We start from the raw sequence: 72,089 nt of genomic DNA on the forward strand, positions 1-72,089 counted from the left end.
GGACTCGCCCCATATAAAGGCTCGAGTTAGTTTTTCAACTTCACCAAGGACCCCTTTTGGAATCAAAGCTGTCTGCATCGAGTAGTAAGGTACAATCATTACAACTGATAAAAAAGAATTAAAAAAAAGGGTATGTTGTTCTTTTAATAATTAAAGATAATTTAGGTTTTAACTATGGTGTTTTGGTTTTTAATAATTATTTTAATTGAGAGTAATTTAATAGTTTAACTGTTAGGGTGATTACGGTAATTTAGGGTTTAAAATAAAAAAAGTATTTTTAGTCAAGGGTAATTTAGGGTTTTAGAAAAATATTTAACAGTAAAAGTTAAATTTAACCGAAAAAGTTAACAGAGGGGTGGTGTTTGATATATTTGCTAGGTAAAATGGGAGGTAAGTGATATTATCCAACTAAGAGGGGGTGTAAATGCTATTTGTCCAGCTAAGAGCGGAGGTAAGTGATATTTACCCTAAATTCTTCTATACTTAATATTTCTTCTTTCTACCAAAGAAATTGTAATTTATCCAAAAAAAAAAAAGAAAAAGAATTAGGGAAAGAAAGAAGTTCAGGTAGGGAGGTTGACTGAGACTGAGGAAATGTTGGGGAGTTAACGATTTTGTTGGGCTAAGAAACCAATTAGCGTGCTTATAGCCATTGACCCACATTATGAGTGATTCGAACTAAAATTACTATTAGCTGGAGCTTCCCGTGTTCTTTTCAGTACATGAAACGACATCCAAAACTTATCGATGGAACAAGAAGGAAAACTCACACTCATCGAATCCATGGAAACAAATGCAGGGTTGGTTGCTGGTTCGTACATAGGGAACGAGTTGGTGGTAATAGATTCGGATACTGGTTCCCACACAGGGAACGAGTTGGTGGAAACAAATGCAGGATTGGTTACTGGTTCGCATATACAGAACGAATTGGTGGAAACAAATGCAGGATTGGTTGCTGGTTCGTACATAAGGAACGAGTTGATGGTAATTCTAGAGGAAGACATTAAGGTCTGTTCTCTTCTCAAACCATTCTTTGTTTTCTGAGTTCTTTATGCATGCATATTTGTAATTGATCATAGTTAAATTCTCTAGTTAGTTCTTTAATTTCAATAATTTTCTTGTTTGGATGTAAGGCATCAAGAGCAGAAATACGTATCCGTTTTATGTTTCTATCTGTTGAAGTAATATGAATATGTTTCTATCTGTTGAAGTAATATGAATATTTAAGTCATCGGTGACTGTCTGTAGCTGATGCGATTCAAGGCCCTGAAGCAGTACTCCGAGCCCTTGGATTATTGGAGTGCCCAAATGTGTCGGATCTGTGGAGAAAACGTTGAGCTTTCTTCTACTGGCGATGTGTTTGTTGCCTGCTATGAATGTGATTTCCCCGTTTGTCAGCCTTGTTATGAGTACGAACGGCGAGAAGGGCATCAGTCTTGTCCACAGTGCAATACCAGGTACAAGAGACACAAAGGTTAGCTTCGTTGTTCCATATCCATTTTCTGCTCCTCTTGCTGGTTCTAAATTGTGATTCATCTCCAATTGATATTATGAAGAACTCAGTATTGGATTTGGAACTGACATTCTCGTACTAAGTTTTCGGGTTATACATATTTCAGGATGCCCTCCAGTGGAGGGAGATGATGAATCCGATGATGTTAGCAGCGATATGAAAGATGGATTCGTCCATGGAGAGCCTCAGCGGGAGCAGGGAGAAAATCTTGATAAATTTCTGGATTCTGGAGACAAGTCTGAACATCCATCTCCATCCTTCATAAATGAATCTCAATATCCAACTCTCCTCACTGATGGGAATGTACGTTAAAGTACAAACTTACTTATCCTACAGTTGTTATTGATTTTTCTTTGGTAGAAACCAAGATGTTATTGATTCGCACCATAGAATTTTGAATATATTCTGATTGACAATATTAAAAATGCAACCTTATCCCAACTAAATGGAGTGTGATTTTTGGGCCACTAGGGTTGAGGATTGTGCTCCCCTCACACTTCTCCACCACCTATTTAAGAAGAGAACCCACCTCTTATCTACCTTATCAGATTCACCCCCTCCTAAACGCATGACAAATGGATGTGAGAGAAGCATAATCCTCTACCTCTTGGGTAGAGTATCCAGACTCGTGTAGCCATTGGTCCATGACACCTTCTTATCATATAAGCCATACAAGAAGGTCCAGGTTTGCCTAATGAAGATCCCCCTATGTGATCAAGCAGCCTCCTAGTGAAGGCATGTAGCTTCTATCATGTCTTATTAGCTTGTTGGTTCACCGGTTCCTCCGCCCTCCCGACCTTTTTCTCCCGTTGACTCTCCTTCCACCTAGCTCCCGCAGATATTAGGGTCTAGAACTTTGTTGGGTGTTCCCCATTAGGGCTTCTTGACTCTAAAATCTACAGATGGAAGAACTACTTGGTAGGTGACCTTCCTTGGCTCTTCAACATGTGAAGTCCATGAAATGCCCGTAGCTGATCCTTCATCCCATTGATCAAGATGGCTCTCACACATCTCACCTTGAAGCTATCACCCCTCCCCTCCCTTTTGCTTCCAATAGGCCATCATTCTTACTCCCGAGCAGATTCTCTCTCCTTCTAGATTCCATTCTTACTCCCCTCCCCCCATCACCCTAGCTCGAGATCTCGCCTTCCAACCCTTCTTTCTAGTTCTCTCTCACGATCCTTTAAACCCTCAATCTCCTCCCTTTTGAATCCCTTAGGCATTGTTTGTTTGCTAGAAAAAAGGTGGGGTGGAAAAATTTCGAAAAAGCAAAATTTTCCATCAAATCCCAAAGTGTAGCTTGATTGATTCATTGGGTGAGAAAGTTGACAGACAAGCTTTTTTAAATTAAGGAATCTTGTCTGCTGAAGTGACATGCTAATTTCTTCATCCCATGTCTTTTCAAAACCCTACAAAATATGTGGAAAACAACAAAATGGGACTCACGTTTAATACTTTTTACAAAATTCCTTCATTTCATTTCCCTCTCCCTCACCCTATTAGATATGTGGCCTACACGTTTATTTTTTTCACGCCTTTTTTGCCACCCCACCTTTGCAAACAAACGGTGCCTTAAGTGTCATCTCTTCTCGGCCCAATTATTGCCACCAATTCCTTGCGCAACCTGATGCCTTTGTGAGGCCCAATCCGGACTCATTTGGTGCCTCTTTCTCTACCCCATCTTCTCTCACCCCCCCCCCCCATTTTTTCTTCTCTTTGGCCCCTGTTGGACCTATTCTTACTACCCCTAGCCTCTTTCCTCCTATTGCATGGCCCCTAATCCCGCTAGCCCAACCCTTTCTTTACTTCTCCTAAGCTTGCCTTTCCCCTCTTCTTGACTCTAATCTTGCCCCATTTCGACGCTTCTTAGTGACCTTGGGAATACTTTGAAACCCGAAACTATTAGTCCTCCACTTCGGGGCCACAAGAAAAGTACCGTTCCACTAAAGGACGCGATCACCTCGATGTGGACTACATTTTTTATATCCAGTCTTCAAATAACAATAAGAAGAGAGAAATAGTCGAAGCCTTGGGCTTGTCTAGACTCTGTTATTGGCATTTAATGTCTAGTTTCTTGTTTTATTTTTTAGTCTTGACCTTGTTGCTTATAGTTGGGGTGCTACCCATTGCTTCCTGTTATACGCTGTCCCCCCCCCCCCCCCCCAACACACACCTTATCTTTCTTTTGCTTAATAAATTTTTTAATCATCTAAAGTCCCCCCCTTTTTTTTTACTGTAATTCAATACACGTAATACTATGCATGCTCTGCATAAAACTTGATTATTTGCTAGACATTCATGCACATCTTTGAACTCTTTTGTCTTGTTACACATCATTCCCTATTTTAGTTTATATGCGTTATACATATCTACATTAGTTTGAAATCATGGGTTAATCATTCTTTATTTTAGATTTTAAGCATTATGCATGTATACATCACTTATTTATATTGTTTCTTTCTCCAAAAAAGTAATTTCATGCATACTTTGACAACTTTCATGAGTTTTTGCACTGTTGGATACATATCTAACATAATATGAAATTGTCTCTTAAAATCCTCCAACTAATGTGTTACCTAACACCACTACCTTAAACACTGATTAGGACCATTCCTAGATTATCTGTAGCTTGTTCATTCTGTTAATTTATCATTTATGATGTAAATAAACGTATAATTGACGAATAGAATAATAGACTCTAGATCCTTTACCTATGAAGAGAAAATATTTCAAATCACATGGTTAGATTCTAGACACATGTCCAATCTCAAAGCAAGATCTAGATTTTTTTTTAAAGTAAATTAGCTATATAGAACTTAACACCGTTAATCACCATTTACTAAAAAAAAAGATATTGTTTTGAGATTAAATACATTTCCAGAATTAGCTATAATAGAACTTAACAACATTTACTAAAAAAACTCTTGTTTTGAGATTAAACACATTTCCATAGTCCAACCACGTGCTTTTGAAAATTCCCTCTTCATGTGGGCTGAGGATCCATACTCAAATAACATCGAAAAACACTATAGAAGTTCATAGGTAATATAAGCAAAAAATGAAACCAATCAATTTTTAGTATCTTCAAAAAAAAAAAAAAAAAAAACATTTGGCATGTATATTCCAGAGTTTGGTATGCATGAGAATAATAAGAAACTCACCCTAGCTTGTTCTTAGGGATGCAAAAGCGAGGTCTGTAGATTTGCAATTTGCATTCACATTTTCTTTTTGTGCCAATAACCTATTTGAGTCTCTACATAGCCTTGTGTATTTAAGGATTTCTATTATTTTCTTCTATCTTTTGCATAAATCCCCATGCATTCCCACTTCACTTTGAGATGCCTAAGTGGCATGTGGACTAACATGACAAGGAAAAAGTCATTTTAAGCAAATAGTGGAGTAGCTATTCATGGGGTTATCCCAGGCTTTGATGCTACAAACCACTGGATTATATCTCTTTATTTATTTATTTATTTATTTATTTATTATTATTATTATTATTATTATTATTATTATTATTATTATTATTATTATTATTATTATTATTTTATTGTCATCATTAGCCAGCCACAAGTACTGGGGGCTCATAGGCCCAAGGGATGGAGAGTGGGATAGGGGGAGGTGAGTACATACAAGAATTCAAATCCAAGACCTCCTTTGTCTTGCTGCTTCTATATAAGAGGTTGCTATTACTATGACAAAGGCACATCCACTGCTAAAAGATATTTAAGCCACATCAATAGAATGAACAAGTCATAGTAGAAAGAAGAGTCATCCAGGTTGTTTGATCCTTGATGAGAAGATCAGATGGGTGAAATTCAAAATGTACATCATTATCACTAGCAAATTGCTAAATAGGTATTGGAGATTGAAGGAAGATGTAAAATATTATGAAGATGAGAGAATCGAGAAAGAGGTGGGTGGGGAGAATGACCAATGTTTTGAATACTTATCCCCTTACCATTTCCAGCATGTCGCTAATATTAGCACCATAAGAGTCATAGGATGCAACAGATTGGCTATGAGGAGCCCAAGAATAAAGTGAAATTGTGGATGGGGGACGCTTTGAGGGAGAATATTGAAACAACACAAAGGAAAGAGAGAGGTTGGAACTTTTAATTCTGTTAATAGGAAAAAAATTTGCCTCCACTATTAGATGTAGTAGGGTTCTGATGAATCATCGCCTAGGAAACAAAATAGCCCAACAAAAGTTGATCTACTAGCTATATTATACACAAACAAAGCCTACACAGAGTAGTTATGAAATTTCTTATAACTTGTAATTTAAACTAGACGATTCATTTAATCAACATTGTGGTACCTATACAATTCAATCATGACTCTGTAGTGCAATTGCTTCATTGTACAGATACCACTACTCACATTCAAATTTGATTGTTTGGTCATTCACCTACATGATCTAACGGTCCAAACTGTGATGGATATGTGTGTCCAACAAATTCATTTTTAAATGTAATTACGTAGTTATTCTTTGGTTTAATAAACTCATATTTATAATTCAATATTGTGAGAAGTGTTCCATGTATTATTATTATTATTAATTATTTGCATAAATAGTTATATTTATTCATATATATAGTATACAGCTGATTCCGCTGGACTAATAAAAATAAAAATATGTCACTCTGATCTCTTGAAAAATATTAACTTAATACAATTCTAACCTGATCTCTTGAAAATTGATTATGTGCACTTGGGCTTCCTAAATCAGCTTAAAAAAGACCTTAAGGGGTTCGTAGTAATAAGTTTCAGGCACTAGGGTTGTTTCTATAAATAATTAATTTACGTAGAAAATGAATATAATAATTATTTAATTACTTTATAATGATCAATACCCTTCTAGATTATGCTTCTTCACTACTTAGAGTAAAACTAGGACTTCACAATTGAACTGAATTAAGAAAGAGAAAAACCTAATTCACACTAAGACTGCACTAAGCAAATCCTAGTTTGCTTATGTGAGAGAACCAGCAAGGACAACTTGGACCAAAAGGAATATTGGTCTACTAGAAAATGATGACCACCACGATGAAAATGATGAATATTGGTCTAGGACAGTTGTGACAACAAAGTAGTTTGATCACTCTATGAAAATGTGGGGCTAGCAATTCGATGAAGACACAAGTTGATCTCTCGAAACTTAGAAAGCACAAGGGTCTTTAGTTAGGTTATGTTGTTCCAAAATCTGATTTCGCCCCACTTGGTTCTTTCGTAGGGTGAACCTAGTCCGTGGTTCTTGTAAGAAACCAGGAAAGTGAGAGTGGCCTGCCTCCGAGGATGAGAAGCCACATCCAATGATTAGGTCAAATCCTGTTGAACATAAATTCTCACAAGATGAAGTAAATGCTCTCTGAAGACAAAGAGAATGTCTTCTTTGGTTGTTTGTCTGAGAATTATGAACCATAGTCAATATTCTTGAAGGACTTACTCTTTTTATTGAGGGCTCATACATTTATTCTCCTCATACCTCAGTGATAGTGAAGATGTTGTTCAACCATCATATCAATGGATTCCGAAAGAAGGGTGGCGATTATCACGAGGGCATGGCTTGATCAGCAAGCTAAACCTCAATCTTCCCCAAGAAGCTTTCACAGCTGTACATAATCTCACCGAGTAATGAGGTCAAGTCATCAAGACGTTGATGTGACAGTAGGAACACCTTTTGGTAGACAAAATGGAAGGATGTGGTACTTGAGTAAGTGGCGGGCAAATAAGAAGCTTCCTAGTTGTCAATGCTCATTTAATGAAACTCAGTGCATTCAATGCTGAAATTAATGCGGCAATTGACATTTGAGAGATATGCACAGAGTTTTCTGGCAAAATTACTTTATCTGATAAGTAATTCATCAGGTAGCTTCTGAGAGGTTGCCTAGAAGTTTTTCGGGACAGCTAGCTATCACTAGAAGGCGCTCTCCTCAACAGCCTTCTCTGTTGAGAAGTGCCTTATCGAGAAATACTCTCTAAGGCCAACGAACCTGGGTTTAAAGAATTGGGACCAAGCAACAGTGTTGGTTTAATTGGTTCACCTGGGTCCAAAGGTCTGAGCCAAACATCCGTAATAGGTTACTTGGTGAATTTTGTCCATGATTCGGAGCTTCTGACATTCCAATTGACCGAAGGAGCGAGAATAATAACATGAAGTCATGAAAGGGCATTTGTTGGCACTGATCAAATTGTTTAGCAACCATTTGAGGGTTGTAGACCTCATTGTTACACATTTTGTTCTTCAACCTCTCGAGAGTAATGTCAAAGTATAAGGCTTGGCCAGTCAAAAAGTGAGCCCAGAGAGACCAATCTCTGTCATGCACAATCATAACAGCATGTATCCATGCTGGAATCTAACGTTGTTGGTAAAGGAGAATGGAGATAGCATGTTAATTAGAGAAAAGGCGACCAAAGGCTTGGAAACAATAATGTGTAGAAGCTAAAGGGGGTTCATGAACAAAGAGGAATATGGAAATTGCACAAGGAGCTGTCCTAGAAACAAGATAAATTTCATTCAAGGGGGCTCGAGGTCACAATTGGAGGAGCCAAATGGGGCCTCTCCACTCTAAGAAAAGTTAGAGCCAACTACTTTGTTATAGCCCCAGTATAGAGTCAACAACAAAAGTAGCTAGTTCAACAAGTTGACCATCGATTACAGAATTGGCTAACCTAAGATAGGCTTTGACTAACTTAAGGTAGACTTTATGATCAAATGTTCTATTTAGCAGAACTTGGTCAAGTAGAGATGGTAACTAGATTTCTTAGTTAACTCCAGGCTATACTCATGGTCTAAGCTTTCAAAGGCACCATTGAATTCCTATCTAGAAGAATGTGACCATAGAAGGGCTCCCATGCCTACTAGGGTGGGAGTAAGCATACCAAATTGAAAACGAAAGGTTTGGGTCAAATGAGACCAAAAGCTAAGAGCAGATACCAATAGGGACATACATAGGGCGATGGAATACTTTATTCTTTGTCATTCCCAAAACTGAACTGATGCACTATCTTAGATGCAAAGAACCTGTTAATAATAGTGGTTGGGTCCCACTACAATTTTGCACCATAAGTGGCAGCAAGATAGTTATGTAGTCTAAGATGACTACTCCTCTATTTAATTGAGTCTAAACAGGACTCTAATATTCCCTCCCTAAGATGAGTGTATGGAAAACCCCAATTAAGGAATTAGGGTTGAGGGAAAACATTATAAATAGAGGGATGGAAAAATCGAACATAAATACACATGATTTAGAATATTCTCCCATGCTCTACGAATTCTCCAAGCTAATCCTAAACCTCCATCATTGTGGTTCACCAATTTGGAAGCGTGGAAATAACCTATAGAGTTCACAAGTTGAAAGAAGAGAGAGAATGCAAAGAGGCACCTCCACTGTCTAGATTCATTGTAGAAATCACTAAGGTAAAGGATCTAGAACTCTTCCTTTCATTGATTTAGTTTTACATTATTATCAGAGCCAGATTGGGGTTAGGGTCGCTGGCAACGGCTAGTTTTATGGTCTTGGTTGATAGGATCCATTGACATTAATGAGTGTCAAATTCAATCCTTAATCAATTGCTTGAGGAGTTTTTTTTTTCCTTTAGTAGAAGAGTTTTTTCTACTTTTTTTTAAATTTTTTTTTTATAATGATTAAAATAAAAAGGGGGGTGTTCTTGATGACGGCTGTGCTTAACGTTTTTTTTTTAAGATTTAAAAAAAAGGGTCACCTCCCTGTGTTCGGTGTTTGAAAGAATTGTTTTTTCTTTGGACTTCACATGAACATGAAGGCATCATGTTTCCAGAACGTGATTTTTTGAGCTTTTTTTATTTTTATTTTTATTTATTTAGTTTTAATAAAAAAAAAGGAGAAAGATAAAACAGGAGAAGAGTCTCCTCAGAGAGAGAGAGAGAGAGAGAGAGAGAGAGAGAGTGGAGAACGTGCCACTTTTTTTTTTTATATTTAAGTTGAGAAAGATTTTTTTTTTAATTCAGTTTTAAAAAAGGTATAAACTGTTGTTAGAGTGAGATTTGAACCCCTAACATTGTGGTTATTGACCACAAACTCAAACAAATGGGTTCTTAAGGTTAAGCGTAAGGCCGATGGATCAATTGACGAATATAAGGCACAACTTGTGGCAAAAGGCTACACCCAAAGAGAGGGTGTGGACTATGATGAGACATTCTCCCCTGTGGTGAAGATAGCATCCATTCGTCTTATATTGTCCATTGTGGCAAGATTAGATCTAGAATTCTTTCAAATGGACGTTAAAACGGCATTTCTCAACGGAGAACTGGACGAAGAGATCTAGATGGATCAACCAGTGGGATTGAGTCCAATGGACATAAGCACAAAGTTTGTCGCCTTAAATGTTCCATATATGGCCTCAAACAAGCGTGCATACAATGGTATTTTAGATTTCATCATGCCATAACTTCGAATGGCTTTGATGTCATTTAAAAAGATCATTGTGTGTATATATAAAACGGTTCAAGAAAGGATTCTTAATTCTCTCTTTATATGTCGATGATATCCTTTTAGCAGGGAATGACATTGACATGATTGTTGCCACTAAAGAGTGGTTGTCCTTCACATTTGAGATGAAGGACATGGGCGAAGCCAACTTTGTGTTAGACATCAAGATAGTGAGGAATCGCTCAAAGAACTTTCTTAGTTTGTCTCAACAAATTTACTTAGATAAAGTCCTTAAATGATTCCACATGCAAAATTCTAAGCCCATTGACACACCAATGGACAAAATGTGCAGACTGAACCTAGATAAATGCCCTAAGAATGAAGAAAAGAAAAATCAAATGTCAAGGGTACCCTATGCTTCTGCCGTTGGTAGTCTGATGTACGCGATGATTTGCACGTGCCCAGATATCTACTATGCTATTGGGATGGTCAGTAACCCAGGACTTACCCATTGGCAGCAATAAAAAGGCTTTTCCGTTACCTTCGTGGGACGACAAATCTCATGCTCACATATAGTGGTTCAGATTTGAGGTTGAGAGGTTGTAGTGATGCTGACTGGGGTAGTGATCAGGATGAGCGAAAAGTCTACCTCAGGTTATGTTTTTGTCCTTGGAGATGGAACTGTTACTTGGAGCAGCAAGAAGCAAACATGCATTGCTTTGTCCACGATGGAGGTTGAGTATGTTGCATGCTCAACTACTGTTCAAAAGGCAGTTATGGCTTAGAAGAATTTTGAGAAGTCTTAGCCTATTCTCACATGTAGATGATGTGGTGCAGTGAGTTAGTCTATTTTATAAAGATGTCACCAAGCATGGAATTGACCCACTCACACGGGTAATTCACCCTGGTGATTGTAGATAGCAAGCAAGATGAGCCTAAGGGTTTGTAAGGCTTTAGGGGGCTTTCAAACCAATGTTAGGCGCCTTAGTTGGAACTAAGATGAGACCTCAGTGGTCGAACATAGAATCATCACACTTTTGTGTTGCCTAGATTGTAGCCGAATGTGAATCTTTTATAATTGGTCATTGTGTGATTGATTGTAGAAGAATCAGGTTGCACTTTAGATAGTGACTGAACCAAGATTCGTATGGCGTAATTTTTCTTTTGTGACATGCCCATATTAGTGGGAGTTACGCTATAGCATGCATGTTTGTTGCATGTGCTGAAGTTGACTGATGATGAGAGTGATTGAATGGAACCCTGCCGTCACACTGTGTGAGCCATCATGATTACATTTTGTTGATCCTACTTGTACCCTTTAACATTAGACTATGCCACGACCCAATGATGCTACTTTAGCTTGTTCCTTAGGATTATGGATGATGCGGTCTCGTAGGGCAAGACTGGGAAAGCAATTGGGGATAATCCAAATGGCATGAGGGCTATGGGAGAACTTTTCATTCTATACCCATCAGTGATGTGACTCATTGCTCGGGCGACTTGTCATTTGACAAAGTCATGAGTACATCATATGAGGATAGTTCACATTGCTCACTATAAGGGATCGAGAATGTGGAACTGAGTATAATTAAATTGTTTAGGGTATAATGAGATAATTTTCATGTGATGTCCTATGTTGGTTAGATGGAGACTTGATATAGCACTCCTACCCTAGATACGTCTCTTAGGTCGCACGCTCCATTTCCGCATTGAAAGGATTATAGTTGATGATAGCATTTGGATAACTCCACCACCTTGTGGCAAGTGGGAGATGTTAATAATAGTGGGTGGATCCCACTACAATTTGCGTCATAGGTGGCGGCAAGATGGTTATGTAGTCTAAGATGACTACTCCTATTTAATTGAGTCTAAACAGGACTCTAATATTCCCTCCCTACGATGAGTCTAAGGAAAACCCTAATTAAGGAGTTAGGGTTGAGGGAAAACATTATAAATAGAGGGATGGAAAACCAAATAGAAATACACATGATTTAGAATATTCCCATGCTCTATGGATTCTCCAGGCTAATCCTGAACCTCCATCACTGTGGTTCGCTGATTTGGAAGCGTGGAAATAACCTATAGAGTTCACAAGTTGAAAGAAGGGAAAGGGAATGCAAAGTTGTACCTATAGTGTCTAATTCATTGCAAAATATCACTAAGGTAAATGATCTAGAACTCTTCATTTCATTGATTTAGTTTTACAGAACCCAATCACGATTCACGCCAAGTGGGAAGCCTTTGAGGCCAAAAATGACATAGGGGTGTTTAAGACTTGAAGGAGATTGGAGGAGTGGTATGAACTCGTAGGGCTTCATGCTAATGACAATAAAATCTTGCAGAGAAGGGATCTATAGGTATGCTAGAATCAGTTCTAGCTAATACCTCTATAGTAACAAACGAAGACTGATGAATAGATCTTGTTTTGAGTAGATCCAATTCTATATTGGATGATGATTACGATTGACCGGCCATTGTTGGTGCAGGATGCAGTTGCAGAGTATAGAAGAACAAAGAAGATGAATAGTAGAATGAGTAGGCTAAGTTTGTGAGTAGTAGAAAAGTGACAGTTAACTTTTGATCGGCGAAGATTAAAAAGGAGGGAGGATAAGGTGTCCAATGCAATACCAATCATTATTGATACTTGGCAACACTCCAATTTTGAATCTTAAAATACAAAAGAATTTTGGGGAATATAAGAGTCCTTTGAATACCCTAACATTTTAAGAGCATCCCCTTTTCGAACTAGAGTCAGTTGATTACATCATTTGAATGATGATGGGCAATGTTTGGAGGCTAATCCTGATTAACTTAGAAATGGACCATGAGCCGGTTAAGAGAACTTGGTTCCAAATATGGGTAATTGATCAAATGGATATTATGTAGCCCAAAGGGATAAGGAGATCGATTTTTGGTACCGTTGGCTGAGTGGTTATCAAAGTTGCTCTAAGGGATACGGAATTTGGTTGAGTTCACACCATCAACAAGGCAGCTAATGGCTTTGCTCCAAGGGAAAAGGTGAGTTGGTTGCAAGGTCAAAATTTGGCTGGAACCTGTTGTAAATAAGTTTAAAACTTATTAATATTATTTTATATAAATATCTGTTTTAATCATGTCTTTCATCCATGGTTTTATTTAGTCCCACATCGGGTTGAGAGGATCTGATTATATGGTTTATATATAGTAAGGGCCCATGTATTATTAAATTGTGTGACACGAACCGAGCCTGAATCTTGTTGTGACCCTACCATGATTATATAGGTATATATTAATATTAATAAATCTATATGACTTGGGACTTGGGGTGAAGACACTGTAGAACCCATATTGCACAAATCGGGGTGTCTAAATACCTTAAAGAAAGTACCAAAGGTGTCTAAATACCTTAAAGAAAGTACCTTTGGTACGTTTCAGCTCTCAAGAAGTATTGTAAGAACAACAAGTGCATTTGCAGATTCCTTAACAACGTTTCATCAAAACCCAGATTAGAATGAATAGGTTCCCCCCTTCTTCACATGTACACACAACACTTGACACAACTCCACAACTCATGCCTCCGCAAATGCAGAATTTATCCTTTCTGCCATTGCCAACTTTTAATTTCTTTAGGTTTAGTAAGTTTCAATCTTCTTTCAAAATGTGAAATAAGTTTTGGTCTTCTTTCGAAAGAGAAGACAAGCTTCAGTCTTCTCCCAAAAGATCAATACAAATTTGTTAGCCTTCTTTCAAAAGGTCAAGTTATGTCCTTGACACACCAAGGCAATGAGGAAATACATTCGCTTGACAGATTGAACAATAAGTCACCTGATTGAATCTGGCCGCCATGGAACTAGATAAAGCATGAATATTTTTGCTGAGCTATGTCTGGGGAGACCATTGCTAATGAAATTATGAAGTACTTATTTTGTATTGAAGCAATCAAACTTCCCATTTACTTAAGCTTGTGAAGCCTCTTGATGCCAATGTCCACATAGCCTTCTTATTATGAAATCCGCATTGGATTTCTCAAAGTTTGAATAATGCAGTAGTAAAATTTATGCAATTGGGGTAACACCTGGGGTACCTCGGGGTTCCAGACTCGGGATGGGCTGAAATTCGATAGTGTCCTTCGTGTTTTGAGGTCATTTTGCAGGGTTTTTGGGCATTTTATTGTTTTCAATGTCATTTTCATAATTTTTCTATTTTCATTTTAGCTTTGTTTTAGCATTACTTTGAACCCTATAAAACTGTGTTTTATGCCTCTTTTGTGAGTAGATGGATGTTGTTCTTCTTGTTTGAACTTTTGAGTTTCTCCATTATCAATCCAGTCTTTTGTTTGACCTCATTTCTTTGTCCTTCCACATCAAAATTAGGCAAAAAAAACTAGTCTACTACTACTACTACTACTACTACTACTACTACTACTACTACTACTACTACTAATAATAATAATAATAATAATAATAATAATAATAATAATAATAATAATAATAATAATAATAATAATAATAATAATAATAATAATAATAATAAAGGTGCTTAAATTCCTTTTGTTCATGGTTGATTCATGAGAATGAATGAATGGTAAGATTTCATTTAAACTTAACAATGCATAAACCTTTCAGGTCTCCGAAGATCTATCAAATGCTATCCCTGACTCCGAATCTACCCTTGCTATTACATCAGGTTCTTTGGATTATGGTGAGAATGATTGCTACTCACTTTCTTGTGTTGAATCCAATCAGCCAGGTATGAATGTATAGGCTTATTATTTATCTAAACAACTTTGTTGTTGTTTCTATCAGTTCCATAGGTACATGTTTTGATTCTGTTCTAAATGACAACATTTCCAGAGAGGATTGTTGATCGTTCAAAGGACTTGAATTCTTATGCAATTGTGCAAGATTACTTGAATGATAGTGTCGAAAGACTCGAAAATGAACATAATATGACGAAAATGATCATCAATAAGGGAAAGGGGAAGATGGAATACATGGATTTTGGTAGTTATGAATTGCAAATGTAAGTACTAGTTAATTAATAGAAGACTCAGAATTTCTTTGTTTATGGTGATTTAGGGCCTTTTTGGTATCAATTCTCATTCTCTATTTTACCAATTAAAAAAAATGAATTTAAGAACTTGAAAAATGGTTTGGTAACTTCTGTCTAGAATAAATTATAAAATGAAAAATAACTTTGGTATATCAAAAAACTTGGTATCTGTTGTAATGTGACGAATTGCTCATCTAAAAGTATATTATTCACAAGACCCCAATAGGGTATTTATAGTTACAACCTAGTTAAGTCCTATACTAAGTAGGAAAATGAAATATAGAAATATAATCCTATTCTAATTAGGAAACCTCAGTCCATGTTTTCAACATTCCCCCTCAAGTTTGAGCATAGATATTTATCATGCTTAACTTGCTCATAATGTAATTGAATATCTTCGTGCTCAAGCTCTTTGTGAGCACATCAGCCCGTTGCTCGTTTGAAATAACAAAGGTGATATGGATCAGCCCAGCCTCAAGCTTCTCTTTGATGAAATGTTTGTCAATCTCCACATGCTTAGTCCTATCATGCTGTATTAGGTTATGAGCTATGTTGATTGCTGACTTACTATCTGAGTATAAGTGTATAGGAACCTCCAAATCTGTCCCAACCTCTTGAGCAGCCATTTAAGCCGTAGTACCTCAGAAATGCCTTGAGCAATCGCCCTAAACTTGGCCTCAGCACTGGACCGTGCAACTACAGCCTGTTTCTTGCTTCTCCAAGTCACAAGGTTACCTCCCACATATACACAATACCCAGAGATAGACCTCCTATCATTTGGACATCCTGCCCAATATGCATCTGTATATGCCTCAATCTTCAAATGTCCATGAGTTGAAATTAAAATTCCTTTTCCTGGAGTACTCTTCAAGTATCTCAAGATCCGATATACTGCATCCAAATGTGAGGAATAGGGATCATGCATATACTGGCTAACAAGACTAACTGCAACTGTGATGTCAGGTCCAGTGTGAGATAGATAGATGAACTTTCCCACTAATTTTTGATATCTTATCTTGTCAATTGGTTCTCCTTCCTTTGCCTTCAAGTGTAGGTTAGGCTCAATAGGAGTCTCAGCAGGCTTACATCCTAGCATTCCAGTTTCCTCAAGAAGATCCAATGTATACTTCCTCTGGGATAAAGATACACCTCTAGTAGAATATGCCAACCCTAAACCTAGGAAATATCTTAGTTTTTCCATATCTTTGATCTCAAATTCAGTTCCCAAAAAAGTCTTTAATGCTGAAATCTCATCCTCACTACTGCCTATGATCACAATATCATCCCCATATACTAAAAGTATAATAGTGTGGTAACCATCTCTTTTAATAAACAAAGTGTGGTCTGCATTGCTCTGGTTATAGCCATTAGATATCATTGCCTTATGGAACCTTCCAAACCACGCTCTTGGAGATTGCTTCAACCCATATAAAGCCCTCTTTAACTTGCACACTTTCCTATAAGTCTCTGTAGTAGAATACCCGGGTGGTATATCCATACATACCTCTTCTTGGAGTTCTCCATGCAAAAAGGCATTCTCCACATCTAATTGTTGTAAACTCCACCATTTATTAATTGCACATGAAATAATAGTACGAACTGTGTTCATCTTGGCAACAGGAGCAAATGTCTCTTGGTAGTCAATGCCATAAGTCTGAGTGAAACCTTTGGCCATCAATCTTGCCTTGTACCTTTCAACAATCCCATCTACCTTGTACTTGATCAGAAACACCCATTTGCACCCAACAGTCTGTTTTCCTATGGGCAAAGTCACCAAGTCCCACGTTTTGTTTTTCTTTTCTTTTTCCCAAAGCTTGCATTTCCTCATCCATAGCTTCTTTCTAGTTTGAGTGAGATAATGCCTCCTGCCAAGTGTTAGGAATAGAAGTAGAGAGAGGAAATAAAACTTTGAAATGCTAGAGATAGAGATTGATATGAAACATAATTGGAAATAGGATGTTTGGTGCGAGTTCGAGGCTGCTTTCTTAATGCAATTGGTACTTTCCAAAGTAAGATTAGAAGAAGGGTCACTTGTTGCTTTTTTTTATAGGTCTTCAAAGGTCTAGTCTCCCCTTGTATATCATCCACCAACTGTTCCTGTCCGGTCATTCCATATTCCAAAGGAGGGAGGATCATCTGAAGGAATCTCAGGAGAAATATCAAAAGGAGGAATCAACACTGGAACCTCTTCACTAAAACTCTCCCCCTGAAAAGGTGTAGGGGAAAAAAGGAATTTGTTCTTGGAACACAACATCCATAGAGACGACAAAACAACGAAAACTAGGATGATAACACTTATACCCCTTCTGTGTAGGAGGATAACCCAAGAAAATGCACTTTAACACACAAGGATCTAACTTTCCATGAACATGGTGGTTCCGGACAAAGGCAACACATCCAAAAACCTTAGGTGAGATTGTAAAAACTACTGTACCTAAAAGAACCTCAAGGGGACAACGTTGGTTTAAGACTCAGGAAGGCATTTGGTTAATTAGATATGCCGCAGTAAGAATGGCTTCACTTCAAAACCGAAGAGGCACATGCATAGAAAACATGAGGAAACATGCTACCTCAAGTAGATGTCTATTCTTGCGTTCGGCAACCCCATTTTGAGGAGGAGTGTCAAAGCAACTAGTTTGGTGTATGATGCCATGGTTTGCTAAGTAGGAAGGGAATGCGCCACCGAAGTACTCAGTCCCGTTATCCGTACGAAGGATTTTGACTGTCACCCCAAACTGAGTCCTAATCATATTATGAAAATTTTGTAAGCATGAGAAAACGTCACTTTTTTGGTGAAGTGAGTAAACCCATGTGGTCCTAGTACAACAGTCAATAAAGGTAACAAACCATCTATGACTAGATACATACATGGTCCAAGAAGGACCCCACACATTAGAGTGAATGACTAAAAAATGAATTTTACAACAATTATCTGGAATAGGGTAAACATGCCTGATCTATTTGGCCAAAATGCATGCCTCACAATAAAATCATTCAAATTACACCTTTTAATTAGACCAGAAAATAATTTGGACAAAATAGGTAAAGGAACGTGGCCAAGACGACTATGCCATTGTAAAAAGGTAAAAAGTGTAAGGGAGGTCGAATTAGAGACCATAGAAAGAGCTGATGGGGACCCATCCATTAAGTAGAGCCCCCCTTTCTGTCTACCACTACCAATCATAAGCCCTGTTTCCAAGCCCTGAAACACAAAATGAGAAGGAAAGAAAATTATTTTGCAGTTCATATCACAAGTAAGGCTACTATAGATAAAAGATTAGCCGAAAACTTAGGAACATGCATGACATTAGATAAGGTAAGAGAAGGCGAACAGATAATAGTTCTTTTCCCAAAGATAGGGGAGAGAGACCCATCAGCCGTTTGAACATTTTGAGCAATAGGGACAGATGAATAAGTATGAAACAAAGTAGATGAGCCTGTCTTATGGTCAGTTGCCCCAAAGTCGATTACCCAGGAGGGATAAGTCAAATTGACATTGTGACAACCAAAAATACCTGTGGGAATTTGTGGATCAATAGAGGGATCAATGACAGGGATATACTCGTACTGGAAGTCGGTACTAGAGAAGATGCGTCAAGTATGGACATCAATTGGCGAAGGTGTTGGAGCTCATTTGAGGAAAGAGGCGCTGAGTACTCAGGGTGTCAGAATTGGCTTGATTTGCATATGTTTGATTGTTTCCCTATATTCCATTTCTACCTCCTCCACGGGAATTTGTTGGATGTCCATGCAACTTCCAACACTTGTCCTTTGTATGACGCTTTTTTCCACAATACTCGCACTTTACTGGCGGACGAAAATTACCAAAACTAGATTTATTATTGCCATAACCAGCTACCAATGTAGATCTATCAGATGTTTGAGTGTGTATCATAGCTGTCCTTCGACTGTCCTCAGTATCTACCATGGCATAGGCTTGAGCCAGAAAAAGGAAAGGCTCTCTAGAAAGGATCTGTGCACGAATTTGATCAAATTCTATATTCAATCTTGCCAAAAAATTATAAACTCTCTGTTTATCTTCCCATTGTTGATAGGCAATAGCATCTTCAGCATTCTTCGTTGTAAACTTCCCATAGAAATCTAAAAAGTCTAGTAATATCCCCGAAGAGTGTTATAGTACTGAGAAAGAGGAAGGTCCTTCTGCTATAACTGATTGATTTTTTGTCTAATTTCAAAGCACTGTGCATCATTGCCAACTCTAGAGTATGTATCTTTAGTAACTTTCCACAAAGTTGCTACATCAAGGAGGAGATAACTCTCTGCTATGTTAGATTCAATAGAGTTGATGAGAAAATCCATGACCAAGCATTCATCTGTATACCACTTGGAAAGTTGTAGACCAGGTGTGGAAGGTTTTGTAGAAGTCCCATCAAGATGGCTAGTAAGACCACGAGCACCAACAGCGAGGGAAACTGAACGAGATCATCTAAGATAATTTATCCCATTAAGTTTCACAATGGTTATCTGAAGCGGAGAAAACTTACGATCCTTATGAATGGAAGACATGGGAGACTCTTCAGATGTACCAAATAAAGGAGATATGGGATCAGCCATCATCACAAGGATAAATTATTCAAAAAGTCCCTGAACTTTTACAAAATTTACGAAAAAATCCCTGAAATTGTTGCAAATTGCAAAAACAATTCCCTGAAATATTTTCAAAATTACTCCCACTAATTCATCTGAAAAGTATCTTCTTAAGTTATCTCCAATTCGTATATTGTTGAATCAAAGTATACTAGGAATGTTTATAGGAAAGACTGGAGGGACACAACCGGTCCACTTAAATACCAAATTCCTTAGACAAAATTTTTTTTTCCTAGACATGCACTTAATCACCCAATATACATTTTCAGAATACCCGAAAAGAAAACAAACACGTAAATAGCGACTTCAAAAAACTTTCTACAGCACCTCTGTAGGATGAAAATAAAACTTTGCTCTAATGTTGTAATGTAAGGAATTACTCCTCTAAAAGTATATTATTCACAAGACCCCAATAGGGTATTCATAGTTACAACCTAGTTAAGTCCTATACTAAGTAAGAAAAGAAAATATAAAACAAATAGAAATAAAACTCTAAACTTATTAGGAAACATAATCTTATTCTAATTAGGAAACCTCAGTCCATGTTTTCAACAGTATCAAATGATAATCAAAACTAAGCAAAAATTATTAAGGGTTGGGAGTGAGAAAAAAGGTTAAACGATAAGGTTTTCAAACAAAAACCGAAAAAATGCATTTTTATTATTATACCCCAATTTACATTTGGAATTTAAGTGGTTTGCACAAAAATGAGTAGAATGAATTCTGACCTAGATAATTTTTATTTTTTTTTAAAGACCTAGAATTTATTTGGATTTTGGGCCTTTTCTATTCTTTTAAACAAAAATAGGATTCAAAATAAATACCAAACACCTAAAAAGTAAAATAAAAATGTCAAAACATGAGCACGAGAATTGATACCAAAAAGGCTCTTACTATGCAGCAAGTAAACTAGCCTTTGTTGTAGACCAGTATATAATTTTTGTTGCGGTGTAAATAATTGATGGTTATATATGCATTACAGGGATTATGTAACTGATCAACCTTTGAATAGCGTGGTGCCTGATTCTCCTGATCTTCCCCCATCTAAGACTAAAGGTCAACCTTTGAGTTGTGTGGTGCCTATTCCTGTTTATCTTCTCATCCTTTATCGCACTCTGATCGTACTACGACTTCTTGTTTTGATTTTCTTCTTCCGTTACCGTATCACAAACCCTGTTCCCAATGCTTACCCATTATGGCTAGTATCAGTTGTGTGTGAGATTTGGTTTGCCTTGTCTTGGCTTCTGGATCAGTTTCCGAAATGGAGTCCTATCAACCGTGAAACATTCATTGACAGGCTTGCTCTCAGGTTAACTTGTGTGATCTTTTCCTTTTTATTCTCAGAGTTTGTAAATGCTGAATTATAATTTTCTCTTTAACCTAGCTATGCTTTGGATTTACAGATATGACCAGGAAGGAGAGCCATCCCAGCTTGCTCCTATTGACATCTTTGTTAGCACAGTTGACCCCCAGAAAGAGCCACCTATTGTAACAGCTAATACTGTGTTGTCCATACTAGCGGTGGATTACCCAGTTGAGAAGGTTTCATGTTATGTATCCGACGATGGTGCAGCTATGCTGACTTTTGAAACCCTCTCAGTGACAGCAGAATTTGCGACGATGTGGGTGCCCTTCTGTAAGAAGCACAACGTTGAGCCTCGTGCTCCTGAGTACTTCTTTGCCCAGAAGATAAACTACTACGAGGATAGAATGCTAAGCTCTTTTGTGAGAGATCGCAGAAACATGAAGGTGAGGAAAGTCCTTACATAAATTGATGACGATTAATTTTCATTTTAATTTTTTAGAGAAACATTTACATCTCCTCTGATTTATTCTAATACATTTACACCCCTGTGTTTCAAATTATCTATTAAATGCCTCTCTATTATTAGAATAAGTTTATGGTTCAGCTCGCTGTATTTTCAAAATTTTCAAATTGCCCTTTGCACCCTCAAAGTTGTTTCGACTTTCAAGAAGAAAAAAAAGAAAGAAAAAGAGGGGGAAAAATGAGAATAGGGGAGGGTTGTAGAGTATTCATTGATCATTTTTATGTATTTTTTCCAATTCTGTTCTAACTTATAGAAGATTCAACGAGGGTAATATGTTTTATTAATAAGGGTGGAATAGGCATAGGGAGGTGCTTGTAATTACAATAAGTTTTAGAGATGTAAATAAAGTTTGAAAACTTAAGGAATGTACATGTAATTTACTCTATTTTCTAATATGCAATCCTTAATATTCAAGGCACCTTGTCTTTTTGACTTAGATTAGAAAAAATAGAAGACACTGAAAAAACTAGCAATCATATAGAAACTACATATTTGTATCTCATCTTGACGTCTCAAGATTACCATGGTTTAAGGTTTAAGCATTAGGTTGCTTAAAGCATTACATCCTGAGTATCCAATTTAAAATACCCTAAGTATATGTTTCATCCAAGATGCTTATTCGCTAACCTCTAAGATGAGCTGCTTTGTTTCATAGCGGGCATACGGAGAATTTAAGGTAAAAATAAATGCTTTAGTTGCCAAAACTTGGGACAAGCCTCGAGAAGGTTGGATGATGGATGGCTCTCCTTGGCCAGGAAATAATCCCAGGGATCACCCTGGTATGATCCAGGTATTGTTTTCCTTCTAAATTATGTTTTGGCATCATACTTATCTTGTTTTATATCTCATTTTCATGTTTTGTGGTGGCACAGGTATTCTTAGGCCATAATGGTGCACTTGACACTAATGGCAATGCATTGCCTCGCCTAGTATATGTTTCACGTGAAAAAAGACCAGGGTTCCAACATTATAAAAAAGCTGGTGCTATGAATGCTTTGGTATGTATTCTCTAAAGATTTCATATTAATGTATCATGTTTCTTTTATCTATGACTGATGAGTAGTTGGTGTTTATCTTCTTCTAGTGGGGTCACTATTGGGAATGAGTACCACTTGATGGGTCCAAATATCTTTCCAGTAGAATTAGTTTCATCGTCTCACTTTCACGTCACAAATTGTCAAAAATGTCCAAGGGTTGTGCCTGAACACATCTACAAGTCAAGATAATGCTAGGTCCACTATTGAGCAGAGATGGTTTTACCATCAAGAAGAAAAATAGATAAAACCTAATCATTTCTTATCACTCTCAACCTATTAAGATATATGTGGAAACCTCTATTTCTCATTATAGAAAAATATCAAAATGTTCCTATACCTTAGACAAGTCCAACATCGCAAAACAGGTCCTCTAAATAGTTTGGGACCTACAATCAGTCACTCCTCAAAGATCGGAATTCTTAACATGACCCAGAGTCTACCTAGCAGTGGTTAGTGTCCAAAAACAATGATCTGGATACGTTTACACTCTAAAACAACTCACAACTTTTAACATGGTGAAAATTTATCTTCACCGCAATAAATAATTCTTCAAAAGACATATTTCATTATTGCATGCTTGAATGATACTGGATGGGTGAAACTAGTTTGGAACTCCCAGCTTTTCCTGTCAATATATTTTTGACTGGAAGCTATATTATGGAAGATTAGTGGTGGATGATTTGATTAAAAGAAGGTAGTGTCTATGGTGTCAAGATGTGATTTTTGTCATCTTGAGGAGGAAAGTTTAGATCATATATTTATAAAATATCTAGCTGTGGTGCTCACGTAGGAGCTTTGGGTGTTTGTTGGATAGATCAAGATACTATTGCAGATGTGTGCAACATGTTAGATTTCATTTATTTAAATAAATACAATTAAAGATTTTAACTTCTCATAATTTATGATGTGACCCAAACATTCTTGGTAATTACAACTTAGTTCAAGGTAAACTGCCTTGATAATTGTTTGGTGGTTACTTGGAGGTGTTTGATGGGAACACCGTTTCTATAGGGCTCATGTAAACCTGTATTCAGATGAAAAACATTACACCAGTTTGCTGTGAACTCGATCCCCAGGTTATGTTAGCAAAAACAAAAAAATCCTATCTCTCCGTCATTTGGTTGCTGAGGAAAAACTGGAAGAATTGGATTTCTTCGACATCGCAGACAAAGAACTTCTCGGAGAGGAACTCACAAATGACTTCTAGAAGCTTGTTTCCATCACTGGAGGGTAAATACCTTATCCTGTCTTCCACATTAAACGAAGAACATGACTAGTTTGATTATGGAGTTCAATATTAAGTAAACTGTCTACCTAGAATTAATTCTGAAATTTTTGTGGATGATGTGATGATCCATGAGGCTATTGATCTCGAGATTTTGATGGTTGATCTATTAATCTATAATAGAAGTTGTTTAAAAATTTTTTTGGGGAATTTTTCATGTCCATTAGAAATGTTGGAAGTTGAAAATTTGAAATCAGATAACTTTTGGATCCTGTTTCCGATGATGGAAGGCAATTTTCCGTCGAGACGACATGCCGTCTGATAGTAGGCAGTGCACCATCTGGGTGATGAGGTGCCTTGTGAACCAGATGGTGTGCCCTATGAATGTGAGTACATTATAGAGAGCAGACGGACTGCTCCATCTTCCAGAACGTGTGCCTTTTGGGTCAAATGGTGAGCCGGCTGGGTCAAACGGTAGTCCGTCTGGTGGCTGTTTTTGCCCCTTTTTAAGCTTAAAGACATGCATTGTTTGACCCTTTTTGGGATTGAAATGTCATATTGAAGAACATATTTGAATAATTTGGATTAGCCACAACATCTTTATTATAGAAAATATGTTCATATGTAGTGATTATCTTTAAGATCACATAAATGAAAATGACATTGAATTCTAGTTATGCATGGAGATATGATATCTTGCCCAGATGAAATATTGTTTCTTCATGTATGATTAGGATGAAATATAAAATTGTTGTAATTTCTTGATTAGCCCATAGGTATTGAGAAATTTTCAATAATTTTCTAGTTTCATCAATTTTTTAGGTAAAATCATTATATATAAGATCATTGCCCATAGGGAGGTTTTATGATATGCGATTTTATGTACTTGTATTAGTGTACATTGGTAGACTAATAATTATGTTTGATGGGTTGTGCCTCTAAAGTTGTTATAGTAAGCATGCTTGTTGATTCATTTGCAGTAGAACAAAAGTTTGTATTCTCTGATATTGATGTTCCTCTACTTACTGGGGACAATAATACTAGTTGGAAAGAGTTTGTTCTACTAAACTTGGGTTAGCTACCGTGATCTGGACTATGTCATTCATAAGGTAATGCCTATACTAATGCAGAGATTGAATTGTACGAATGATGGGAGAGATCCAATCGTTTGAGTATGATGTTCATCAAGTCTCACATTATGGCTAGTCTTTGCAGGTCCATTTCTGAATGTGAGAAGGTCAAAGACTTTCTGGATGTCATTGATGATCAATTCCTGAACTCTGAGAAGGCATTGGGTGATATGCTCATTAGTAGTTTGGCTTTAGCTGGACTCATGATTGTGACAGAGGTGTGTGAGAACATTATACAAATCAAAGATACTTTGCCCAACTCAAGGCACTGAAGATGATGATTTTTGATGACTTTATTATGGACTTCATCTTGCAAACTCTTCTCATTAGTATGCCCCATGAAACATCTCCTATAACACACTTAAGGATATATGGTCAATCAATGAGTGTCTAACAATGTGTGTTTAGGAGGAGGGGCATTTTATTGTAGGAAATGCTGTGAATCTGGTTAGTAGTCTCAGTTCGAACCAACTAACTTCTAGTAAGAAATGGAAGGTAAAAGGAAAGCTGTGCAGTGTCAAACCTACCATAAAGAAGGACAATCTTAAGTGTTTCTTATGTAAGAAGAATGGGCACATGAGGAAGGATTGTCCTAAGAGGCAGGCATGGATGGAAAAGCATAGTAATCACCTTTCTCTTATGTTTTGAATCGAATGTTTGTGTTTCACATAAAGACTAGTGAATTGATTCTAGTTCTACAATCCATGTGTCTAATACCTTGAAAAGTTTTCTCAATCGAAGGAAACTAGTGAAAAGTGAATGTTGCATCTATTCTGGAAACCAGTTGCCTTTTAAGTTGAATTCATTGGAACAACTAGATTAATGTTAAATTCAAGACATATTTTGTTTTTAGACCAGACCTTTTATATTCATGATTTTTCCGAAATTCAATTTCTTGTATCTACACTAGTACCTTTGGGATACAATTTCAACTTTGCTATGAATTCATTTCAGTTATTTAAGAATTCTAATGTTGTTGGTTGTGGTACTATGGTTGATAGTCTATTTAAAATTATGTTGAATGATGTTCCATATAGTTTAACTACTTCCCAAGATATGGCAGATATTAAATGTGGTATTGTCAGTGAAACATCTTCACTCTTATGGCATAGAAGACTAGGTCATATCTCCGTTAATAGAGTTAAAAGATTAGAAACTTTGGAGTTATTAAAACTCTTGATTTTAAGACTTGCTTAGACTGCATCAAGGGAAAGCAGACTAACAAGTCAAGAAGAGTGCCAATAGGAGTTCACAAACATTAGAAATTATACACATTGATATTTGTTGTCCTGACATGAGCTTAAGTAGTCTAAAATATTTTATTACCTTTATTGATGATCGCACTAGATTTATGTAAATTTATTTGTTTCATAATAAGAATGAAACGTTGGATGCTTTTAAGATATACAAAGCAGAGGTAGAGAAATAATGTGGTAAATAAATCAAAATAGTGAGATCAAATAGGAATAGTGAATATATAGTAGATACACAGGTGATGGACAGACATTTGGTCCTTTTGTTGAATTTCTCTAAGAGCAGGGTATAGTTGTACAATACACTTTGCATGATATGATGAGTAACTCCAAACAGCCTCCTTCTCTGTGAACGGAAGCTCTTAAAATAGCCGCATATATTATTCAAAAAATTCCAACCAAGGCGGTTCCTAAAACACCATTCGAGTTATGGAAGGGTTGGAAACTGAGTTTAAGACATTAACATGTTTGGGGTTGTCCAACTGAAGTAAGAGTATATAATCCACATGAGAAGAAGCTAGATCAAAGAACCATAAATGCATTTTTCGTTGGATATTTTGAAAAGTCCAAGGGTTATAGGTGTCACTATCTGAATCATTTAAGTAGGTTTGTCGAGTCAAGAAATGCGAAGTTTCTTGAGAATGATGTGATTAGTGGGAGTGATTGCCTCAGAAACTTGGGCTCTGATAAAAGAGATAATGCGGTTGGTGCTCCTTTATTGGAATGCTGAATGTTCACCCAAGTTGGATGGACATTGAGAAATCAGTGACTCGAGACCCACATCTTGCTGAGATTGCTATGGAGAATCAACATATTCTGCAACAACTTCCACAAGAGGTTGGTGATATGGCAATTGAAGTGGCCTTAGAAGATCATGGTGAAGATCCTCCACATTAGGAGCAACCTGTTGTTTAGCAACCCAAACAAGTGAATGTTGAAACAACATCAAGGAGATCTATTAGGGTCAAAAAATCAGCAATACCTACTGATGACTACGATATCACTACTAAAATAGATCCTGAAGCGTTTTCACAAGCAATGAATAGTGATAATTCTGGTTTGTGGTATGAAGCTATAAAGGATGAGATGGACTGTATAGCACATAAAGATGTTTGGGACCTTGTTGAGTTGCTTGAAGGAAAGAAACCAATAGGTTGTAAATGGGTCTTTAATACTAAGAAATATTTATCAGGCAACATTGAGCGATACAAGGCCTGACTAGTTGTCGAAGGATTTACACAAAGGGAAGGCATTGACTATAAGGAGACATTCTCTCCCATGTCAAAGAAGGATTCCTTCCATATCATCATGGCGTTAGTTTCCCATCTTGATCTAGATTTACATCAGATGGATGTGAAAACGACATTTCTCAATGGAGATTTGCATGAGGAGGTATACATGAAACAACCTGATGAGTTTGTTTCAAGTAGTGGTGAACAATTGGTTTGTAAACTTAAGAGATCCATTTATGGACTTAAGCAGGCATCCCGACAGTGGTATTTAAGATTTTATGACATGATCTCTTCATTTGGTTTTGAAGAGAATGTTATGGATCAATGTATATACCACAAGGTCAGTGGGAGCAAAATCATCTTTCTTGTGTTATATGTAGATGAATGCTTGTAACCAACGACTTTTAGGGTTGCTACATGAGGTGAAAAGCTTTCCATCTCAAAACTTTGATATGAAGGATATGGGTGAGACATCTTATGTCATTGGGATTAAGATCCATAGGGATAGGTCCCAGCGTGTTTTGGGACTATCTTAAGAAGCCTATATAAACAAAGTTCTTAAGAGATTTAGGATAAAAGACTGTTCACCAAGTGTTGCACCCATTGCTACTAGTGACATGTTCCATTTGAACCAATATACAAAGTTGGAAATTGAAAAGGATCAAATGACAAACATTACATATGCTTCCGCAGTGGGAAGCTTGATGTATGCACAAGTCTATATGAGACCTGACATTGCTTTCACCAATGGAATGTTGGGGAGATATCAGAGTAATCCTGGCATGGATCATTGGAGAGCTACAAAGAAGGTCATGAGGTATCTTCAAGGAACAGAAGAGTTGATGCTTACATATAGGTATTCCGATACTTTAGAAGGTAATGGATATTTGGACTTAGATTTTGCGGGTTGTGTTGATTCTTGTAAATCAACATCTGACAATGTCTTTATGGTAGCTAGTGGGGTCATATCTTGGAGAAATGCTAAGCAAACCTTGGTTGCTACTTCTACCATGGAAGCTGAGTTTGTATCCTATTTTCAGGCTATTGTGCAGGGAATATGGTTGAGAAACTTCATTTCTGGGCTTCAAGTTGTTGAGTCCATCTCTAGGCCAATGAAGTTATACCATGATAATACTGCTGCAATGTTCTTTTCTAAGAATAATAAGAGTGGAAGTCGAAGTAAACATATCAACATTAAGTACTTAGCAATAAGAGAGCACATTAAAGCTAAAGAAGTGTTCATAGAACACCTAAGGATTGAGCAGATGATTACTGATCTATTGACAAAGGGCATGCCAGTTAAAGCTTTTGAGGATCATGTTGTCTGTTTGGGACTTCAAGAAGATTTATCTTCATGAAAGGTAATTATTACACATTTTGATTTAATGATTGTTATATAGTGTGTTTCTCATTTCCGTTGTATACATTTTTATTGAGATAACAAACATGTTTTTGGACTAAGAATAAACATTTGAGATTTATTAATAAAGTTGGGTTTATACAGGAAAAAAAGAGAGATTGTATTGTGATACATGGAAGGTACTGCCTGAGTCAAAGGTGTCTACCACTACGATTCGTACAGTTCTATTTTTCTGTTTAAACATTAAGAATTAAAATGTAATGTTGTTTGTGCAAAGTGGGAGAGCGTTAGATTTCATTTATTTAAATAAATAAAATTGAAGATTTTAACTTCTCATAACTATGATGTGGCATAAACATTATTGGTAATTACAACTTAGTTCAAGGTAACTACCTTGATAACTGTTTGGCAGTTACCTAGAGGTGTTTGATGGGAACACCATTTCTACAGGGCTTAACCTATATTCAAAAGAAAAACATTACGGCAGTTTTCTGTGAACCCTGAGTCCCTAGTTTTGTTTGCCCAAAAAAAAAAATTCCCTGTCTCTCCGTCATTCAGTTGCTAAGGAAAAACTAGAAGAACTGTCAACATCAAAGACAACGACCTTCTCGGAAAGGAACTTGCAAATAACTTCCAGAAACAAGTTCCATGGTTGGAGGTATCTTCTTCTGGTCTTCGCATGATTGAACAAAGAGCATGACTAGTTTGGCTATGGAATTCAATATTAAGTAGATTGTATACTCTATTGTACTTCTTACACAACAATGGTTGGCAAATGCAAGAATGATGATCTTAAAAGAAGCACGACTCAAAGGTATAATCATTGTCCCTAATTTTGTTTGGTTGGAAAGAAATTAGAGGAGGCTTGTAGGTAAATGCAAATGGATATGGGTGATAGAGGCAGTGAAGTGAGATTGGGGTTAGTAGATGTTACCAAGTATCTCTCTTAACAACGAGACTTTTGTTGTTGAACATTACTATGCATTGTATGAATGATCTACAGAGGTTTATTGGGTATCTCCATGAGTGGGATGGTATAAAATGAACATCGATGGGTGGTTGCTTGGTAATTTTGGTTTAGCAGGGGTAGAAGGGTCTATTAGAGATGAGAAGGCAAGGGTGACAAACTATTTCAGAAAGGGCTTGGCTACGAGAACAAACTATAAGCCGAGTTCGAAGGTCTAATTTTTGTCCAAAACACACAAAAGAATTATAGTGGAGATCCTCTCCACCCACCCGCCCATCCACCCATCCTCCCACATTCACATGAGTGTGGGAGCCACACTGCCCTGCATGACACAAATAGACCTATGGGTGTGGGAGGATGGGTTGAGGAGCATCTGGACGCAAAGAATTAGGTCTCAGTCAACTGTGGGTGGAGTGTGACTTAGCACCAGTGTTTGTATAGACTCGTAAGAAGGCCTCCCATGGCATATGGATCAAAGATGAAGAGCACTATGATACGATATAAATTGCATTGAACCCATCAAACCGGGATCACCTTATCAGGCCCGGTCGAACCGGGACTAGGGCCTATCAAGACCTAATGAATCAATCATAAAGGCGTCGTCTTCTAGTTAACAATCCGTTATGGCTTCCCGAACTTTGCGGTACGAGAACTTGATTTTAAAGACCTCTATCAGCAAAGCAGTGAAAAGATCATGACGAGATCGGAAACTGGTTACGGCCCCGAATATCTAGGGAAAAACCCTAAGATCAAACGGCCACCAAAGCAGATCGAGAATTCATTCGACGGTCGAAGATTAGAGGTAAAATCTATATAAACCAAGAACGTACAACCTCCCAGGTATTTGAATCGTTTCCCAACTATGCATTCATTATTCTTATGCTCTGCAATTAGCCAGAGCCTTTGTGATCAGTCCAGTTACTGACTTAAGCTTTGGAGGTGGCCTTCCAACCCCACGGTCGGACCACGTATAACTCTCTTTTGCAGGATACATCAAGAAATCTGGTGGCTTAACAGAATTTGGACGCATCATCTGGCACCGTCTGTGGGAAACGCTTCGAAAAGTTATGGTGACTAGATCAGCAGTAGCCGCAATGGCTTTACGAGAACTGAATGTTCGTTCCCAAATAGGAGATGCTCCGGTCATTGGACCCAAAGGAAGCAGACTCCCAGAGGTTCAGGAGGAAGGAAGGGAAGAAAATCAAGACTCTCCCAACCCTCTCCAGCAACAAATGGAGCAGCTACAGATCCAGTTCTTGGAAACACTCAGTATGTTGGCAAGACAGGTGGTTGCACCTCAAGCCCCCGATCAAGTAGAGGCGAGAAGAAGTGTACAAGAGGCAGTCTTAGTTCCTCCATTAATCTAGGTACCGACGCTTTCTCAACATGTAGATGTGCAGCAAGGTGAAGGCCAAAATTATGGCCAGAATCATCAAAAAGACCGTCAAGAACGAGTTCGAGAAGTGAGAGCTGGTGAATCACCAAACAGAGACAATCGGCATGATAGGCTGCAGGCAAGTTGAACGGGAACTGCAACGAGGCAACAAAGGGGAGTCTGCACTCACTCCCCCACCTCAAGACGTTCGGGAAGAGGAAGTATCCGGACGGAAGTCAGACGATCACTACATATTGGCCGAGAGCTTGCCAATATAAACCAAAGGTTTGGGCAACTCTCTTGAGGAAGGAAGGCCGATGATAATAATTCGGTCATCCGAAAGACTCCTTTCACTGGTACTATCACTCTGTTCGAGTTTCCACACAACTTCAGGCTCCCAACTTTTACGGCTTTTGATGGTTCGGGAGATCCCACAGCCCATATTAGCTATTATCAACAAACAACGGCAATAGCTGGAAACTCTGATGAGATCCTTTGCTGAGTTTTCGCTTCTTCCCCTAATGGGGCGGCACTGAAGTGGTTCTCAAACCTACCTTCAGGAAGAATCAACAGTTTCGAGAATCTTGCTCGAAAATTCATCGGACGTTTCCAGAGCGGTATCCAGATTATGAAAACGGAGGAGACACTCTTTACTATCAAGCAAGGAAGGAATGAATCAATCGGGGAATACCTGAAGAGATTCAACAAAGTTACTATGGAAATAGGAAACTTGGACGATCAGGTTGCGAAAACGGCCCTTTTTACAAGGTTAACCAACCGAAGGCTATTGGAGTATTTACTTCAGGACATGCCAACTACTTATGCCGAATTAGTATAGCAGTGCCAAAAGCAGGTGGAGGTGGCCGAAATACTTGATGCCCGACAGGGAGATGGTGCATGACAAGGAGAACCTAAAGTGGCTACGAAAGAGTCAAAAGTTCCCGAAAGAGGTCGAAGCCAAAAGCAGCCTGATCCAAATCGGGCTAGAAAGCCACATTCGACCTAGAGAAGGCGGTCTCCAGACCAAGATGAGTACACACCATTAAATGCTCCTCGATCGGAAATACTAATGTCGATAAAGAATCAAGATATTTTAAGATGGCCTTCCAAAATCGTGACAAAAACGGGAGAAAAGAACATGGAGAAATATTGGCGTTTCCACAAAGACTATGGGAACTACACTAATGAATGTAGGCACCTCAAGGCGGACATTGAAAGGCTAATCAATCAAGGACATCTCACAAACTTTCTGAAGGTCCGGGAAGATGAAAAGAGAACAACCAATGAAAAAAGGGGATGTTCGTCAAGTAGGGAACATCGAGTTGAAGATCCAAAGTCTAAAAAAGGAAAGGAAATGGAAGGACCTAGCAGGTCCCCAATTCTCACGATATTTGGGGAACCTGGACCTGAATCCTTACGAAAGTTGAAAGCAAGATCGAAATTCGTGGGATCAGGAGAAGCTCAGAAAGGAAAGAAAATGGAAGAGGTGCCTATCACTTTTAGTGAAGAGGATGAGCGAGGTGTTTGCATGCCTCACGACGATGCGATAATCATCAAAGTTGAAGTCGGACGAAGAGAGGTGCACAGGGTCCTAGTTGACACAGGATCTTCGGCTGATCTCTTGTCTTATAAAGCTTTTGAGAAGCTGAATCTTGAAGAAGGGCTGATGAAGCCCTCCTCAACACATCTATACGGATTTTTTGGTTCAACCGTCGTGGCTGAAGGATCGATTCAATTGGATCTTTTAGTAGGAAATTTCCCAAAAGAATCGACCATTCGAGCAACTTTTTTGGTGGTCCGCTTACAATATGATATTAGGGAGACCCTCGTTAACAAGGCTGGGCACTGTGGTTTCGCCAAAGCATATGAAGATAAAATTTCCCACTGACACTGGAATCGGGCAAGTAGCTTCAGACCAGATACTCTCCAGGCAGTGTTATGTGGCATACCTCAAAGACAAGGAAGGACCTAAAAAAGCCATGGCCTTGCCTATTGAGCTAAGGGACGATCGGGACGATGACACCATGCAAAGGCCCGAACCCGTGGAGGCATTGGAACGTATATGCTTGCGGCCAGGAGACGAAGTATTTACTCACATTGGACTGAGCAACTTGAGCCTTTCAAAGAAGAATTGACAACTTTCCTTCGGGAAAACATATATGTGTTCGCCTGGTCAGCCAATGACATGCCATGAATTGATCGAGCTATAGCTGAACACCTACTATGGATCAATCCTGACTTCAGGCCTGTAATCCAGAGAAGACGAAACTTTTCGATTGAAAAGCACGAAGCTATCAAAGGGGAGGTTGAAAAAACTCGAAAAGTTTGGCTTTATCGAGCCCATCAAGTGTCCAACAGGGTTGGCCAACGTAGTAATGGTGAAAAAGTCCAATGGAAAATGGAGAATGTGTACTGATTACACAGACCTCAACAAAGCTTGCCTGAAGGACTACTATCCTCTGCCACGGATAGATCTTTTGATTGATGCTACTGCCGGGTATGAAACATTAAGTTTCATGGACGCTTATTCCAGGTATAACCAAATCTTGATGAATAAAGAAGACAAAATTCACGGCATTTATGACCGATCGGGAAAGCTATTTCTATAAGGTTATGCCATTCGGCTTGAAGAATGCAGGAGCTACATATCAGAGAGCTGTAAACAAGATTTTTAGCAATATAATCGGGAAGAACATGGAAGTATATGTAGATGATATGCTGGTAAAGAGCCTCCTAAGGACAGGCCACATTGAGGATCTTTGGGAAGTATTTTCCGTCTTAAGAAAATATCAAATGAGGCTGAACCCAGAAAAGTGTGCCTTCGGGGTACCATTAGGGAAATTCTTAGGGTTTATGGTTTCTCAAAGAGGAATCGAGGCAAACCCCGCCAAGATACAAGCACTGATAGACATGGATCCCCCAAAGACTATTCAAGATATACAATGCTTAACCGGGCGAATTGCTGCTTTGACCCGATTCATCTCACAGTCAAGGGAAAAATGTTTACCTTTCTTCAAAGCATTGAAGGACCTGAAGGGAAGTAAAGAGGCCTGTTGGATGGAGGAATGTCAGAAGGCATTCGATGAATTAAAAAGAAGACTCGGGCAACCACCGCTACTTTCTTTACCCAAAAAGGGTGAAACTCTACAAATATACCTAGCTACATCACAGTTGGCAGTAAGTGCGGTCCTCATTCGGGAGAAAGAAAGAAAACAATGGCCAATTTACTATGTGAGCCATGTACTCTTGGATCCCGAAACAAGGTATTTGGCTATCGAGAAGCAGGCGTTGGTCCTCATGATAGCAACCCGAAAGTTAAGACCTTATTTCCAAGCTCATCTGATCGAAGTACTAACCAATTTCCGCTTGAAGAAGGTACTTTTAAACCAGATTTATCGGGAAGGATGGTAGCATGGTCAGTCGAGTTACGAGAATTCTTGGTGGATTTCAAGCTCAGAACAACTATAAAGGCGCAAACCTTGGCCGATTTCATAGTAGAATCCGTAATCCCGAATGAAGGGGAAGAAGAACTTGCCTTGTCCATTATGTGGCACATTTATGTCGATGGTTCCAGCAATAAAGTTGGTTCGGGGGCAGGTGTTTTGTTAAAAAGTCCGGGAGGATTTTTGATCCGATATGCTTTGAGATTCGGGTTCCAGGCAAGTAACAATGAAGCCGAGTATGAAGCTCTCATCGCAGGGCTCATATTAGCAAAGGCTTTAGTAGTGGCCGAAGCAACAATATACAGTGACTCCCAACTTATCATAAATCAAGTAAAGGGGGAATATGAAGTGAAAGAGCCACGCCTACAAAAATACCAAGAGCTGATCCAAATCTTAAAGAAGGATTTCAAAGATATTCAAATATGTCAAATACCTCGAAAGGAGAATTCGGTAGCAGACGAACTCTCAAGATTGGCGAACACTAAAGAAAAAGCATTAGAACCATCCGTCTACATTGAGGAGTTAAGCTTCCCAAGCACAAAAGTTGAAATCGTTTCATACATTGAAAGCGAAAGATGTTGGATGGATCCCATCATTGAATATATTCGGGATGATAAACTCCCTGAAGATCTGAAAGAAGCTCGATCGATCAGGGTTCGTGTGGCGAGATACACTATCCAACATAGAAGATTATACCGGCAATCCTTTGCGGGACCCCTACTTAGGTGTGTTGGACCAAAGGGGGCCAAAACTACATTAGCCGAGGTTCATGAGGGTATTTGCAGCGCACATACGGGTGGACGTGCTCTGGCACATAAAATCCTTCGTCTTGGATTATATTGGCCCAAGCTACAAGAAGATTCTTTAAAATACGTTCAGGCATGCAACCAATGCCAGATACACTCGAACATGCCCAAACAACCTGCAACAATCCTTACGTCAATTCTGAACCCTATTCCTTTCATAATGTTGAATTGACTTAATGGGAAAATTTCCACCAGTAGCAGGACGCAAAGAGTACTTGATCGTGGCGATCGACTATTTTACAAAGTGGGTAGAAGCAACTCCATTGGCATCGATCAAAGAAAAACAAATGGAAAAAATTGTACGAGAATCGATCATCTATAGATTCGGGATTCCTAAAGTACTAGTTACTGACCATGGAACTCAGTTTGACAATCCTCAGTTCGAACTGTTCTACAACACCTATATGATTGATCACCAAATGTCATCAGTGACATATCCTCAAAGTAATGGTCAAGTAGAAGTTGCAAACTGAACGTTATTGGACGGAATTAGGAAAGGACTGGAGACCAACAAAGCTTTGTGGACTGAAGAACTCCAAAATGTCCTATGGGCATACCGAACAACCGTACAAACTCCTACTGGTGAAACTCCGTTCAGGATAATTTATGGTTTGGAAGCATTAGCACCAGTCGAGGTAATGGCGGGAACGAGAATTTGAAGAACAGGCAAATGAAAAAGGTATGTTGGACAGTCTCGAGTTAATAGATGAAGTTCGTGCTCAAGCAATAGCCCGAACCCAACAATACCACCGAAGGATAGCCTCTCACTACAATGCTCGAGTCAAACACCGGCAGTTTTGTGTAGGAGATTTAGTTCTAAGAAACACTCCTGCTTCAGACCCATGTCATCAGAGAAAGCTGGACCCCACATGGGAAGGACCTTATATGGTCATTAAATATGTAGGATCGAGAGCTTACAAGCTAAAGGATCTGGAAACTGACAACGCTTTGGACCGATCATGGAACGCCAAGCATCTGAAGAAATATTTCTCTTGAAGTCAAGACAAAATTCCTTTTTGTTTCATCAATTTTGATCTATTTGGATCTATAATAACTTAATGCATAATACTGGTCTTTTCATTCAAATCTTTTTGATTGGGGGCCATATATAGCAAAGTATATCTAGAATCAAAAGGCTTCGGATAAATGCCTCCGGGTAATACAGAGTGAGACCTTCGAACATCCCGAAATATTCCTCGGAACTTTCGGGTAAAGGCATTGGGTAGCATCGAAAGGGTCATTCGAAAGCCGAAAAAATCTCTAAGGAGAATTTTTCTGGTCTAAGGCATCAAGTAAAACTGAGTGGGTCCTTTGAAAGCCTCGATGACAATTCTGAGGAATTTTCTAAGGTCAAGGGCATCTGATAAATTCCGAACAGAACCTTAAAAGCCTAGTAAGTTTTACTTTCTAAGGTAAAGGCATCGGGTAGCACCGAATGGGTCCTCCGAAAGCCGGAAAAAAAATCTCTAACGAGGAAATTTTCTGGTCAAAGGTATCAGGTAAGACCGAATAAAGCCTTCAAGAATCACGAAAGTCCTAAAAAAATCTTTGGGGATTGAGTATATCGGATGTACATTGAGTATAACTTTTGAATCCTTAGAAAGAATTTCTTAGAAACTATTGTGAATTTGATGTTTCGGATTAACCGAACACTACTTACAAAAGCTTAGCGAGCAAATCAGAAACGTTTCTACTTGACCGAGCTAAATTCCCGAAAGATAAAGAAATGTGTTATAATCAATGGTTAAACACAAAAGAATTTTCATCCATACAAAGGCTAGTGGAAGCCAAACTATACAATGTTCGGGATATACACAGTGTAGAAGCCAAACTATACAATGTTCGGGATATACACAGTGTTACAAAGTCTTGGACAAGGAACATTTCAAATTGCAAAACTACGTTCAGAAGATTATACAATATCTTGGACAAGAAACATTTCTACAAAGAAAACAAGAATTCCACCAACAACTGGGAAGAGCAGCCCAAACCCACCGTCCAACTTTTCCAGGATCCTTATCCTTTGACTGATGAAGAGACTTCATCTTCGGTCACTAAGATAAGAAGGAAAAGAAAATATGGCGAAGAAGTTTTAAGCCCGATCCCCTCCTGTTCTTTGGATCATTGTGGAAGAACGATTGACGCCCTCCGGATTGACATTTGGAGCGTCAACTTCTTCCTTGTTTTCTGCAATCTCCTCTATTATTGGAGTTACAGGAGGTGAGTCATCAAGATATAGCATGATGCCCGGATTAGGAGTCGGCAGATCTTCCACATCTTCGGCCCATTCGGGAGACGGAAGTCCCAACTTTGTGAAGACTTCGGGATGACAGAGAAATTGATGAGGAGCCGTGTCAAAATTCGGATTTCTCCTCAAGATTGATTCGAACACCTCATTCTAACCATCCGATAAACATGATCATTCAAAATATCCAACAAGTTATGAAAAGGCTTACTGCCTAAGTACTTACGGATGTAAGCCCTCCGGGTTTTGGCAGGGATACAATTAAGATCGAGAGGAACTATTTGCTTCCGCAGCTCTTCCACCTTAGCTTCAAAATTATTCAGCTCCCCCGAGAGATTAATTACCCTTCACTCGAAACCACGGATTTAACCATTGGCAACTTCCAGGGCTTGAGAAAGATTTAAAATCTCAGTATTTCTTACCTTTACTTCATCCCAAAGCCTATCCCGAAGGCGTGCAATCTCCCGATCCTTGGATGAAGATTCCGCCGGAAGCCTGGAGAGTTCGGAATGCATCTTACCAATCCGGTAAGCCGCCTTCGTCTTCTTGTGAAAGTTATCCACCGTACTCCTGCAACAAGCAAATAATCTGCAAGATTTAGAAAAGTATACAGAAAGCAAAGAGTAATCTCAAAGATGAAATTCACATCATCAATGACTTTACAAAAACATCGTCAGGAACAGAGTCCAAAGCCTTGCTTTCGGCCGGTGTTTGGGCAAGAGTGCACCACTCCAAGGCCCGTCCAAAGCTGCCGGTGACACAGTCAGAACGCCGCAGTTTCCAAGGAGGCCTGTAAATTTCCTCCGTTGAAGGAGAGGGAGGTCTTGGAACTGAAGAGGTAGATTCGCCTTCTCCTCCAGAGTTTGCCCGTGGAGTGCACTTCACGGACATTGCAGCAGAAACGCCGGAGGGATCCATTAAACCGCAGGAAGAAATTTTTGCAGAATGATTTCTAGTTCAAGGAAACGGAAAAGCTTCGCACAACCAAAGTGAAAACACAAGGAAAACCAAAGCGTTTAAATAGACACTGAAACAAGGTGATGACATTTCAAGTTTAGGAAATCCAACGTCTCAAGTTTCTTTGGAAATCCAACGGCAATAATACAACGGCGGTTCAAGCTTCTAAATCGATGGTTAAAAACCAACGACAATTGGAATACGCCAAAATGATGAACGGTGGGCATTAAGCGACTGTTCGAATTTCAAAAAAAAGGGGGTTTGAATATAGCGGATCTATCCATGTGGAAGGAATGGAGGGTCTACCCTTACAAAATAAAAAAAGAAGCACTGATAAGGAATCTACAAATTGGCGGAAGAATGCGGAACTTCATCATCGGCAACTTCACGAGTCTGTTCTTCAATATTTCCAGGGGGAACTTGAGCATTATCTGCCGCGACCTCCCCCTCAACTAGCACTTGAGGCTCATTGTCCAGAAACTACTCAATTTCGGAAGTGGTAGATTCGGCCGGAGGAGGATTGTTCTTTGCTGCAACCCAATCAGGGATAGGCTGGTGAAGATTTTCAAAAGTCTCCTCATAAACCAGGTCCCTATATTCTTCAATCGGGAAGGCAGGGTCGACTATTAGGATGTTCTTCCATACTTCATTAGCACCTTGCCGAAAGGCAACCACATTGTACCGATTGAGCAATTTGCTAAACGGAACACTATTCAAATACTTCCGGACACAAGCCTTCCGAATCTCAGGCTACAAATATTCGGGATCCTGTGGAAAAGTAACAGCTTCAAGCTTCTTTTCTAACTCCTCTTTCTCCCGAGAGAGACAATCAATTTTGGCCTCAGAAATTGAGGCTTTGCCTTTGAGATCTTCCAGCCGAGACTTTGTAATGATGAGTTCTCCTGCAGTAAGACGAAGACGCTCTATCTCCTCTTCCCTTTGAGAACTCTCTTAGATTTTCTCCACAACGGTAGAATTGCTACGCTTCACTTCCTCCCGAAGGCGGCCAACTCTCAAATTTGCTTCCATCTCACGATGAAAGCATTCGGTAAGAACTCTATAAACAAGCAAGAGAACAAATTATTAGGCGACAGAAGAATCAACCCTTCGGGGTAAGAAGTCAGGATGTACCTGATATTGGAGTTCACAAACTCCTCATCCGGCATGTCACTCAAAACTTTCCGATCGCACAGGGTACGGGCATTGATAGCCCAATCAACAGACGCATCGGTATCCGAAAGAACAGCATCATGGAGATTCACCTTCCAGCCAGGAACATAGACTTCCCCTTGATCGATCTTCCTTCGTTTAGAAGCTGCATCATCAATCAGGTCCCACTTCCTTAGGACAAGAGCGGCATCATCATGAGTGGACTCCTCAATTTCCAGTGGCCCTTTCCCCTTGGCAGCATGGTCTTGCCTTGTTCTCAGGAGACCCTTCGGGGGAATTACCCCCTAGGGACGGCCACGGAAGAAGCTTTCCTTGGGGACGGGGCACTTTCGGGAGCATCTCCTCTAACCGTACGAGGAACTCTCTCCTCAGCAGCAGCAAACCCTTGTTGGGCCAATGACTTAATAGCACGACGATCGAACTTAGGAGGCACTGCATGGCAACAAAAGACCCGTCACTACAAGATCATAAATATGCTTACAAAGGAAGAAAGCAAAAGGTTTTTGAGCACTCACCATGGCTCAAACCCAGTAGAGAAGGACTGCTTCGTACTCCATGGCATGACCATGGATTTCAGAACGCCAGGAAATGGCTTTGATAACCCGAATTGCCTCAATATCGCGATCGGAAGGGACCACCAAACGGTTGATCTTTGTATAAGAATCCCTAAGGTTCCATTTCATCGGAAATTCGAGATTGGAATCGGGAACCTTACAGAAGACAAATTTCTTTCGCCACCCCTTATTATTGGAGGGACAGGTACCTTCTACAAGGATTCCCCCATCCCATTTCAGATTAACCTTTGAGCGCTTAGAAAAAAAAAACCCTTCCAGGGGGGTTCGACTTGTTTAGAACATGAAAATGGCGAAAAATGCCCAAGGAAGGGGTCAGCCCGAGATCACGGCAGAGCCCCAGATAACCAATGATGAGTCTCCAACTATTAGGGAGAAGCATCTCCGGACAGATTCCCCAATGGGTAAGGATTTCAGCAATAACAGGGGAGTAAAACGGGATCCGAACCCCACTCTTGAAGGTATCATCATAGAGAGAAAATTCTCCAGGGGAGTAAGAGTAAGCCCTCTCATTATCATTCGGGACACGAAGATAACAAGAAACAGGGATTGAATAATTAGAGTAAAGCTTGGTAACATCTGCCGGACAAACTGAAGACTTGATATCCGAGGGCCCAGTGGAAGGACGCTTGGAAGGCCGGGAGCTCCCGGACGTAGGCTTCTTAGTAGCTTTCCTCCTCTTCGAGGAAATTCCTCAAGTTAATGGGGCATTACCAGGAGGATCCCTAGGGGCGACAAGGATGGATTGAATCCATTCATCAGACACTCTATAGTCTCGATCACCAGAAAGTTCAACAAAACTGTGGGAGATCTCTGTTCAGCAGAATCTCTTCCCGAAACCATACGAGAGACAGAGTCATCGCTTGAGGTTTCACCACTACCCATATTGGAAAGAAAAAAATACGGAACAAGGAGAAGTTGGAATGAAAAGGAAAAAGCGAAAGTAAGGAGAAGAAAAACTTACTTGTGAAGAGAGCTAAAGATAAAGCTTGGATTATAGTTTGGAATTGGAAAGACGCAAAGCGAAAGCTTTGCTGAAGAAACGCGGGGAAGTGAAAAGATGAAATGAAGAAGAAAGAATCTTTTATAGATTCAAAATACAAAAGAAATTAAGGATGAATCCTATTGGCGGATAGGAGCACGCACCGATTCAAAGGGAGAGAATCTAAACGTCCAATATTGTAAACCATCGATGGCTTGTAACCCTTTACGGTTCAAAACCCTCGCCATGATGATAAAAATTCAGGACACGACGGTTTGGACAGTAGGAGGTAATGTGCATGCTTCTTCAGTCAACACGTGGCCCATAACACATGAAAAACAAGGCGTCGGAACATTTCGATGGCACCCCGCTGGAAAAAGATGTCAGGGGCATTAAATGCAAAGATATTTTGGCCATCGGAGATGACCCGTACTCACTCACATTCGATGAACATCCCGATCCAGACCAAACATTCCGCAATGTTGTCCGAAGGTTTGGCCTGTGGGGCAAATGATACGATATAAATTGCATTGAACCCGTCAAATCGGGATCACCTTATCAGGCCCGGTCGAACCGGGACTAGGGCCTATCAAGACCTAATGAATCAATCATAAAGGTGTCGTCTTCTAGTTAACAATCCGTTATGGCTTCCCGAACTTTGCGGTACGAGAACTTGATTTTAAAGACCTCTATCAGCAAAGCGGTGAAAGGATCATGACGAGATCGGAAACTGGTTACGGCCCCGAATATCTAGGGAAAAACCCTAAGATCAAACAGCCACCAAAGCAGATCGAGAATTCATTCGACCGTCGAAGATTAGAGGTAAAATCTATATAAACCAAGAACGTACTACCTCCCAGGTATTTGAATCGTTTCCCAATTACGCATTCATTATTCTTATGCTCTGTAATTAGCCAGAGCCTTTGTGATCAGTCTAGTTACTGACTTAAGCTTCGGAGGTGGCCTTCCGTCCCCACGGTCGGACCACGTCTAACTCTCTTTTGCAAGATACATCAAGAAGTCCAGCGGCTTAACAGAATTTGATGCATCACACTACAAAGTTATTTTTAAGGCATCAAATGAAAATTTTCTCATTGTTTTGAAAATGCAAATCTAATTTAAGATTTTCTAGCTGGAAAGGATGCCAATGGTATTCCAAGATATAGATTCTTTTTATCTCCATTGCAAGTTGGAATTTTGTTGGCCCTTTGATAATATAAGGGTCATTTTTATGCTTTGTTGGTAGATATAAAGTTTTCCTTTCCCTTTTTAATAAAATCGACCTTTTACCCAAAAAAAAAAAAAATTGGATCATCCATATATCAATTACGCTTTCCCATGTAAAAGATGCAGCCCCACCCATACTTAGCACACGACTAATTTTTCTTTTTCCCTTTTTACTCTAGACCATAACATGGATTTATCTTGTAATTTCAGATTAGAGTATCTGCTGTCCTGACTAATGGTGCCTACATTCTGAATCTTGATTGTGATCACTACATCAATAACAGCAAAGCTCTACGTGAAGCCATGTGTTTCTTCATGGATCCTGTGCTGAGGAAGAAAACTTGTTATGTTCAGTTCCCACAACGATTCGATGGGATTGATCGGAGCGATAGATATGCCAACCGCAACGTCGTCTTCTTTGATGTACAGATTCGTGTTTTATATGTTCAATATCAACAAAAAAAAAAAAAAAAGGCTTTTTATGTGCATTTATCATGGTTAAGGAAATTGATTCTATTTTCTATCTAATCTACAGGTCAACTTGAGGGGTTTAGATGGCATCCAAGGTCCAGTCTATGTTGGAACAGGGTGCTGCTTCAACAGACAAGCTCTATATGGGAATGATCCTATGTTAACAAAGGCCGACTTGGAACCAAACATCATAGTGAAGATTTGCGGTTGTTCAAGAAAGATGATGGACTGGTTTTCGAACAAAACATACAATATTAAGAAGCTAGCAAAGATACGAACCGAGTCTCAAAGTTCTATTTTCAACTTGGAAGCCATTGAAGAGGGCGTAGAAGGTACTTGTAAACAATCTTAATATATATATATATATATATACCCCAAGCTAATGCTTCGGGGTTTAAAGGTTGGATACATTTGATCCTCCCAAACCTGTTAAATGAAGAACCTTATGCATTGGGTGTGGCTTCTGAATAGAGTATGGATCATCTCTCATGGGTACTCCACTGAGGCTTTATAATCACAAATATATGGGGCCCACAAGTTAAAATAATACAAAATTTTTAAAAAGTGGGACCCATCACGAGTATTCTGAGGCCCCCTGTAATCTGTGGTCGACAAGTGACGGGGGCACTCTATTGATATATTTGGCCTGACATGTCTATTACATCTATCGATATTCTTCAGGTTATGATGATGGGATATCAGATATTATGCCTCGAAAAGGCTTAAAGAAGCGATTCGGTCGCTCGAGTGCTTTTATTAACGCTACCCTCTTGAAAGATGGAGGCATCCCACCAAAACAAAATCCTGCATTGTTGCTAAAAGAAGCAATCCATGTCATTAGCTGCAGTTATGAAGGCAAGACTGAATGGGGCAAAGAGGTAAGCCAAATTCCCTAGCACATCTATATTTTCTTAGAACATGATAAAGCTTGCTCTTTCAGGCATTGTTTATTTACAAGATAAAAACTGATGTGAAAAATAAACACGTGAGACACATTCGTAGTGGGAGTGGGAGTGGGAGTGGATAGAAAAGCAGGAAAATGATTTTCTGGAAAAGTTGCAAATGTGATGCTTTTATTATGTCACTCATTTTTCTACAAAGTTTCACTAAATATGTAGTAATTTTAAAAAAGACGAGGAAAAAGTAAATGTTATGTTAATGCATCATTAGTTATTTTTTTCACGTCACTTTTTTCCTAACTCACTACAAATTTTTTAAACAATGGATATCTTATGTTTTATTACCTCCTTTTTTCTAATTCAGGTTGGGTGGATATATGGTTCTGTAACTGAGGATATCTTAACGGGGCTTAAGATGCATGCCCGTGGATGGAGTTCAATTTATTGCATGCCGGACCGCCCAGCATTTAAGGGATCTGCACCTCTCAATCTTTCAGATCGTCTGCATCAGGTTCTCAGATGGGCATTGGGGTCGATCGAAATTCTTTTCAGCAAGCATTGCCCCATTTGGTATAGTTATGGTGGAAGATTGAAGCTATTGCAGAGAATTGCCTACATAAATACGACCGTTTACCCACTTACCTCCTTTCCGTTAATTGCCTATTGTACACTTCCTGCAATTTGCCTTCTTACTGGGAAATTCATCATCCCACAGGTATGCAACAATATTGTCAGATCACCTATATGCTTCTTGTGTCATTCCATTTTCTTGGTCTGTGATTATCTTATTTGAGTGTTACCTTAACGAGTTTCATAGTGCTTACATTGGTGTAAGTAGTGGTTTAATTTATCATATGGGTGATGTACATGGTTGAGTACTTCTATAAGGGATAGTGGTGTATAGCACGAAGGAGTATTAAAAAAAAAGTCTAGATCACCTCTGTCACGGGAATAATGTGCTCCCGTAATGTGATTGTACTACATAATAGTGGTGGGACTCACATGTAAATATTAAAAAAAAATTCATAGGTAAGAATTTCAGTGGGTTTCATGTGGATCCCATCCCACTCTTTTGTAGTTTTGTGTGACTGAAAAACGTTAGAGAACACGTTCTACTAGGCTTGTTGTAACTTGTAAGTGATGATTATCAAATTTAAAAGTTTGAATTTAAACGTGAGTCTCACGTTTAACTCGGTCTATCTTTCCCCTCAAGTTATGAGGTGATAGCCACGTAAGTTTAGTCCTGTTCTGTTGGAATCATGGAACGTAAGTTCGGCGAAATTTGCCAGTTTTGCCAATGGGCGAAATAAAAAACCCATTGAAACCGAAATGTTCAACATTTCGCTGGAAAATCGACGATTTTCCGGGCGAAACTGCGATTTCCGGCGAAACTGTCGATATCCGGCGAAATTTCTAAACCCCTTTTCTTTTTTTTTTTTTCTTCGTTGACGATCTTCTTAGCTTTTTGCTTTGTGCTCTGAGAGTCTGAGGTGGGTAGGACCGTATGAGTCCTATTTATCTTATTCAAAACCCATTTATCTTCATCATTGTTGGTTCGTTGAAGGAGCAGCTGCTATTTTCGCCAGAATGGAGAAGGAGAAGAAGAAGAAAGAAAGAGAAAGAAAAAAAAAACAAAAGACGAGCAGTACCGGCCACTGCTAATTTCGCCGGAAAGGAAAAGAAGAAGAAAGAAAGAAAAAGAAAAAGAAAAGAGAAGACAACTGCTGCTAATTTTGCCGGAAAGTGAAAGAAGAAGAAGATAGAAAGAGAAAGAATAAAATACAAGTGATGAAGACTAACTATGGCATTAATTGTTCGTTTTGGGCTGCGTGAAAGTTTTATAAATCATAAATGGGATTTGTATTAACGTGTATAGAAAAGTCAAAAGAGTTTTACCCTTCTAATATTTTTAATTTGATATTTGAATTTTGAAGTTTGAACGAAAACTTAGCAAAATCTTGCCGAGATATCAGCGAGATTTCGCCATTTCGCCCGGTTCGCTGACCAGCGAACCGGGAGAGATGAACGAATTTTCGTTCCATGGTTGGAATGCGGTTAAGGAGAGCCCTTTGGTAAAGACGTCTACTATCTTGTCAATAGATTAAGAAGGTTCACCTAGACGTCTCACGTTTGGGTTTTCTTGTTGAGAGCTAGATAATCCGAAAATTGGTAATCCACCTAAACATGCTTGGTTCGAGGGTGGAGAACTTGGTTAGGACACATCAGAGTAGATGATAGACATGTACCTGAAACGGTTGTGAAATGGCTATATGCAGATCCTGAGTGCATTGTACTCTGCTTTTGCACCTTTCGGATACAAGGCAGTAGGTTGCTCTTCTTAGAGGACCAAGAGATGAGATTATCATCAAGGTAGGTGTGGGACCCAGTTAGGGAACTTGGGTCTTTAACCGCTTTAACATACCACCTTTGGCTCTGTCAAAGCAAAAACGACCCCTATTTGGGTCAGAGCGAACAGCATCATCTGTTTCCACCTTTTAAAATTCTGACCAACGAATTGGTCTATCTTGTCAAATTCTGACATAATCCGCATGTGGTCTATAGAAGACCTCAATACATGCACTGGTGGGATAACATTCGTTGGAACAGAATCATTGGTTTGCAGGACTGGGATGACACCTTGTGTGTTTGAAACGACACTGTCAGGAGGATCTTTGCCAGAGGCCATTGAATCAACAGTGGGTGTCTCCTTGTCACTGGCCATGTCTTATACTGTGTTTCTAATACCTTAAGATTGTTAGAACCAATAGACCAGAGGCACAGTACAGACAGACCAATTACAGAATCAAGAAGAAACAAATATATAAATATTCTTTATGTCAGAATCACTTACCCGAATGTAGTAGAATGAGCGAAAGGAAAAAACAGCACGAAATTTCACAGAGTGAGTTGAGGTGTACGAACTGTACTTTTCCTTAAGGTATTTGAACGCCCCCTTTATGCTGCTGGGTTTGACCTTGACGTTCTTACCTCCAAGATACAACAACTCTTAGATCCGAAGGCAGCACTCCAACGGAGTCTACTTGCAAAGGAGTTCCGAAAGTAATACACAGCACCGAATGAAGAAAACAAAAGAAGGAATTTTCTAACACTAGATTTTCAAAATTCTGTTTTTCACAAAAACGGAATAGACCCTTGTTCAAAGCTTAACCTCTATTTACTGACTCGTATGGACACCTTCAGAGGGCTGCATATGTACGTAAGGTCATCTGCAGAGAGTTGTGACTGTATGATCAGTCACCTCTCCTCTACTGCAAAACCCAAAGCCGGGTTTTTTAGATCCATGACCCGCTTTCTAGATCCATGACCCACGACCCACGTCCCCAAGTCCCAAGTCCCATCATAGACAACTTAATATTATATAAATAATATTAAGGTGCCCCATGGCTTGGTTAGACTAGGGTCTACGGACCACTACCGCAACAACGCCCGACTTGGTCCAGCTCGTTGCATACGCGTGATCCACACATAGCTCTCTACCAGCATACACCCCACTTAGGAGCTATATACGATTATATAATCATATAATCATTAGCTCCATCCGATGTGGGACTAAATGCATATGGTAATCTAAATCACCTAATATACATCCAGAAGAGTCCTATAGAAACAAGAGTCCTAAAACAAAACTAGGGAGATAGAGTTTTAATGATTTTGAAACTTATCTATATAGTATATTATATTATATTATATATTTTTAAAACAAAATCCAACAAACAGCTTGTGTCATTCTAAATCGTATACCTCACAAAAGTACTGGTATGATTCCCTATGAACAATGGTTTAATAGAAAACCCAATCTTAAATATTTAAGAATCTGGGGCTGTTTGGCTAAGGTAGCAATACCTGTACCAAAGAAAAGGAAAGTAGGACCAAAGACTTTCGATTGCGTATTTATTGGGTATGCAAAACATAGTTCAGCATATAGATTTATGGTCCTTAAGACCTTAGATGGAATATGTGAAGAAGGGGACATAACAGAATCTAGGGATGCAGAATTTTTTGAGAATATCTTACCTTTTAAGTTGCCTTTAATACAAGAAAAGGGAGTTAGTGGTGAGTCCGGTCGGTCAAAGAAAGGAATTGGCAAAGAAGTTGCTAGTGATCAAATAGAAAATGATGATCACTTATCAAGTGGTGAAGGTTCGAGCAACCTTCGAGAGGTAAAAGACAAAGGACTTCTAAACACTTTGGAAATGATTGGATAGTCTACTCAATAGATGATAATCCAACTTGGTTGGCTTATCTAATAGATAAGGATCCTTTTCGTATAGGGAAGCGGGACATCAACAGATCTGTTTCGGAAAGAAGCCATCAAAAGTGAGTTGGACTCAATCATTTCCAATCACACTTGGGAGTTGGTTGAACTCCCTCGAGGTTCTAAAATCTTAGACACTAAGTGGATATTCCGCAAGAAATTAAAGGCGGATGGATCACTTGATAAGTATAAGGCAAGACTAGTAGTTAAAGGCTTTAAACGAAGCAAAACATTGATTACTTTGACACTTTTGCTCCAGTAGCAAGGATCACTCCGAAGGATAATGATAGCTCTTGCATCCATTTACAAGTTGGTTATTCACCAAATGGATGTAAAAACAGCTTTTCTAAATGGTGACTTAGAAGAAGAAATCTATATAAGACAACCTGAAGGTTGTGTAGTACCTGGCCAAGAGCAGAAGGTATGCAAGCTCAAAAAATCATTATATGGTTTGAAACAAGCGCCCAAACAGTGGCATGAAAAGCTAGATACAATACTTCTAGCTAGTGGCTTTCTGGTAAACGATGTGGAAAGATGTTTATACAAGAGGTTCCATCAAGGTAAAGGTGTGTTTATCTTGGTATATGTAGATGACATGCTCATAATGGGAACAAATTTGGACATAGTGCAACAAACTAAGAAACTTTTAATGTCAAAATTTGACACAAAAGACATGGGTGAAGCGGATGTTATTCTTGGAATCAAGATTATCCGAAAGAATGAGGAGATAATATTATCTCAAGCACACTATGTTGAGAACTTGCTCAAGAAGTATAATTACGGGATGAGAAAGCGGACAAGACACCATTTGAAACAACTTGTCATCTTAAAAGAATTTGGGAGATCCGGTAACCGAAACGTACTCCCAGATTATCGGTTGTTCGACTTGATGAACGACTAGACCGGATATTGCTTTAGCAGTTGGGAAGTTGAGTCAATATACTCACAATCCCGGATTACAGCATTGGATTGCCATTAATAGATTATTACGGTATCTAAAGGGAACAGTGACTTATAGTCTATGTTACAGTGGGAATCCTGCTGTACTAGAAGGATATTGCGATGCAAATTGGATCTCCGATACCAATGAGTCATTAGCAACAAGTGGATATGTATTCACACTTGGCGGTGGAGCAATATCCGGAAATCTGTTAAGCAATCTTGTGGAACTAGCTCCACAATGGAAGCTGAATTCGTAGCCTTAGAGAAGCGGGGAACCGGCGAGAATGGCTCGGAGTTTTATGGCTGATATTCCGTTATGGCACAAACCAATGCCCTCGATATCACTTCACTGTGATAACATGGCAGCAATAGCTAAGGCTAAAAATCGTGTATATAACGGAAAAAGGAGACATATTCGGCTGAGACACAATTTGGTTAGGCAATACATAAGTGAAGGAACGATAGCTATCGATTTCGTAAAGTCTGAAAAGAACTTAGCGGACATGTTCACAAAGGCATTGCCAACTTCATTAATTAATGAAGCATCTAAAGGAATGAGCGTGAGGCCTATGTCGAAGGTCTTGTGATGGACACCCAACCTATGTGAAGAGGTTTTAACCCCGAATTAGGTTCAAAGGGTAAAACGAAGTCACGAGGGGACCGTTTAGTACTACTATTGTTTTGCTCATTCTGGTTAGATGGTAAAGTAGTACCACCACAATGTAAGAGGTTGAGTAGTGGGCTCTTAATTAGCCAAATCCTACGAAATGTGGGGGTGTATTAACTGTGGTGTGCATCGGGCTAACCTAAGTGAGTGTAGAGGGTGTGGCCGCCCTCGATAAGAGTTTTAAGGTGAACTCTTTAAACACTCATGAGACCAAGATAGGGGATAGGGCCTAGAATGTCCCATTGATATATTTCGGGAGATACGGACGCGACTAGTGGGACATGGATGGTGAGCTAGCCAGCTATGATGAAGAGGAAGGGTTCAAGAAGTCTGACTTCACCCATACTCTGTAGCGTAGTTCATCAGACCTAGTGTAGGTTCAAGTCCAGAAGACACCTCCAACGATGTGTCCTACTAAGTCAAAATTTATACAGCACCTCTTCGTTTTACTGATATTTTGAAACTTGTGGGGGATTGTTGGATTTTGTTTTAAAAATATATAATATAATATAATATACTATTTAGATAAGTTTCAAAATCATTAAAACTCTATCTCCCTAGTTTTGTTTTAGGACTCTTGTTTCTATAGGACTCTTCTGGATGTATATTAGGTGATTTAGATTACCATATGCGTTTAGTCCCACATCGGATGGAGCTAATGATTATATGATTATATAATCGATATAGCTCCAAGTGGGGTGTATCGGTAGAGAGCTAGTGTGGATCACGCGATGCAACGAGCGGACCAAGTCGGGCGTTGTTGGGTAGTGGTCCGAGACCTAGTCTAACCAAGCCATGGGGCACCTAATATTATTTATAAATATTAAGTTGTCTATGATGGGACTGGGACTTGGGGACGTGGGTCGTGGGTCATGGATCAGAAAGGGGTCATGGATCTAAAAACCCGGCTTTGGGTTTGCGAGAGAGGTGACGATCATACGTACAACTCCGAGATGACCTACGACATATGCAGCCCTCAAGGTGTCCATACGAGTCGGTAGATAGAGGTTAAGCTTTGAACAAGGGTCTATTCGTTTTGTGAAAAACAGAATTTTGAAAATCAAGTGTTAGAAAATTCCTTCTTTTGTTTTCTTCATTCGGTGTGTGTATTACTTTCGGAACTCCTTTGCAAGTAGACTCCGTTGGAGTGCTGCCTTCGGATCTAAGAGTTGTTGTATCTTGGAGGTAAGAACGTCAAGGTCAAACCCAGCAGCATAAAGGGGGCGTTCAAATACCTTAAGGAAAAGTACAGTTCGTACACCTCAACTCACTCTGTGAAATTTCGTGCTGTTTTTTCCTTTCACTCATTCTACTACATTCGGGTAAGTGATTCTGACATAAAGAATATTTATATATTTGTTTCTTCTTGATTCTGTAATTGGTCTGTCTGTACTGTGCCTCTGGTCTATTGGTTCTAACAGTTATAGACCGTCTTGTGTGTAGGCAACGCAGCTTAGTTTGCATCTATGAAGGATGCCATGAGGGTGAGAGTATTACGTTTGAATACTTGCACCAATGGTGTGTATGAGATATATCATGTGCTTTCCTACGTGAAAGTGGTTATTGGTTGGTTCTTGCATGTACTGGTCGAGGTGCCTGAGATATCCATATCCAAGATATTATTGAGACCTCACCTAGATATCATAAAGATATATCCAAAATATGAACAGGTAACCTAGATGTTTGTTCTCAGATCAATTTGGGTTATCGACGGTTTTGAAAGCCACATTGTCTTGCTTTAATGATTGAGTTGAAAATCTCGACGAGATCTCTTTTATGGTTTTTATTTATGCATTAACGTATTGTCACTCACACATAAAAATTCATCCCTTGTCATGGATCGTTGCTGCATATTCCGCTTGACGTCTTCTGGATACTAAGATGTTCAGGGAGAATGGAAATTTCTGTGTGAACTATCTCTAAAGGTTTTCTCAATATGCTTTACATGTCTGACTACATTTCCTTAATTGTGCAAAACTGACCATTGGATTTCCTTTTATGAGTAGACATTTCTGGGATAACAATGACAATGTATTTGATAAAAAATTACCTCTCACAGATAGGTAATGTTGCGACCATATGGTTCGGTGTGTTTTTCGCATCCGTTTACTTAACTGGAATTATGGAACTCAAGTGGAGTGGGATTTCGATTGAGGACTGGTGGAGAAACGAACAGTTTTGGGTCATTGGTGGTACTTCTGCACATGTCTTTGCTGTCTTTCAGGGGATGTTGAAAGTAATTGCTGGGATTGATACCAACTTCACAGTGACATCAAAAGCATCAGATGAAGATGGAGATTTTGGAGAGCTATACTCATTCAAATGGACATCACTTCTGATAATACCAACAACTCTCTTAATCTTAAACTTGGTAGCAATTATGGGAGCTGTTGCATATGACATAGAAAGTGGCTTCCTGGACTGGGGTCCTCTCCTTGGCAAGCTTTTCTTCTCCATGTGGGTCATCATCCATCTCTATCCTTTCATGAAAGGTTTGTTAGGTCGCCAAAATCGTATCCCAACTATTGTAATTGTCTGGTCCGTCCTCATTATTTCCATCTTCTCCTTGATATGGGTGCGGACTGATCCCTTAAGCAACAGTATAGCTACTGCTGCTATAGCAACTCAATGTGGCTTCGACTGTGAAACTTTTTGAAAATCATTTTTTTGTTTTTGTAAATGACAGCTTCTCTTGGCACATTGTATTCTAAATAACAACATAACATAGAAGAGCATGTATTGATATTGATATTGTTAACGGTAGTGGGTGGGACCCACTACACATTGCGCCTAAGGTTGCGGCAAAGCGGTTACATATTCCTAGATAATTACTCCTCTATTTGGTTGAGCGTGAAAATGACCATAATATTATTTTCCCTCACTTAGTTGAGTCTAAATGAAACTCTAATGAAGGAATTAGGGTTAAGGGAAAGAATATTATAAATAGTGTGATGGAATACAAAATATACTGACTGAAAAATTTGAATATTCTCCCTTGTTTTTTCTGTGACTTCTTTCTAGAAAGAAGTTAATCTTGAACCTCCATCATTGTGGTTCGTCGATTTGGGAAGCGTGGAAATAACCTACGAGAAAGCAGATCAACGATGTAAAGATGCATCTCCTGTGTCTAGATCTATTGCATTCAAGATCTCAAAGGTAAATGATCTTGAACCCATATTGGTATCCGAGCCATGTTAAAGTTAGGGTCACCGACAATGGTTTGTTTTTAGGTGTTGGTTGTTTTAAGATGAAAATCATGGGTTTTATTGATGAGAATCATGGGTTTTGTTTTTTCCCATTGACATTATTGAGTGTCGAATTTCATCCATGCTCAATTGCCTGACGCCTATTATGTTTTGTGTAAATTTAACTGATTAATCAATTTGATCTACAATTGGTTTGGATCTAAATTCTAAATTGTGTTATAAAATAAAGAGAATATATCAGAGACAAAGAAGAAAACTAGAACAAGATCAATCAGAAGTAATTCATTCAGTTGAGTGCATTACATATTTATAGTAGAAGGAGCATCTACTCTGATATAGAAATACAATATATGATTCTTGCATACAATAAGATATTCTTGATATGGAAAGATAGATTGCCGCCCAAGATAGAAGGTGCATAGAATGGAAATATTGACTGCCAATATTGCATGTTGAGATCACTGTAATCTTCAATTAAGATGGGAATGTGAATCACCAAGATTGTATGCTGAGGTGGTTGAGATCTTCAATAGGAAGTATTGTCTATTGGAGGGTGATGGATATCTAAAATCAATATTATTTATGACACCCTCCGTTGGATGTCCATCAATAGATAATGTACTTCGTTAAAATCTTACTAAAAAAAAACCCGACAGGAAAAAATCTTTCTGCCGTTATTCAATACAAACTTTATTGAGAAATGGATTGTTGATTAGCCGTTATTACTTTTACAACTTTATTGAGAAATGGATTGTGGATCTGCCGTTATTCAATACAAACGGTAACAATAATTAAAAAAGAAATAAAAAAGTACAGAGAGGGATTTTCTAGAAAGAGATGTACGACACGTTTCAGAATCATTTTTCTTGTGTTTTTCTTTTATGTTTCTAAATATGTGTTTTCTTTTTCGTTTTTTTATTTTTGCAAATCTGGAATATTTGTTTTGGTAACCTCTTTTCTTGTAATAATGACATAAAAGGAGGAAATGACATTGAGATATGTTAATGGGGCGACGACATTGAGAGATGTCACAATCATGGCCATTAATTAAGAAGAAAAAAAAAAAGGACAGAATTTTTGGAAATTTTGGTTTCATGAGAGAAACGTGGTACCATGAACATTATTTAGGGGGGGGGGGGAATGAGGTTTCATGACTTCAGCCATCTCTCTATTAGAAGGGACGGCAAATTTGTTTTTTACAAGAGGATTCTCTTGTTTTGGGTGGTTTGGAAAAAATTCTTATGATGTCAAATTGATTTTTTTTTTTATGGAGATTTGATTTGACACTCATAGTCATTTTTTTAAAATGAAAAATGGAAAAAGGTTGAGATGTTATAGAGAGAAAATAAAAGAAAATTTGATTATGATCCAAACCAATTTATGTTGTTGCATGAAATCTATTTTTTGTGCATTTCTTTCTTTTTGTTAAAATTAATTGTCATGGTTGATGTATATTTAAAAATTTTGCTGCAATAAATGTGCAAAATTTTAATTGGCAATTGTACCCTCATGTGGTGGTTTAAACCTTTTTTTATTCGCTCCGTCAGTTGGATTCATAAAATCGATCGCTTCCAAATAGACTTTAGATGTTGTTTATTTTTTGGGAAGAGATTTTTTTATTTTTTGGGTTAAAGGAAGAGATCTTATTTAGTGCTTGTGAAGTGACACATTTTTTTTTGTATTGGCGTTAGAGTTTGTATTTGAAAGTGATTCAAGGTGTGGTATACCCTAGTAGTATTGCATTAGGATTCTATGAGATGTTTTTGAAGGGTAATAATTTTTTTAATTTTGGAAGCCATGTAAAGGGTTGCCACCACATTGTGTATTACAATCTTATACCGACTCGATGTGTCATTTCAATACCAAATTTGGACTCCTTTAATGGGACCCATGTGCATCCGTATGATGGCGCAATCCTATGGTTGTAGAATCTTAAATTCCTCTTTTTGTTCGAAACTAGTTGAAATTATGTTTTTCAATTCACTCATTTGAGATTTGATTATGAGTTTAGCGAGTTGTTGGTCTTACTGTGTGGGTGTGAAAACTATTAATTTTAATTAGGGTTTCTTGAGCAGAATTCAAATGTGTACTAAATGTCCTATTGCACATTGTTGAATGTAGTGATGGCCAACCTATATGAAGTAGCTGACCTTGACAGATGTAGTAAGTTGGATGAGACCAACTATGACGTATGGCATTGTATGATTCTATTTATGCTCAATGAACAAGGTTACCTAGACTTCCTAACCTTTGAAATGAAGAAACCCGACATGGGTAATACTGTCGAACACTGTCAAGAGAAGAATGCCTATGAAACTTGGTTTATAAATGATTGATGGATAGCCATTTCATGCTTAGTAGTATGGATGAAGACTTGATTAGTGTATATGAGAAATACTCTATTGCCAAGTCTATGTGGGACTAGGCAAAGCAAGAGTATGGAGGTATGTCAAGTACTAGGTTAAAAGCCATGAAATTGAAGTTATATATGTAGAGTAAGGACCTTGAGCATATCATATATTGAGCACCTAAATGTTATGAAAAGCATGATTAGAAAATTGTATGATGCTGGGAACACCCTTACAGATGAGCAACAGGTACAAGGAGTCATTAAGACACTACCTGATTCCTGGGCTCAATTAAAAATGGTTCTCACCCATAATGATGATATCAAAACTTTCAATGATGTCGCTGCTTATGTGGAGCTAGAGGCGGAGTGCCAAGAAGTGACCCTAAAACAAGTCCGTGTTGCCAAAAAGGGCCAACGTAAGACATCTCAGTCTAAGCACAAAATACAAGGCGAGCAAGAAATCAGGTTAAGGTTTTGAACCTAGTACCAAGTAGGGGCAATCTACCAAGTAACAAAGAGGCAAGTGCGGTAGAAATAGAGATTCTTGAAAAGTCAAATGTTATAACTGCCAAAAGATGGGACACTACGCTAATGATTGCACTGAGCCGAAGAAGGTACCATTCTAAACTCTCTCTCTCCAATTAGAAGTATACTATTATGTGTATATATGTTTTTGTTACTCATACTCAGTCTAAATGGATTGTGTATAGGAGCAACAAGATGTACTACTAGAGATCGAGGGAGACTAACTGTGAAATCCAGCCCAAACCTAACCAGGATACCCTATTTGCCTTGAGATAAAGAAAGACTTGTTTGATGTTAGACCTTAATGTTAGACCTTGATTTCAGTGTTATTATCTTTGAAAGCCTTAGGAGGTCATGTCTGACCTTTTCCTTAGGGTAAATCCAATGTTCCGAAGTGAAGGAAGAAGTTCTTGTGGGCCCTCTTTATGGAAGACATGGTGTTTGACCCGAAACCCATGGACATTGACAATGATGCCCCTTACTTGAGTACATTGTTAGTGTTTAGTGAAATTTTGCGCATTGGAGAGGGTTGATTAGTTGAAGTACCAAATGAACTCCCGTGTTCAATCCGAAGGTATTTCCTGAAACTAGACTTCTTGATTGACTTGTAGGAGAAAACCCCACTCAATTTGACCCAGTATAGCCCTCCAAATCCCAGTCCGAAGTTGCTGAACTATTGTTGAGTTTTCTGCTGAACTGCCTTTGGTCGATCCTCTTTGGTCGATGCCATCGACCAAGAGCATCGACCAAAGTTTCTCAGACTTGAAGTTAATGATTCTTTTGGAATATTCTTTCATCTATACATGCTAGCCTTGTGTTTTGAACCCTATTACACTCATCTAAGCCACTGAGAACGAGAGTGGAGATTCTCAAAGCACTCTCTTGGTATTTGTGAAGGATTCTTGCCCCTAATCATTGTCTCTTGACCCCATTATCATCTTCCAAGGTATGATTCTCTCTCTTGCTCTCTATCCTACTCACTTCTCTCATTCTTTTTACTGATGAGACCATGGCCAAGCTGCTGCAACCTTGCAAACACCTTGCCATGAATGTCTCTTCCCATTTACATTGATTTTCCTTCATTCTTGCTATGCCTCACTTGCATCTTGATCCTTGCATATGCATTACCATGATTCCTTACTTAGCGACTTGATTTCTTATATTAGACTGAAATGTGGAGTATGATTAGTCTAATTTCTGGTTTGCAAATGATTGTAATCTTGTTCCTAACCCATTCCCCAACTAATTCCCTAGCTTTCCTTTCAATTACATCGATTTCTCATGAATGCTAGGATTCTTGTCTTTAGAACATAGGGTCTCAAATTGGGGGTTTTCATTTGGGCCATTGGATTATGATAATACTTGCTAGGTAGTGTTTTTACATTGTTATTAATCATCCCTCCAAGTTTCGGATCAATCCGAGCCCCGGAAGACCGATTTTGGACCAAAATCCCCAAAATCCTATACGCAGCCCGAGACTATCTTGGTCAATCCCATCGACCAGAAGCATTGACCAAACATGCTGCTAAACTGTATCCTTCGCCGTTTTGACCCGTTTGACCTCCTATTTTCCCGATTTCTTCTCTAATCTTTCATTTATGTTTGTTTAGGGTCTTAACACTATTATTAGATCATTCTTGTGTGACTCTTGGATCATCATCAACTTAACTTAAGGTAAGGATGGTTATCGCCATAAATACATAGGCTATGTGCTTATGCCTTGATATTCATAATTTAGCGAACATAGTTACTTTATTTCTTTTGGATATCATAGGACTACTGTACATGCTTTAGAACAGTAACATTGTGTTTATATATGTTCTTATTATAATGATTAGTCATTCTTGTTACTTATATATATGATGAATCACTTCGATGTTATGACTTAACTTCTATTATGATGATGTATGAATTATTTATGGTATGATGGAGTTGAGCATGTGATTGCTTAGGTATAATTTGGAATTGGGAAGTGACCTATTGATGCTTCTGTCCTTGGGCATCAGAGGGATAGTATGGGATGTTCTCTGAAGGTGTCCATCGACAGTTTTTTGAATTATTGAATGACATATAGGGTTTGTTTAGTGGTGTTTGGCTAGGATGTCCCTGTCGTATCAAACCCGAATCGGAAGGGCATTGAGACTGAACGACCTGTGGTAGGGTAAGGTTTGATGGGCGCTCAAGACCAGTAACCAACCCATGAGAGGACATAAACAATACTACGGATACCCGAAAGGGGCCATTTATTGGTAGGGTTGCAAATGGATAGACTTGGGCTCACGGGTGCTTGAAGATCGGTGGGTCATATTCGTGAGAGGACGTGAGAGCTTCCCATCTACTATTTGTGAATGACCAATAGGGTTGGTGAGTCCGGTGGGTAATATCCGTGACTCTAGTGTGAAGGATACCGGAAAGGATCCCGGGATGGGTGGAATGGACGTATCTGGATCTAACATGATATGACTGATTAGATGACTTGCATTGGGCTAGGATTTACCTTGACATGCGCCAATACCTAGACCAAATGGTGATGTGAGAGAGCGGTGACCGAAACCCCAGCCATGGATTCTCCGAGAGGGATGTAGGACCCAATTCCCCTCGGTGTTGAGTGACTTAGACTTACCTAAAGAAGTATCGTGCTATGACTAAAAGCATGTCTACCTTAGAGACTAGCATTCATAGAGTTAGAATCATACTTGCATCATGTGTTTCATATCATATTGCATCATGTTATGGTTTGTATCATATGGAATAATTGCCTTGCTGAGTTCTTTTGAACTCACTCCTTTTTGCAACATCTTTTGTTAAACTCTATTGCAGGTACTACTACTGTTGACTATGACAGTCAACACTCTAAAGACCAAGTTGATGACTCGTACCACATTGGTTACGGTGAACAAGTTGATAAAGACTAGTAGTCCGAGATTGAGACTTATCTGGAGCAGTTCGGTTTTATACTTGGGTGCTAGGGATGGGATATCGTCTCATTCTCTTTTTAACCTTTTATTTGATTCATTGAGACCGTAGCTTAGTTTGTTCCCTTGTCACTTTGGGAATCGGTTGTAATCCTCATTTTAGTTGATATACCTTCTGCTATTATTATAGGATGGGTTCCCCCCTCATTTTCACACTTTGACTATTTATTCTATTTGTACGATTTCTGCACTCTGATGTTCTTTGTGATCCTTTCTTGACTTTTATTATTAAATTATTTGAATACAAAGATTTGTTCTTGCTGTTGATTATATTATTGTGCGAAGTGACATGATCGTTCCTAAACTTGATCAGCTGTGTCATATCCCGCCCTAAATCCACCAAGGGGGTACCCTATTTGGATTACCCGGGGGAGTGAATTACGGTCCCACCGATCAAGTTTAGGAACGAGCATAGTCATTTAGCACAATAATATAATCAAAAGCAAGAACAATTCTTTGTATTCAAATGGTTTAACAATAAAAGTCAATAAAGGATCTCAGAAGGATCACAAGAAACATCAGAGTGCGGAAATGATACAAATAGGACAAATAGTCAAAGTGTGAAAAGGAGCGGAAAACTAGTCCTTTAATAATAGCGGAAGGTAGATCGACTAAAATTAAGGGTTACAACCGGTTCCCAAAATGATAAGGGAACAAACTAAACTACGGTCTCGACAATTCAAATAAAAAGGTTAAAAAGGGAATGAGGCGATATCCTATCCCTAACACATAAGTACAAAACTGAACTGCTCCAGATAAGTCTCAATCTCGGACTACTAGTCTTTATCAACTTGTACACCATGATCGGTGGGGTACGAGTCATCAACTTGGTTTTCAAAGTGTTGATTGTCAAAGTCGACAGTAGTAGTACCTGCAATAGAGTCTAACAAAGATGTTGCAAAAAGGAGTGAGTTCAAAAGAACTCAGCAAGACAGTTATTCCATAAAACATAAGCCATGTGATAGAAACCATAACATGATGCAATATGATATTAAAACACATGATGCAAGTTGATTTTAACTCTATGAATGCTAGTCTCTAAGGTAGACATGCTTTAAGTCATAGCACCATACTTCTTTGGGTTGTCAGTCATTCCCCCTCAACCCATTCCGTATCTTGGGACTACCGTGGTAGTTGTGTAACATTCACCCAGCCGGTACCCTACCTGGCATACCCGAGTGTGTGATCCACAGCCCCGAAGACCAAGTATCGAGTAATCAACCTCCCACATAGACAATAACATAATCATGAACAATAATAATCAATGTGCAAAAGATAAACCAAAGATCCAAATAAGGAAAGAATACACAATGTATATAATCAGAGTACGAAAGATAATCAGAGTGTCTAAATCAATAAGTAAAGTGAGGCGGAATCCCACTCTACAACCAGCGAAATAGTAGTTCTAAAAGAAAAGAAACAGAATGAAATCTAATCCCAATAGCAGGTACAATAGGTAACTAAATTGTTCTCAATCTTATAGACAACATATCTATAAGTATCAATCTCAAAAATGGCACAAGGGTGCTTCCACTCTATGGTCGGACTAAGCATCGTATGCAGCATAACCACCCGCGGAATCTTCAGTGTAATTATAGTAACCGCAATCACCTTCCTGGAGATATGCCTCTTCTCCTTGCGCTTCCTCATACGAGCAGTCATAATACTCTGAGCCTGTAGAGAAATCAAACAATACATAGCACAAAAGGAGTGAGTTTCAAAAGAAACCCAGTAAGGCAATTAAATCCATAATAACATAAATGGCAGGATTTCAAAGCAAAGTATGATGCAATGTGATATGAAACATATGATGCATTATGATTCTAACTCTATGTATGCTGGTCTCTATTGGCAGACATGCTTTAAGTCATAACACCGTACTTCTTTGCGAAGGTCTCACCACACAACGTCGTTTGGTAGTTGGTTCGGCATCTCTCGGGACATTCCATGGCTAGGGTTTAGGTCACCACTCTCTCACATCACCATTGGTCTAAGTACTAGCGCATGCTAGGGTTAAAACCTAACCAAATGTGAGTCTTTGTCACGCCCTCCCAGCCGGTACCCTATCTGGCATACCCGAGAGTGTGATCCACAGCCCGAAGATCAGGTATCGAGTGATCAACCTCCCACATAAACAATAACATAATCATGAACAATCATAACATGAGTGCGGAAGATAAATCATAGATCCAATAAAGAAAGAATGAATCATAAATGAATCAGAATACTAAATATAATCAGAGTATCAAACAGATAAGTAAAGCGAGGCAAAAATCCCACTTTACAACCAGCGGAAAAGTAGCTCTAAAAGAATAAACTAGACAAAACCTAATCCCAGTAACAAGTACATTGGGTAACTAAATTGTTCTCCACTTTATAGACAACATCCTTGTAAGTGTAAATCTCATAAATAGCACAAGGACGCTTCCACTCAATGGTCGGACTAAGCATCGTACGGAGCATAACCACCCGCGGGATCTTCAGAGTAATTGTGGTAACCGCAATCACCTTCCCGGAGATATGCCTCTTCGCCTTGCGCTTCTTCATAGGGACCGTCATAGTACTCAGTACTGCAGGATAGTCTAACAACATTGTACAATAAAGGAATGAGTTTCAAAGAAACTCGGTAAGGCGATTAAAATCCATAATAACATAAATGGCAGGATTCCGGAACAAACATAAATGCAATATGATATGAGACAAACAATGAATGAATGAATCTAACTCTATGTATGCTGGTCTCTATTGGCGGACATGCTTTAAGTCATAGCACCGTACTTCTTTAGGAAAGTCCACTCACATCCTCAACCATTTAAGATATCTTGGATTCTCTCACGGATCATTTCACCGGTCTTGAGCAGCCGATTGGTAATGGGTCCTTCATCCCTCGGGACAAACCTTGGCAGGGGGTTAAGTCAACACACTCTCTCACAACCATTTGGTATAAATCTTGGCGCATGTCGGGGTAAAACCTAGCCAAATGCAAGTCTTCTACTTAGTTACATCAAGTCGGATCCAGATACTTCCATTCCTCGTCCCCGACGATCCTTTCCAGTATCCTTCACACTAGAGTCGGCGTATCCTATGGCACCGACCAACTCGGACTACGGACTCATCAACCCTATTGATCATCCACATATGGTAAACGGGAAGCTCTCACGTCCTCTCACGGGTTGGTTACCGGTCTTAAGCGCCCGTGAGCCCAAGTCTAACCATATGCAACCCTACCAATAAATGGCCCCCACAATGTGATTCCTGTCCTCTCACGGGTTGGTTACCGGTCTTGAGCGCCCATGAATCCCCATTGCTACCACGGGTCGTTCGGTCTCAATACCCCTCCGATTAGGGTCGACATAACAGGACATCCTAGCCAAACACTACTAGACAATCCTAGATATGTCATCCAACAGTTTAGGAAGGTGTCCAGAGGGCATCTCCGGAAACATCCCATAATATTCCCGTAGTAGTCCAAGGACAGAAGTGTCAAAAGGACACCTCTCCTTTCCAAACCATACTTAAGCATACACATGCATCAATTCATATCATCACATATATGGTAACTTCATATATGGAAAGAAATCAATAAGTACAATCACTTGTATATAATCGGTAAGTAAATCATACATGAATCAATTCAACATAAATAAATAATGCTACTGTAATCAAAGTTATGCAACAGTAGTATATCATTGTAAGAATCTAATTTAGGAATCATATCAATGATATTCAAATATAGAAACTAGATTCATGCTATCTATGTAATTAAGGAAATAACCATCCTTACCTTTTATAACTCGCAAAGGAATCCTAAGAAATCAAGTAAGATCTTGGCAAACTTGAGAAGAAGGTCCTAAACAAGTATATACAACATATTAGGAAAGATCCCTAATGAGAAAAGATATCAAAACATCCGAAGCAGACCAAATCTGGAGTTGCTTTGTACTCATTGGTCGAGTGGATTGGTCGAGTGGTCAGTCGACCAATCGATCGACCAATGCGACGATAGCCTATAAAATCAGAGTTTTAAGATATGAAATCCGAATTTGGTGGTTCAAAAGGGTACTAATCAAGGGGTAGACTACATCAGTAGTATTCTAACAAATAGGGGACCTCAAAACACCAATCAAATCAAGATATCAAGATCCAAATTAGGAAACAAAAAGTTACCATAATTAACTCAACCATGGATCTTGATGAATTTGAAATAGAAAACAAAGACAAGAACAATAGGAGGATGGATCATTGCTTTCGGTAATGAAAACATGAAAACATACATAGATCTTCATGGAATAAGGCTTAGAAACATAAATCTAAATAAGGAAATAAAACCTACCATATATGTAACTATCATGCATCATGAAGAACACATAGTATGGTAGAAGAGAACAACTAGAAATCTATAGATTATGGATCATGGAAAGAAAACACAGTAATTAACTACTAACATGATCAATCATAGAAGATCCAAAGAGATCAGAATTCAGATTAGAAGTTTAACGAGAGATTAAATCATGGTTTGATCATGATTCCTTCAAAAGCTTGCAATGATCATGGTTAAGATCATTGTTCTAGCCTCAAATCCTTAGGATGATCATGAGAACATGTTCGAGAGATGTTTGCAACAGAGAATGCAGCATCTCTTCTACTGTCTCAACTCAAAAAGGAAAGAAAAACAAAGATGGAGGAGAAGAAGAGAGAGTAGACATACCTTTTGATGCAAAAAGAAGAGTTTCGACGAAGATCCGTCAAGAAAACACCAAGGATGCAAGAGAGATGACTTGCAGAGGTCTTTGGTTCGTTCCAGAGGGTTTGGAGGCAGCAAATACAAAGTGGACTCGAGATTGGACTTAAATAGAGCAAGAACAACCTAATTGCCAAAGACAGCACTCATTGGTCGAGTGGATTGGTCGACTGGCCCGATCGACCAATCGATCGACCAATGCGACAAACAAGACCAAAACAGGGAATTGAAGGTCCAGATCAAATCCAATCCTAAAGGGGTTTTGCACACAAGTCAAGTGACTTACCTAATAGGTAGAAATGCCTTCAAACCAAGATAGAGAGCACTCCAAGTCCATCAACTAATTAGATCTTCATCAGGATTCAGTTTCCATAAATAGAACCTCATCATCAACTTTCATGGATTCAAAGCCAGACACCAAGTCCTCTACTGGGATGGGCCAAAGCTGACTTCTTACTTTACTTCGGGTCATCGGACCTACAAATAACAAGGTTTCCGGGTCAAGGTTAGGGCTGGGTTTTACAGTCTTCTACTTAGTTACATCAACTCAGTTCTAGATAAGTCCATTCCTCGCCCATGGCGATCCTTTCCGGTATCCTTCACACTAGAGTCCTCATAGTCTCTCACTATGGACTCATCAACCCTATAGGTCATCCACATATGGTAAACGGGAAGCTCTCACGTCCTCTCACGGGTTGGTTACTGGTCTTAAGTGCTCGTGAGCCCAAGTCTAACCATATGCAACCCTACCGATAAATGGTCCCCACAATGTGATTCCTGTCCTCTCACGGATTGGTTACCGGTCTTGAGCGCCCATGAATCCCCATTGCTACCATGGGTCGTTCGGTCTCAATACCCCTCCGATTAGGGTCTGACATAACGGGACATCCTAGCCAAACACTACTAGACAGTCCTAAATATGTCATCCAACAGTTTATGAAGGTGTCCAAAGGGCATCTCCGGAAACATCCCATAATATTCCCGTAGTAGTCCAAGGACAGAAATGTCAAAAGGACACCTCCCCTTTCCAAACCATACTTAAGCATACACAAGCATCAATCCATAACATCACATATATGGTAACTTCATATATGGAAAGAAATCAATAATAACATTCAACTTGTAAAAAATTGGTAAGTAAATCATACATGAGTCAATTTAATATAAACAAGTAATGCTACTGATATCAAGACAGTACAACAGTAGTTGTAAAAACCAGCTTTTACCTAACCTTGACTTGACCCGGTCATTGTTGTGTTTGTAGGTCCGAAGACCCGAAGTGGTGGTAGGAGGGACTTATGGGCCCTGTTGGTTGATGACGTGGTGTCGGAACTCCAGTATATGGACATCGATGATGTTGCTCCTTCCTTGAGCACATTATCAGTGTTAAGTTAGAATCTGCACACTGATGAAGAGTGAGACAGTTGAGATATCAAACGGGCTCCTGTGCACAATCCAAAGGTACTCCCTAAAACTAGACCTCTTGAGTGAACTGTAGGAGAAAACCCCATGCAATTTTACCTTGTACAGCCCTCCAAGTCCACACCTAAAGTTGCTGAACTATTCTGTAAAATTCTGCAGAAACATGTATTGGTCAATACTATCTGTCACATCCCGCCCCAAAATCCACCTAGGGGGTACCCTATCTTGGTTACTCGGGAGTGAATCACGGTCCCGCCGATCAAGTTTAGGAATGATCATATCCACTTAGCACAATAATATAATCAAAAGCAAGAACAATTTATGGTATTCAAGTAATCTAATAATAAAAGTAAGAAATGATCACAAAAGGATCACAAAGAACATCAGAGTGCGGAATAACAAGTACCAAATCAAAAGACAACTGTGCGGTAGGTAGATCGAAATAAGGTAAAGGTTACAACCAGATCCCCAAAGAAGGGAAATAAAAAGGTAAGCAACTAAGTTACAGTTTCTTCTAACTTATACAATGTCTCCTCAATAACATAATCATAAGAAACTAAGCCAGGCCAGATCCACTCCTGACAAATATGAGTGTTGAACTGATAGCCTTCGCCGATGTAGTCACCGTAGCCAAAGTGGTATGAATCACCAACTTAGTCCTCAAAGTGTTGACCGTCACAGTCAACAGTAGGAGTACCTGCAGAAAAGTCTAACAAAATATGTTGCAAAAAGGAGTGAGCTCAAAAGATCTCAGCAAGGAAAGTTATTCCATAATACATAAGCCATATGATATCAATCATGAAATGATGCAGATGATATGAGACATAAGATGCAAATATGATTCTAACTCTAAGGGATTTTGCTTGGCAGCAGTGCCTACGTGGCACTGCTCCAAGCAGCGAATGGTCAAGATGAAAAGATAGGTGTTTGATTAAATCGTAGTCGTAGATTTTACCCATGTGCAAGAAAACTAATTTAAGTGAGAATAGACCCGGTTCGGTTCGCACGGTTCACAATGAACCATTTGAAACTTAAAGCTATATTTGAAGCTAAAAAATAAAATAAAGAGTCTTCTTCTTTCTTTTCATTGTTGCTGCTAAACCTAAGTTGGATGAAATCCACAGAATAAAATGAAAAATCAACCCATCACATACCTGATTTACACGTTCATAAAAAATCCCTCAAGTACATTTACACGTTCATCGCTTAAGCATCAACAAGCACGGCTGCAAGTAACCTGCAGCGGAGCTCTGCTCCATGGCTCTCTGAGACACTGACAAACTTGCAGATGCAGCTCTAATCTCTGCGTTTCTTCCTCTTTCTTCACTACAAGTTGTTTTGATCCCATTCCAATTCTTCATTTCAAGCTCTTTTCTTTTCGAAGTAAGTTTGGATTCTTGTTTGCTTTCGGTTCTGCTTTCCTTGCATCTCTCATGGTTTGATGTTTCTACTTTCTATCAGTTGTACCAAGTTTTATGACCATAAAGAAATTTCTTTTACTTCCCTCAGTTTCCTTGTTTTCTTTCTCTTTGCCAATGTCCATCATTTCTCAATCCTCATTGCTTAAAGCAGAGCTTGAGAGGGAGAGATTCTGGTGGCTCTAGGTAGTGGTTCTGCTTCTCTTTCTTTGACGCAGAAACCACTGATATTTGAATCTTATTATGTTATTTTTCAATGGAGATGAGCAGTCATAAGTTATAACTAATAATCTCTTTCAAATTAACTGATCTTAGTTTTTGTCTTGAAATCCAGTAGAATTGCAGGGACAATCGGTTTGAGGTCTCTGCCCACCGTCGGAGGTGGAAATTTTGTGAGCTGGCGCTCGGTTATTGGACTTCGTCTCTCGCTTGTGCAACTTCTGATATCCAGTCGCCGGGAGAATGTTTGAGATTCATCTTCCTATCACCATGCCCTCAACGATCACTTTTCACCGCCGTAGATCTCATCTTCTTGTTTGTCTTCTTCATCTTCACCGTCCAGAAGCTTTATTCTAGATTCCGCTCTAGTGGCATTTCAGAATCCTCTATCGAAAAACCTCTGCTTGAAAGAAGGAGAAATCATCTCAGAAGTACTCCATGGTTCAAGCTCTCCTTGATTCTAACGGTGTTGTTAGCAATCTCTGACGCTGCACTGGGCATTTTGACCGTCACCTGAAGCACCGAACCAGAATTGAAGACGACTCCTTTTTTTTATTTTTTATTTTCAAATATAGCTTTAATTTTGAAATGGTTCATTTTGAACCGTGCGATGAACCGGGTCTACTCACTTAAAATTAGTTTTCTTGCACTGATAAAATCTACAACCACGATTTAATCAAACACCTATCTTTTCATCTTGACCATTCGCTGCTTGGAGCAGTGCCACGTAGGCACTGCTGCCAAGCAAAATCCAACTCTAAGTATGCTGGTCTCTATGGTAGACATGCTTTAAGTCAAAGCACCATACTTCTTTAGGTAGTCTTAGTCACTCATCACCGGGGGGAATTGGGTCCTGCATCCTCTCGGACAAATCCATGGTTGGGGGTTTCGGTCACCACTCTCTCACATCACCATTTGGTCTAAGTATTGGCGCATGTCAAGGTATAGCCTAGCCCAATGCAAGTCATCTACTTAATCATATCATGTCAATTCTAGATACGTCCATTCCTCCCCTCTCGGGATCCTTTATGGTATCCTTCACACTAGAGTCCTGGATATTACTCACCGGACTCATCAACCCTATTGGTCGTCCACAAATGGTAAACGGGAAGCTCTCACATCCCCTCACGGATCATTTCACCGGTCTTGAGCGCCCATGAGCCCAAGTTTAGCCATTTGCAACCCTACCAATAAATGGCCCCTTTCGGGTATCCGCAATGCAATTCATGTCCTCTCACGGAGTGGTTACCGGTCTTGAGAGGCCACAAACCCACACTACTACCACGGGTCGTTCGGTCTCAATGCCCTTCCGATTCGGGCCTGATATGACAGGGGCATCCTAGCCATACATCTAGACAAGTCCTATGTATGTCATCCAATGATCCAGGAAAGCGTCGATGGGCATCTTCGGAGAACATCCCATACTATTCCCTCCGATGTCCAAGGACAGAAGTACCAGTAGGGCACTCCCCAATCCCAAATCATACCTAAGCAATCACATGCTTATTTCCATCCATTACATATCAACAACACATTATCATATTGAAAACATGTCATAACATCTCATAATACAGTGTATAAATAAATGACAAGAATAAGTAAACATGATAAACCAAGTAATTAAGCATGGTGCTATTGTCATAAGGTAACTACAGTAGTCATATGATGTCTAAAATCAACTAATAAGTTAAGTCTACTAAGTTACCAACAACAGTGTAAAATTCATACAGTCTATGTTATATGGCAATAAACATCCTTACCTTGAGTTGGAGAAGAAGATGGTCCAAGATCACAAGCAAGTGGCCCAATTAGTCTTAAAACCCTAAACAAACATACATGAAGGATTAGAGAAGAAATCAAAACAATCGGAGATCGAACAGATCAAAACTGGGCAAAAGTTTCTGACAGCAACCTTGTTGGTTGATACATTGGGTTGATGGTATCGACCAATAGTATCGACCAACAGAGTCTTGGACAGCAAATGGGATTTTTGGGTTTTGGCTCAAAATTGGTCTTCCGGGTCTCGGATCGATACGAAACTCGGAGGGAATGCTAGGAACAGTAGCAGGAGGCTATGTAGCAAGAATTAACATGATCCAATGGTCAAATTGAAAACCCCCAAATTGAGGTCCTAGGTTCAAACTTGCAAGAATCATGTTCTTCAATGAAATCAATTGCAATTGCAAGAGAACTTAGGAATTCAATTAAGGGAATGATGGGCAGTAGATTAGAGATACATACTAACATATAATAAGACCTAATTGAAAGAGAAAATCAGATTAAGAGATGAATTCATGTTGTAAAGAAGAGAAAATAAAAATAAGAAAGCAAGAACATCAAGTATAAGAAACATAGCATGGAAAGAATGAAGAGAGGTTTAATCAAAGCAAAAGAGCTTGTAGAAGAGGTGGTTGCAAGGTTGCAGCACCTTCTTCATGAACTCAGTAGCAAGAACAAGATGAGGTAGAAGTAGATTAGAGAGAGAGAGAGAGTGAGAGATTACATACCTTGGAGAAGAGATTAGAGAAGAGAGACAATGATTCTTGAAGAAGATCAACACCCAAGCCAAGGAGGAGGCTTAGAGGAGCTTTCCCACGTTCTCAGATGTTGAAAAGAGTGAAATAATGATTTAGGTTTGAGGTTTCAGTTAAAAAGGAGAAAGGAATATCCAAAAAGCACCTTTTTATTCGAATCTGGGCTTGTTGGTCGATACCTTTGGTTGATAGTGTCACGCCCTCCCAGCCGGTACCCTATCTGGCATACCCGAGAGTGTGATCCACAGCCCGAAGATCAGGTATCGAGTGATCAACCTCCCACATAAACAATAACATAATCATGAACAATCATAACAAGAGTGCGGAAGATAAATCATAGATCCAATAAAGAAAGAATGAATCATAAATGAATCAGAATAATAGATATAATCAGAGTATCAAACAGATAAGTAAAGTGAGGCAAAAATCCCACTTTACAACCAGTGGAAAAGTAGCTCTAAAGAATAAACTAGACAAAACCTAATCCCAGTAGCAAGTACATTGGGTAACTAAATTGTTCTCCACTTTATAGACAACATCCTTGTAAGTGTAAATCTCATAAATGGCACAAGGACGCTTCCACTCAATGGTTGGACTAAGCATCGTACGGAGCATAACCACTCGCGGGATCTTTGAGTAATTGTGGTAACCGCAATCACCTTCCCTGGAGATATGCCTCTTCGCCTTGCGCTTCTTCATAGGGACCGTCATAGTACTCAAGTACTGCAGGATAGTCTAACAACATTGTACAATAAAGGAATGAGTTTCAAAGAAACTCGGTAAGGCGATTAAAATCCATAATAACATAAATGGCAGGATTCCGAACAAACATAAATGCAATATGATATGAGACAAGCAATGAATGAATGAATCTAACTCTATGTATGCTGGTCTCTATTGGCGAGACATGCTTTAAGTCATAGCACCGTACTTCTTTAGGAAAGTCCACTCACATCCTCAACCATTTAAGATATCTTGGATTCTCTCACGGATCATTTCACCGGTCTTGAGCAGCCGATTGGTAATGGGTCCTTCATCCCTCGGGACAAACCTTGGCAGGGGGTTAAGTCAACACACTCTCTCACAACCATTTGGTATAAGTACTTGGCGCATGTCGGGGTAAAACCTAGCCAAATGCAAGTCTTCTACTTAGTTACATCAAGTCAGATCCAGATACGTCCATTCCTCGTCCCCGACGATCCTTTCCGGTATCCTTCACACTAGAGTCCTCATAGTCCCTGACTAAGGACTCATCAACCCTATTGATCATCCACATATGGTAAACGGGAAGCTCTCACGTCCTCTCACGGGTTGGTTACCGGTCTTAAGCGCCCGTGAGCCCAAGTCTAACCATATGCAACCCTACCAATAAATGGCCCCCACAATGTGATTCCTGTCCTCTCACGGGTTGGTTACCGGTCTTGAGCGCCCATGAATCCCCATTGCTACCACGGGTCGTTCGGTCTCAATACCCCTCCGATTAGGGTCTGACATAACAAGACATCCTAGCCAAACACTACTAGACAATCCTAGAAATGTCATCCAACAGTTTAGGAAGGTGTCCAGAGGGCATCTCCGGAAACATCCCATAATATTCCCGTAGTAGTCCAAGGCAAGAAGTGTCAAAAGGACACCTCTCCTTTCCAAACCATACTTAAGCATACACATGCATCAATTCATATAATCACATATATGGTAACTTCATATATGGAAAGAAATCAATAATTACAATCACTTGTATATAATTGGTAAGTAAATCATAAATGAGTCAATTCAATATGAATAAGTAATGCTACTGTAATCAAAGTTATGCAACAGTAGTATATCATTGTAAGAATCTAATTTAGGAATCATATCTATGATATTCAAATATAGAAACTAGATTCATGCTATCTATGTAATTAAGGAAATAACCATCCTTACCTTTTATAACTCGCAAAGGAATCCTAAGAAATCAAGTAAGATCTTGGCAAACTTGAGAGGAAGGTCCTAAACAAGTATATACAACATATTAGGAATGATCCCTAACAGAAAAGATACCAAAACATCCAACACAGACCAATTCTGGAGTTGCTGTACTCATTGGTCGAGTGGATTGGTCGACTGGTCCAGTCGACCAATCAGTCGACCAATGCAGAGACGATAAGCCTAAAAAAACAGAGTTTTAAGATATGAAATCCGAATTTGGTGGTTCAAAAGGGTACTAATCAAGGGGTAGACTACATCAGTAGTATTCTAACATATAGGGGACCTCAAAACACTAATCCAATCAAGATATCAAGATCCAAATTAGGAAACAAAAAGTTACCATAATTAGATCAACCATGGATCTTGATGAATTTGAAATAGAAAACAAAGACAAGAACAATAGGAGGATGGATCATTGCTTCAGGTAATGGTATCATGAAAACATACTTAGATCTTCATGGAATAAGGCTTAGAAGCATAAATCTAAATAAGGAAATAAAACCTACCATATATGTAACTACCATGCATCATGAAGAACACATAGTAAGGTAGAAGAGAACAACTAGAGATTTATAGATTATGGATCATGGAAGGAAAACACAGTAATTAACTACTAACATGATCAACATAGAAGATCCAAAGAGATCAGAATTCAGATTAGAAGTTTAACAAAGATTAGATCATGGTTTGATCATGATTCCTTCAAAAGCTTGCAATGATCATGGTTAAGATCATTGTTCTAGCCTCAAATCCTTAGGATGATCATGAGAACATGTTCAGAGATGTTTGCAACAGAGAATGCAGCATCTCTTCTACTGTCTCAACTCAAAAAGGAAAGAAAAACAAAGATGGAGGAGAAGAAAAGAGAGTAGACATACCTTTTGATGCAAAAAGAAGAGTTTCGACGAAGATCCGTCAAGAAAACACCAAGGATGCAAGAGAGATGACTTGCAGAGGTCTTTGGTTCGTTCAGAGAGTTTGGAGGCAGCAAATACGAAGTGGACTCGAGATTGGACTTAAATAGAGCAAGAACAACCTAATTGCCAAAGACAAGCACTCATTGGTCGAGTGGATTGGTCGACTGGTCCAATCGACCAATC

General features: G+C 39.0%; 1 protein-coding gene across 1 annotated transcript; it reads left to right on the forward strand.

The window, feature by feature from the left end:
* Window positions 1–747: 747 nt before the first annotated feature.
* On the forward strand, window positions 748–52,376 carry LOC149007456 (putative cellulose synthase A catalytic subunit 1 [UDP-forming]). The gene is made up of 14 exons (XM_089167069.1): window positions 748–1,008; window positions 1,249–1,474; window positions 1,620–1,816; window positions 14,532–14,655; window positions 14,760–14,928; window positions 20,549–20,875; window positions 20,970–21,315; window positions 22,051–22,185; window positions 22,268–22,393; window positions 42,587–42,799; window positions 42,912–43,179; window positions 43,529–43,725; window positions 44,111–44,461; window positions 51,691–52,376. Exons 1-14 carry the CDS (start codon window positions 748–750, stop codon window positions 52,285–52,287), a joined length of 3,537 nt encoding a protein of 1,178 aa, XP_089023195.1. The 3' UTR covers window positions 52,288–52,376.
* The last annotated feature ends 19,713 nt before the right edge of the window (window positions 52,377–72,089 follow it).

This window comes from Hakea prostrata, chromosome 8 (assembly GCF_041222555.1).
Source record: "Hakea prostrata isolate BN-2017 chromosome 8, UWA_Hpros_2, whole genome shotgun sequence".
Taxonomy (NCBI): domain Eukaryota; kingdom Viridiplantae; phylum Streptophyta; class Magnoliopsida; order Proteales; family Proteaceae; genus Hakea; species Hakea prostrata.

Bases quoted from the DNA above. Each gene is read 5' to 3' on its own strand.
- LOC149007456 (XM_089167069.1), top strand. From the start codon at position 748: ATGGAACAAGAAGGAAAACTCACACTCATCGAATCCATGGAAACAAAT. The intron at 1,475-1,619 runs GTTAGCTTCGTT...TACATATTTCAG, and splicing joins CAGGTACAAGAGACACAAAG to GATGCCCTCCAGTGGAGGGA. The intron at 43,726-44,110 runs GTAAGCCAAATT...TTTCTAATTCAG, and splicing joins AGACTGAATGGGGCAAAGAG to GTTGGGTGGATATATGGTTC.